The sequence below is a fragment of the Cebus imitator genome, unplaced genomic scaffold, assembly GCF_001604975.1.
Source record: "Cebus imitator isolate Cc_AM_T3 unplaced genomic scaffold, Cebus_imitator-1.0 Scaffold614, whole genome shotgun sequence".
In the NCBI taxonomy this organism is placed as follows: domain Eukaryota; kingdom Metazoa; phylum Chordata; class Mammalia; order Primates; family Cebidae; genus Cebus; species Cebus imitator.
Genome location: NW_016107929.1, coordinates 145,575 through 196,930, shown reverse-complemented (window position 1 = coordinate 196,930; position 51,356 = coordinate 145,575). Strand labels below are relative to the sequence as shown.

The 51,356-nt window shown below is 50.8% G+C and overlaps 1 protein-coding gene across 8 annotated transcripts; it reads right to left on the bottom strand.

Annotated features, from left to right (window-relative positions):
• Window positions 1-6,850: 6,850 nt before the first annotated feature.
• Window positions 6,851-37,240, bottom strand: DDX11 (DEAD/H-box helicase 11). 8 transcript variants are annotated; one of them, XM_017517060.2, is made up of 28 exons: window positions 36,768-36,893; window positions 34,876-34,935; window positions 32,487-32,634; window positions 27,035-27,283; window positions 26,428-26,514; window positions 25,972-26,129; window positions 23,139-23,184; window positions 21,669-21,776; window positions 21,327-21,414; window positions 20,411-20,619; window positions 18,649-18,801; window positions 17,575-17,621; window positions 17,150-17,229; window positions 16,156-16,200; window positions 15,968-16,035; window positions 15,078-15,116; window positions 14,732-14,840; window positions 14,496-14,618; window positions 13,863-13,975; window positions 11,100-11,172; window positions 10,684-10,787; window positions 9,869-10,018; window positions 9,541-9,609; window positions 9,329-9,429; window positions 8,835-8,919; window positions 8,462-8,540; window positions 8,129-8,283; window positions 6,851-8,052 (listed from the first exon to the last, which is right to left on the bottom strand). In XM_017517060.2, exons 2-28 carry the CDS (start codon window positions 34,902-34,904, stop codon window positions 8,023-8,025), a joined length of 2,745 nt encoding a protein of 914 aa, XP_017372549.1. In that variant the 5' UTR covers window positions 34,905-34,935; window positions 36,768-36,893; the 3' UTR covers window positions 6,851-8,022. The 8 variants fall into 8 exon arrangements, with proteins under 8 accessions (XP_017372549.1, XP_037590342.1, XP_037590341.1 ...); XM_037734414.1 differs by having other exon boundaries at window positions 6,851-8,283; window positions 34,876-34,968; XM_037734413.1 differs by having other exon boundaries at window positions 6,851-8,283.
• Window positions 37,241-51,356: the final 14,116 nt, after the last annotated feature.

The following is a 51,356-nucleotide window of genomic DNA, read 5'->3' as shown; positions in this document are numbered from 1 at the left end:
TTCCTTCCTTCCTTCCTTCCTTCCTTCCTTCCTTCCTTCCTTCCTTCCTCTCTCTTTCTTCTTTCTTTCTTTTCCTTTCTTCTTCTTCTTCTCTTTCTCTCTTTCTTTCTCTCTCTCTTTCTTTCCTGCTTGTTCTTTCTTTCTTTTTTCTCTTTTTTTTCCTTTCTCTTCCTTTATTTTCTTTCTACCAGTTTCTCCTAGCTTTTTATTGTGATAAAATAGACCTAAGCTAAAATATGCCATGGAAACCATTTTGGAGCACACAGTTCAGTGGTATTAGCACATTCACACCGCTGTGCAGCCGTCATCACCAGCCATTTCCAGGGCTTTTCCATCATCCCCACCCGAAACTCCGGCCGTGAAACACGAGCTGCCCAACTCCCGCCTCGACTCCCCATCCCTGGCGGCCACCGCTGCTGCCGCTGGGAATTTGACTGTTGTAGGCACCTCACGGAAGTGGACTCATACGATATCTGTCCTTCTGCGTCTGGCTTCTCTATTTAGTTTTTTTAAATACAACTTTTTTAGAGACGGGGTCTCGTTATGTTGCCCAGGCTGGTCACGAACTCCTGGTCTCTGTCGACCCGCCTCACCACGCCTGGCTTTTCTACGTAATTTTTAAAGGCGGGTGGGAACTAAAAGGGCCACAGAGGAGCTGCCCGTGGAGGTGAAGACAACGTCCGGTGCGCTGAGACTTAGGAAAGCGGGTCAGGGTGTAGGGCTGGGGGGCAGGGGCGGCCTCCGGGCCTGCGCTGGGGGTCCTGCCCGGGGCACAGCCAGGCGGGAGGCTGCCCAGAGGAGCTTAGGACGAGCACAGCCCGGCCCTGAGCCTGAGGGGAAGGCGGCGAGCAGAAGACAGGGCGTGGGAAGAGTCTGCAGAGATGGGGGCGCGGGTGGGGACGGCCTGGGATTCCGAAGACAGGAGGTGGGAGCCGCGTGCCGGCCGGGAGCTGTGGGTGCGCGTGGATCCGCCCCCAGGTGAGCGGGCGCGGCTGCTGGGGGCTCACGCCGAGCCTGTGCCCCGCGGGCGCTGCCCCGCGCCTGGCTCCAATCCCGACGCCGCCGCTGGGCCCAGGCAGCCCCGAAGGCGTCTCCGTCCCGCCCCCGGGCCTCCTCCCTGGAGCCGCGCCCTGCACCCGACCCGCCCGGCGCTCGCGGGGACCCGGGGTTCTGGGGAGTCCCGGCTCCGCCCCCTCCCTCCCCCCGGGGCCGCGGCCCTCCCGCGCCTCCCCCGCCCGGGCGCAGGTCCTGGGAAGCCTCGCTCTGCTCTCCGGCAGCTGCCGGCCTCCCAGAGCAACGCGTGTCCATCAAACAAAGGGGGTTGATATTGGGACACGGCTGCTGGCTTCATATTAATAATTGAATTGTAGTAATAAAGTTGATCGCACGTAGGATGGAGGAGGCACCTGCCCGGTGAAGTGAGGCAATGGTCGGATTCGCGGGGACTCCTGCACGCCCCAGATTTCCTGCCGGGGAGGGTGTGCTGTGCAGCGGTTCCCGCACCTGCTTCTATGGGAGTAGCAAGGACAAGTCAGAAGGAGTCAGAAGCTTCTATTATTCGTTCGGAGAAATGCAGTGTCAGGGGCACCAATGATACCGGGAACTAACCAGTTGCCAACTCCCGATCCTTGGAGTTGACCCCACGCCGCTTAAATCTCTATGCAGGACCAAGTTAGGATGGCCAGCAAATTTGCACCGGCAAAAATACAAAGGGGAAGGGAGGGACATTCTGGAAAGGGATGGGTAGTCTCGCCTGGTGGGGTTCCTCACATGGTTGGGACCCGCTGGCCGTGCCTCGGTTATCTGATAGCAGGGAAGAGACGTGGGAGGTGAGGAGTAGCTCCTGGGCCCTCATGAGTATTCGAGGCAGATTCGGGTCTGAGAAGCAGAGGAGATCCTTCCTGGAAGCCTGAGTTAGGAGGAGGGACTGACTGCTGGAGAAAACGCTGAAGAGGAAGGAGGACGGTCATCTCAGAGCATGGAAAGCGCTGCCAGCCTGAGGGAGCTGGGAGAGAACCATCAGAGCAGACGCAGGGGTCAAGGACGCCAGCAGCGGGAGCAGAGGAGTAGGTCCCGGCGTGGTGAAGACTTTTATGTATGAAACACACATTATTATTATTGGGAATAACCACGTATCAGAGTGCAGTTCTCGGCCTGGAGAATGGGAAATGGAAAGGACCAGAGATTCAGAGAAGGCAACTTATCCAAGGCCACACAGCCTTCAAGGCCAAATAGAGCCTCCTAGGCCCTTCCTGCCACACTCACCCAGCCCCGCCTACACCTCTGTTGCAATGGAGGACCCCACTGTCGTGCCCAGAAGGGCAGGTCTAGGGCACAGTGCCAGGCCCAATGAACATCCCTCATGCTGTTTTCAAGCAACAGGTTGCAATGACGCCTATTTATAGGGGCCTGGTCCCTTAATATTCGGCCTGACATGTCTCTTGCCAATCAAATCAGTGCCGTCTGCAGCGTGATTCCTGCTTTGGTGGCATCCGGGGGAGGAGTTAATTCAACCCAATGTAAATAGATTCTGCCCTCACCTTGCAATTCCAGTATTTTTCCCTCCTTCCTTCTGGCTCCCTAAGCTCTATCCTGGGTGAGCAGGGCCTGGCCACTCCTATATGTGGAGTCACTAGCCACTGCCCAGTCTGTCTCAGAAGCAGTCCTCGAGTTCTCAGGGTTAAAGGGGGAAAAACCCATGTGTGCACGTTTGCTGTGCTTTTCCCAATCTGGGCACCATTTGGCAGCTGATTCAGGCAGTTCTCTCACCGGCACTGCCCTGCCCATGTATCCGTTTCCAGCCTCTTGTCTCCTCTGCAGCCACGGTTTCTTTCGTCTGTACCCAAGGTGGGGAGCTGACCTGAGATCAATGTATGGACATGGTTCTTGGCAGGTACCAGGCACCTTATGGGGTGAGGAAACGTTGCCCCTTTTCTGAGTTCCTCCATTGTCCCTACCAAGTCCGCAGTCCCTGGTCCTGCCCTCTCCCTCCCTCATTCACTCAGCAGGATCAGCAGAATCATATATCCTGTAAGATCCTGGCCTCCCACCAAATGCTCTGCTGCCACTCAGCCCCACCTGATCAGAGGGCCGCCCTGTACTGGGAAGTCCTCTCTCCAGTCCCAGCAACACATCCTCTGGGAGCAGCCCCTTTGGGGATTCCTGGTCCTGGGGGCCCAGTTGGCTTCCCTGGGTAGGAGGGGTCAAAGTGAGAGCCCAGCTTGGAAGATTTTGCTCCCGAGAGCCCGAGGGCTCACCCCCTCCTGCCCCACTTCGCCTCCTGGTTTCATGTGGCGGCTCTGCTTTCGTAACTCATGCTCTTCCTCATACGTGGGGGCCTAATCCTTCACTCTTTCCTGAAGCCAGAAAATATTTACCCAACATTGCTTACATGGAAGGCACTGTGCCTTCCAATTACTGTAGATCCAGTGATGAGTAAGACAGCATCCCTGTCCAACTGGTGTATATATTCTTGCAGAAGACACAGACCTAAACAACCAATTAATGATCAGTTATTTAATTACAGTTGTGATAAGGCCTATTTATAGTACTTTGTAATCACTAATCTCCACGTATGATGGACCATGCTCCACCACTTATCTGAGTGTGTTAACTCATTTAACCCTTGCCACATTTTATGAGCAGGCACTGGTTACAGATGAGGAAACTGAGTCACAGAAAGAGACTTGGCCAAGTGGCCTAAGCCAGGGATTGTGGCCCCGGGTTCTGTGGGTTATTACCGCCTCTGTGGAGGGAAGATGAGGTGCTGTGAGGCTCGTCATGGGAGGCCTGGCCTGGTCTCAGGGGTCAGGGAAGGTGGATGTGAGGAAATGGCATTTGTAGTAAAATTTGAGGGTGTAAGTCAGGAAGAACATTACAGAAAGGAAGTGCATGAGCTACAGCCTTGAGGTGGAGGACCTGAAAGGAAGCCAGGGTGGCTGGAACAGGGAGGGGCTGTCGACGGAGCCGAGCTGGAGGGCTGCAGCTTCTTGTACTGGCGGCGCTGACCTCGCACAGTCCTTGGGCTCCAGTGACTTTTCACTCAATGTTTAACTGGAGTGAATGTTTGCTGTTTCTTGGCAAAGGTCTCGGGGTGGTCGGGTACACAGGTTCTGTCTTCGCCCATAAGCAACCTGAAATGAGGGTTTGTCTTCTTCCCTGGAGCCCAGGCTGTGCCTCACATGAGAGACCCCAATGTGACGTATGTGACCACCTGACTCAGGTCTCTCTCCTGGTCCAGGTCACCCCCACCCAGCCACATCCCTGGTTATTGCCAGACCTGGGGCCCCTGCTCCTTCACTGTGCAGCCTCCTCTTCTGTCACCAGCTGTAGTCAGGAGGTGACAGGGATGAGGCAGCAAAGGACTTGCAGGGGTGAAACAAAGGAAATGACAGGACATGGTGACAGACTGGGAACAAGAATGAGGGAAAGGTGGGAATGCCTACACTGCTCCTCCTGCCCCTCTCCTGTGGCAGTGGACAAGCATGTGGGCTTTTTCGGTGGGGATGTGACCAACTTGGAACCTCCGCCCACTTAGATGTGCTTCTGCTTGGAAATCTGCACAGAAGAGACGTGGGCAGAGCTTCCTCCATCCTTCTTTCTCCCATTTTCTCTACTGATTAGCTTCTGGTGACCCCCAAGGTTACACAGTACTGGATCAGCTGCCTGCATAATTAGCAAATCATTCTTAATTATCCCAGAATGGAGAGGATACAGGTGAAGGCAAGAGCCCAGGTTCAGGATCTGCTTCTCTGTGGTCATGACAGAGGCGAGGGAAGCAGCAGTCAATCTGGGTCAGGTGTCGCTCCTCCCCAGAAGCCTCTAGGCCAGCTGCTGGTCTGACTCCGAAATCCACCATCCCTCAGCCACCCGGCCCTCGCAGGAGAAGCTGAAGTCCTTCCCTGTGTGTGTGAGCACCAAGCTGGAGCCTGAGGATGGCGGGGAGGAGGGGCTCGGGGGTCTCCCCAGGTCTCCATACCGCTCTTCACCACCACAGAGATCCTGCATTGCCAGAAAACAGGGTCGCAGGGCGTGGGTGCGACACTCGGCTTAACGGGGGACCCAGGGCATCACACTCAGGTGCAGCACAGATGTGGGAGCCAGGAGGTGACCAGGGTAGCTTGGCTCAGTGGCCTGGGACCCCTCAGTGCACAGTGTCCCTGATGATGTGGAAGAGATAGGTCAGGAACATGGTCCCAGGACAGCAGGTGCTGGCTTGCTGACCTCTGTGTCATCCCAGTAGATACAAGGATGTCTTCCTGGATTTACTGGTGCTCTAACAAAGACTCACATGATGCCGGGGCAGAGACAGAGGAGGAATGGTTTGGTGCTGCCTTGTCCATCAATAAGAGAGAGCAGCTGGAGCAGCAGGTGGAGGAGGCACAGGGATGGGGGCAGGTGCAGGGGCCCTGCCAGGCTCTTCTCCAGGAGAGGCTCTATTGAACCCCTCACGCCACCACAGGTGTGCAGGCTGCACACGAGGCCTCTCTGGCTGCTCCTGCAGGTCTCTGTCACCTCTCACATCCCCACCTAATCCTGCAGGTCCCAGAAAACTACATGCCAGACCTGGGCCAAGTGCCCAAGATTGATGTACCATCCCACCTGCCTGAGCTGCCTGGCACTGCAGACCTCATGCAATGTGCCATCTTAGGCCCCAGCATCATGCACTGTACCCTGGCACCAGACTCAAGCCTTTCAACCCAAGTGAGCTGTGTGCCAGGATGGGAGCCCTGCTCAGACACCTCCTTCCCTGGGCACCCCACACTTTCTTCCACTTCCTTTTCAGACCTAGAAGATGGAACGCTAACAGCACCCCTCATCTCCCCCAGCGGCTGCAGTGCTGGTCAGGGCACCCTCATCCCCAGCCCAGGCCGCGGCCACTGCAGTCCAAGGCAGCAGGCAGCACGACGGCAGCGGCATCTCCTTCAGGTGGGAGCAGCTCTGAGGACACCTGTCTCATTTCTGGACCCCTGGCGGACGTTCTGTGTGGTTAAGTGGTCAGAAATCCTTAATTTTCTGAATAGTTCTTATTTCTTGTTCTACTTGCTCACAAAATAGTGATTTTCACCTCTAAATAGAGGGAGCCTGGAGAAGTGTGGCCCTGGGGCCTCCATTCCTAGTTAAACCAAGGAGGAAAAAGGGCCTAACACGGACACTACAGTGAGCAGGAACAGGGAGCTGGGGGTCGATGTGACTGATCCTTGCACCCCCTCCGCGGCTTTCCTGTTGCAGTGAGAGCCATAAGCCAAGGTGGGGAGCTGATGTGGGATCTCTTCAACAAGCTGGTCCTGAGATGCAAGGGTAGGAGGCAGGGCGGCTGTCTGCCGCGGGCTGGGGCGTTGTTAATTCTCTTTTGCCTTTTTCTTCCCGTGTTTAAGTCTCCAGGGGCTGGGGGAACCAGAGTTCCCCAACGACCTCCCTCACTCAGCCTCTTCCCTCCAGCCTTTTCACCTCTGGGGCTGGTGTGGGGCTGGGACGAGCCTTAGCCCGTGTGTCAAACCGTCCCTGCCAACCCCAGCAGCCCTACAGGCAGAGGAAGAAGAGGACAACTGGAAATCCTAGGGGGCTCCGCCACACTTTCCTTCCCCAAACTCAGACTCTAGCCATGGCCCTGACGTAGACACAGCCAGAATGGGCTCCTCAGCCCTGCTGCCCTGGAAGGGGCAGGGATGGAAACATCCCAGGTGCGTGTGGAGACCACCTTCAAGGAGCGGGAAGCTGGCGTCTGGGGCAGGAGCTTCTGCTGCCTGTGCTTCTTCTGGGGATGGCTCCACCCAGCCCCTGCACCGATGCACTCTTCGATTCCCTAAGAGACTTCCAGAGAAAACAGCAGCACAAATCAATAAAGAACTGAGCAGAAACCAACAGTGCACTTTTAATTAAGGACCTGTAACTATGCAGGATGCAAACACCTGGGATCAGTGACTTCCCTCTTGCCCCTGTTTGTCTCTAGGCAATGGGGGCAGAAGATCCCAGCAGACCAAGGCCCCTCTCTCTGGGGTCAGATGCAAAAGACAAGTGGTCAGCAGGGGCAGCTGTTGCAGGTGGGAGGGACATTTTCCCACAGGAAAAAAGGTCTCAGTGACAACATGAGGTCTCTAGAAATAGGCATGCTGAGAGCCCAATGGCCCTTGGCATCATTCCCGGTGTCGGGGTAGGTGTCTTGGAGTTTGCTCCAGTGGTTGAGAGGGAGGGAGGGGCTACTGACTTGGAGGAACTGGCGCCAAGCCAGGGAGATAACAAATCCAGGCAGGGCTGTGGGGCCGGTTAGGAGCAGGGCTATAGGTCTTTTCCCTTGGAAAAGACACTGCCAGGCTTTGGATCCAGACCAGGAGGCTTCATGGCCAAATCCAGCAGCAGGGGTCCAGATAACACCACAGGGAGATCAAAAAGGTATGGTGGGGGCATCCCAGCCTCTGGAGGGGCCAGGAGATGCCAGCACAGCCGGGAAGGCCCGGCTGTATCAGCCCTGGGGGTGACACCACTCCCACCCACCACACACAAGAGTAACTCAGGAAGATGGGGAAGGTGACAAGCCCCTGGGCAGAAGCCCTGTGGCCATGGGATCATTTTAAATTGAGCCCAGAGAGTGAGCTGTCCAGGGGAGCTAACTTTGGCTGGAAAGGGCAGAGGCAGACGGGCCTGCTCCATCTCACCTCTAAGAAGGTAGGCAGGACAGAGGTGCCCCAGTGAAGGCCACACAGTTGCCACAGTCTCCTGCAGAGACCAGGCAGGAAGCCTGCCTCTCGGCCATGCAGGATGGAAAGAAAGATTCTATTCCTGGAGGGAGCTACCCTGGAAGGCCCCCAGGACAGCCAGGACCCACTGTTTCTTCGGGATTGCCCCATTTTCTCTGGTGGGAGCTAATGCCTGCGCCTGGGTCCTGGCAGCACTCTGGACTCCACCCTTTCTCCTGGCTTTCACCTTTGTAGCAGGATCCCTGCAGACCAGGCCCATGACAAACACCGTCTCCAGCAGGCGGGCAAAGGAAGGGCACAGCGCCAGGCAGTGGTGTGGTGCCCGTCAGGAAGAGGCTGCCTTCTCCCGGTGAAACTAGGCAGACAGAGGGCAGTGAGAAATGTGATCTCGGCAAAGGAAGGCTCTTGGGAAAGGAAAAGGCAGGACTGACCTTCTGCACGGCAGCAATGGCAGGGCCAAAGGCAGCTTTGACCTCCACGCGGGCTCGGATCCAGGCCGGCAGCTTGGCCAGGACAGGGGGCCGGGCGTATCGCTGGTCCAGGAGCACTATGCTGGCAAAATCCCTCTGGTGCCTGATGGCTCTGCCTGTGTAGGAACAGAGGCTGGGGCTCTGAGTAACACCTGCCTCCCCTACAGCACATTCCCATGGCGTCCCCCTCCCCTTACTGAGACTCATGTAGGGGACAGGCTGGCAACCCTGCTTTACTGTTCTCCCCTTTTAAAGCCCCCATCTGTCCACCCAGTCAGAGGCAGCCAGGCTCACCTATGGACTGGTTGACGGCCTTCATGCACAGGTTCTCCACCAGAGCCTTCCCTGGGGGCGCCTGGCCTGGGGCTCTGGGCTGGGGGTGAAGGGGATGACCCATGAGGACTGTTGCCTGCCTGCAGCTCTCCCTGGGAAAAGACCCTGCCAGGCTTTGGAGCCAAACCAGGAGGCTTTGTGGCCAAATCCAGCAGCAGGAGTCCAGGTGACATCACAGGGAAGATCAAGAGGATGTGGGGGGGCATCCAAGCCTCCGGAGGGGCCAGGAGACGCCAGCATCGAGGGGAAGGCCCGGCTGTATCAGCCTTGGGGGCGATGCCACTCCCACCCACCACCCACTCTTCTCACCCACTGCAACACTGGGGTCACTCACAAGGGTCTGATCCAAGTAGGCCATCTTCTCCTGCAGCTCTGGAGACCTGATGTTGGGGAAGGGCATGCCCACCATCACTACACACCTGGGGGAGACAGGAGACCAGGGCGGGTGGGCGTCAGGGCCTCCCGTGTCGTCACCCACCTGTCACCAGCGGCTCTATTCTACCCCTTCCTCAGCCCTCTCCATCTGTGATCAAAGCTCTGCCCCTCCCTGCTCTGCGGCTACCACCTGAAGAGGGCTTGTTCAGCTGAGAGATCCCGTCTAGGCCAAAGGATTGGGTCCTGATACAGCAATGGCTGGCCTGATCTTCCACATACCCTCCCAGGGCCAAACCCAGAGCTGCTGAGCCCCTTCCTCCAGCTAGCTGGTCTGAGCAGTTGAAGCTCAGGTGTGGGCTCCGATGGCAGCAGACGCCAGGCAGGGGCCCAGCTGCTGGGAGTGAGGGCCAGCCAACTGCAGCAGCCCAGGAGACGAGGAGAAGCACTACTTACCGGCCTAGATTGTCAGAGAAGTTGATCCCTTCACTCATCTTTCCTCCAACCACAGAGAGGAGCAGCGCCCCTGTCACCCGGCCTCTCTCCTGACCACAGCCCTGCGGAAGACAGACCCAGAGTTGCTGAGCTGAAGCTTGGATGTCACCCACAACATTTCCAGCTGCCGCCTCCACGGGGTCTCAGATCCAAGCTCAGCATTAGGTTCGCACCTGAATGCACCTGGAATAGGCCAGCAGCACCTGCTCCACCTGGTGTGTGCTCTTAGGCTCCTGGAATATCTGGAGAAAGACAGAGAACATCTCCCAGAGTCGGGTTCAGGGCACCGGGTCTTGGGTCTGCTCGTGGCCTTGTGTTTTCTGGCAGGGGTCTGGAGAGCCTCACAGCTCAGGGCTTTGGGAAAATCCTCTATAGTCAGGGACTGGGAGCAGTGGGGATGAGGAGCCAGAAGCCTGTCCTGACTCGATGAGCACAAGAGCTCCCAGGAGGACTCAGAGGCACAGTCCTCTTAGTGGGAGGGCCGGCTGACAGGCTACTCACCTTTTTCCTGGCTGCCAGGCGGTCCAGCAGACCACCCTTCTCCCAGTGGGTGTGGACCTGGCGTAGGTACTCGTAGGAGGGGAAGAAACATACCACCCCTCCAGGAACCACACCACACAGGTTACAGAGGATGCGACCCGCCTCGTCCATCTAAGGAAGAAAGGGAGCCCCCATGGAGCAAACCCTCAGCCACCCACAAACAGCATCTTAACCTTGAGGCTCAAAACTGAGGAGAGACCCACAGCATGACTACAGCCAGCGGGGAGGACCTGGCTCCCCTGCGTGGGAACCACAAGATGGCAGGTGCCACCTCTCACCAAACACACCCAGCCGCTGCTGCTGAGCCTTTCTGACACACGTTACAGCACTAGTGTCTCAGGGGGCCTTCCTAGTGCCCTGGCACTGCGTCCTCCCTTCTTCACTCCAGGGTCCTGACAGGCACCACAGTGACCATCAGGCACTGCACCTCAGGCGATGACTCCCAAGCCCCCATCCCTGCCACCGGCAGGAGCAGATATAACCAAAGGGCAAGAGAGCCAAAGGGAGTCAGCAGCTTTCCTCTGCATGTGGCATCCTCGGGGGATGCCTGGAGGTTTTAAAAATATGTATTTAGCAGCCTAAGGGGTGAGGGTGCTCAGACCTTCTCCATAAGCATCTAGATCGATGCTGCTCATCCTGTGCAGCTCTATAGCGGGTGCCCCCATACGATTTCCCTAACGCCTGAAATCACTCAGGTGGGCCAGAGTGCCCCTGCCCCAGAAAACCCTTTGCTGCCCGAGCCCAGGCTGTGGCGCGGCAAGTTGGCTGGGACTGACCATCTGGGGCAGCTCTCTTTTCTGGAATGTAAATTCCAGTGGCTGGTTGGAGATCCCGCTGCAGATGACAAGGGGCAGGATGTTGTCCGGAGGGATCACGTGACCTGTTAAGAGCCAGGGAGGGCCCAAAAACTGGAGATGCAGGCCTGCTGCAAGGCACAGTGCAGGAAGGGCATTTCTCTACGCCATCTTCCAGCTCAGGAGCAGTGACTGACAGTTGCACCCACCCACCACTGCCACAGTCACACTGTGCAGCAGGGAGTAGGGCAGGAGAGCCTGGGTGAATGCACAAAGAGCGAGGCTCCCATCCCCGGTCTCCTCCGCCCCTGTGCCTGGTTGCAGTATGAAGTTACACACAGAAAACACGGGCCAGAACCTGACCTCTAGCCCACCCCACCCTGGGCATGGCTCCTCACCACAGGAAAACTCCACCACGCGCTCAGGTTCCACCCCGGCACAGGCCAGCAGCTGCTGTCGGAAGTCAGACACCTGCAGACCAAGACCCCAGTATCATGGCCCCGTGACTTCCCAGAGACCCAGCAGAAAAAAAGCGAGAAGTCTGGGCTAAAAGGCAGCAAGTACACACAAATACAAAGAAAAGGTCAAAGAAAAGGCTGATGACAAATTAACAAAAACAAAAACAGTGACTGATACCCAGTGCTAGCTAGCAGTCTTCTTTAACCTACGTGCAGAACAGCAAAGGAAATCCAGCGAATCTGGCAAAGTCATTTTGCTGGCCTGCATGCAGCAAAATCACCAGTGAAAATTTTCAGAAATACATGTGGCCGGGGCCCAGCCCAAACTACTGAATAAGAATCTCCAGGTGGTCATCTGTTAGACTGGGAAAAATCCAAAAGTAACCACTCTGTGGAGAAAAAGGCATTTCTAGACATTACTGGTGGGATACAGAATGGTTCAATTCTTATGAAGGGGAATTTCACAGTAGTTAACAAATTAAACATATTTATACTTTTTAACCCAGGAATCCCATATTTAGGAGTCTACGGAGAAGATACAGCCCACAGATACCAAACAGCACATGCCCCGAGCCTTTTCCTGGCTGTCTATCCAGAGGGTACTAGTTGAATGAGCAACGCTACATCTGCCTGACAGAGAACCACACAGCCCACTAAAGGAGCGATGGCTGGGACAACCGACTAAGATGCCTTCCATGTAAATAAAACAGGAAAGGGAAAAGGAGGACACATATTTGCTTATTTTGGGGAAAAAGAAGAACTGAAAGGACAGGCAAGTCAAACTGGTTCCCTATGGGGGTGGGTGGGGAACAGGCTGGAGAGGACAGGAGTGAGACTTTCCTGAATAGATCTTTTTATATAAATTTGACTTCTGAACCACACAAATATTTACATATTTTAAAACTACAAGTCCAAAAAGAAAAAAGCAAATTCTAAAATTGAAAAGAAAATGAAACAAAAACAGCCTAGCGCTCTATCAAACTCAGAAAACACAAGCACACCAAGAAAGGCCTGGTTCCAGTGACTTTATAGCCTAGCTAGTGATCAGACATCCTTAGTGGGTTAGACGTGAAAGGCAAAGAGGAAAGGCAATTTCAAGCAGACTTATTGTTAGAAGTAATATTGGTATTATGATTTTGAAACTTTCGAGTATATTATGGGATAGAGCAGATACGTATGTTAATGTACCACAAATGTTCAGGCTTAAGAGAAAAAGAGGTACAATATAGGGTCAGGTAAACAAATCCTGTAACTTATACTTAGAAATACCAATATGGGCCAGGCATGGTGGCTCATGCCTGTAATCCCAGCTCTTTGAGAGGCCAAGGCAGGTGGATCACTCAAGTTCAAGACTAGCCTGGCCAACATGGTAAAACCCCATTCTACTGAAATACAGAAATTAGCTGGGCGTGGTGGCACATGCCTGTAATCCCAGCTACTGGGGAGACTGAGGCATGAGAATTGCTTAAACCTGGGAGGCAGAGGTTGCAGTGAGCTGCAACAGGGCCACTGTGCTCCAGCCTGGGTGACAGTGAAACTCCGCCTCAAATAAATCAATAAAAGAAACACCAGTACGGAACCAGTGTGGATTCATTCGGAAAACATTTCCTAGATCTGTCTACTGAAACGCTCCAGGAACACTACAAACACCCTACCTCCCACAGCTTGATTTCTAAATCTCATTTCCGATTAGAAGAAACCAGGGCAGCCTGGAGAAATGAATCCAGTGTGGGGGCAAGGACGCCCATGGTGAGCCCAGGACATTCTATTGTGCTGGAGGTGAGGCTGACGGAGCCGCGGCGAGGACCTGAGCTAGCAGGAAGGGGCTGTCGCATCAGCTTTGAGACAATGTGAGCATCAGAAACAATAATGACTATAAACAACTTTACTATGCTGAATGAATAAAACTATGAATCTGTGCACACAAACATATAAAAGTCAAGAGCCAGGGCAGCTGCGGCTGGGAAGCACTGCTTCAGGACTCCCGGTAGCTCTTCATCCAGTAGGCCCTTTGCTAGGTAGGAACTGCACTGTGCAGAGATATGGTTATATTCATCACAGTCATGCTCAACACCGAAAACTGTAAATACCCTGCACACCTAACAAAAGAGGAGCAGCTGCATGAAATGCTATGCATCTGTGTGACTGGAATCCAGCACAGCTGGGGTACCGGAATACGTGCATGCTTGCGGACCAGGAGGCAGCTTACTGGGAACTGAGCACCAGATTACCTTGGCGGCTCAGGCTGTATCTTCTCAGCAGACTCCTCTGCTGCCGAGCGAATGTATGAAAAGAGTGAGTTCCAGCAACGGTGCAGGGAGGGAGCTGCACTTTTGTTTTTAAAACAGGTATGCACGTAAGTGAAAATTATGCCTACAAGGCTATTATAATCATATAGACCAAAATGAACCTTTTAAAAGTGGAATCATGATTTTGTTTCCTTGAGAGTTTGAAACTACTGAACAGCTTCCTCCGGGGGACGTGTGATCCTGGGGCTACAGAATAGAGCAACAGAGGAGTATCCACCACCCCTCCATCCTAAAAGGCACAGCAGTGAGAAAGAACAGCAGTGCCACCCAGTGGACACCGCTGGACCCTTTCTGGCTTGGGGCCCCAGGAGCGAACAGGAATGATATGCATCTCTCCCCAGCCCCCATCCCATCCCAACATATGGGGCACAGGAGCTGGGAAAGGTGTCCTTACCGGCTGCATGGTGCCCCCTGCAATGACCACTGCCCGGCATTCCTTCACCACCTGCGCAAAGTGCACAGCTGGATTCAGGAGCAAGAACTTAAGGCTGCTCTGACTGAGGCTGCCTGGAAAAAGAGATCAGTGGAGAGTTCAGTGCAAGCCCAACAGACCCTTCTATCATCCCAGCAAAGGGGGATTCCCCACGTGAGTCCGGGTCTGAGGCACAAGTGCTAGTGCTTTCTCTTTAAATTAAAGACCATTTAATCTCTAGGACAACCAGCCCACAGAGGTGGACCATACAATCCTCTCCACATTCATACGAGGAAACTGAAGTTAAAAAAGAAAATGTTCAAATCACAAAGCTTATAGATGACCCAAACCATGACCCAAACCAAAGTCCACTCTACCCCACAATACAAGCTTCCCTAGGACCCCTGCCCAAGAGGACCCCTATCCCAGCCCCTCTATCTCCCGTCCTCCTCCACTGCTTGCCAAGTCACAGCAGGCCAGTGCCCACTGCACTGCTTCTTCCTAACCCAGGAAATTGCCAGGATGGAAGGAAAGAATCCTTTCACGCTGCAGCTCCTTGGCTCAGCTTGGCTCCTTCCTGACACCTGAGCACCCGGCCAAGCACCACCTGATTACCCTGGCGGCTCAGGATGACCCTGCCATCTTGGTTGGCCGTAGTGAGAGCTGCCAAGAAGCCTTCGATATGCATCAGTGGGGAAGCTGGTCGCGGGGCGCTGGCCTGACTCTCATCTGCAGGGGCTGCACGGAGCAGAATGGGGAGGAGGCCACCCTGGGGACAGGTCCACACGCAAGGAACAGATGCCCTTGCCCAGGCCTGCAGCCGGCTCTGCCTACCCATCCTCCTGCCTCACCTTCAGTTGCCTTGGGCTGCAGGCTCTGTAGGAACTGCTGAAACCCAGCCAATCTGGGCTGCTCCCGAGATGACAGCACTGCTCCGTGCCGTTCCGTGAAGCCAAAGAGCTGGGTGGGATGAGAGCGAGCAGTGGAGAGAAACGAGGAGCAGCCATGAGAGAAAGGCTGGGTGGATCAGAGGCTCTCCGAGGCCGAGATGCCTGCAGCACACATCCCACTACCCCAGCAAGGCCCACTGCACCAAGGAGGGAGGAGACAAAGGGGACTCTGGAATACCCTCGAGGGCAGCGGTGGAAAGCATGGTAAGGGCAGGGGGGTTCAGGACCACAAGATGGGAGCAGGTACCTTTCTGCTGACCATGCTCTTCTCACAGTACCGCTGCACCTGCAAAACCAAGCCCAGCTGTAGGCACGTGTGCAAACTGAGTGAGCTGTAATCTAAACACACAAAAAAAATCCCACCACCTCCACCACCCAGGCAGCACAACGCACTGACACCTTTTGAGGCACCTGGAGCCTCCTTGCCACCAATGCTATCACACCCTCTCTGAAGCCACCTCCTCCGCTACTGCCCCTGTCCACAATGCAGTGCCCTATTCAGGAAGCCTGTGCACGCGACCCTCCTGAAGTCACCTCCCTGGGCCTCTGTTTCCTGTGCTTGCCAGGGGCGAAAAGATATCCTAGCTCAGAGCCACAGCTCATGGCATGCCACCTAGAACACAGGCAGGACCCTGTCCCCGGGGGCAGTCACGGTTACCGCCTTGAGCCACAAGGGTGGGGTTCGGGCAGCAGTGGCCAGAAGTGCCAGGTACGCAGGCCTAGAGTGAGCAAATGTCTGAGGCTGCAACCAGACCCAAGGCCCGACTGGGAAAATGCAGAAGGGGTCACATAGAACACATCAATGTCCTGCTCCTGTCCATAAGCCTGAGGGAGACTGTGCTGGAAGATGGAATGAGGCAGCCAGGACCTAGAGTCTCTACCTGTTCTATGGGGCACCAAGAAAGGTGCCTTTCTCACCCATCCCTGTGGCCTTCACCCTAGAGGAAGATGACTTTTGTCTTGCAGCCACACTGCGTTAAGGGGTAAGCAATTACACCTCTATGTTTTGGATCCTTAGACGGCTTGAGGACAGATGGAATTTGCTTTTTCTTCCTTCCACAGTCTTCACATAGTACTCTACTCACAGATGGTTTTAAGGAAATTGGATGTGGAAGGTGGAAAGTTGGAAACCTCTACCTTGAACAGGTTGATGTTGTCGATCTGGCTCTGGAAGAGGAAGTCGTTGATGGTCTTCAGCTCCGTCCCTGAGGGCAAACACAGGAAGGGCCTTGGGAGTTTCACCCTGAGCCTCGGCTTTCAGTCCCAGGGTTAAGCTTGGAAGTGGCTCATATCAGCTCTGGGACCTCTGAGAGGAACTCTCTTACCTGTCTGTGAGAGGCTCTGTGTATTGGGGTTTTGCTTAATGTTCCCTAAGAAAGAGAACCAAAGGAGGTCAGGATGGTGGTTCTCTGCACCTCCCAACCCTTCCCTATCTTCTCTCCCTCTACACGGCACAGCAAGAGCATCCGTATTTCCATGGCTTTGTTTTGCTTTCCGCTCTTTATAGCATACAAGGCAGCCACTGAGAGGTCAGGGGGGTCTAGGAGCCTCCCACGTCTGACTCATGTGCTTGTATATGGAGCCCAAAGCCCTGTAAGTTCATGCTTTTCACCCCTCCTCCAGGAGGCCAGGACACAGTGGCCAGACAAACGTATGCAGGGCATGGGAGCACAGAGGAGCTGCCCAGGCCATGTGGTGAGCCTGAGGCAAAACAGAGCTGGCGGCTCAGAGCAACAACACGAAGCTTCCACCAGAAGCTCCCACAGGCTCTCTGCAACTTCCGCTTCCACAGATGCCTTCCAAGGGGCTGCCCCATCGTAAAAGAAGGGGACGAGACGGGGTCATGCAAAGCGGGCTGGAAGCTGAAGCCAGAAGATCCCGGGCTCCCTTGCTGGGCTTGTGAATTGTAAGCAGCCCCTTGCTCTGAGCTCTAGTTTATGCGTCTGTCAACGAGGACTCAAATGCCAGCACTGAGTTCTAACAGGGCACGCAAAACCACATATGCAAGTGCTTCGAACACCCCACAGCACTACGCCTATCACAGAAACACTGTATGTTCATGAGATGCTGTATCCTTACTATTCCTGCAGAGTGGGGCCTAAAATAAAAAGGCCTCAGAACACAGGCAAAGAACCCCGTGGGTCTAAAAAAAAGCTCAAGTCAGACAACTAAGCTACAAAGAACAAGCATTTTCTAAATCAATGATCAAGACCGTTCTTAAAAACACAGAGAACCAAGGCGGTTCTGATGAGCATCCAAGGAAACAGCAGCCTGGCAGGTTTTACAGGCCAGGGGTTGGCAGGGGGACGGGGCTCTTACCTCCCAGCATGGCCACAAATTTCTCCAGCAAATACAGGATCTGTTTCAGGTACATCAGGTTCTTGGCCTTCAAACGCTTCCTGAGAAGAAGCCAATGGACATTAAGCGGTGGTGCCCTGACGGCCACTCACCCCGCCCACCCCCAGCAGGGACCTTCCTGCCCAATGCCTCTCAAACTGGGTCACAATCTACAGATCATTTCCCAGAAAGCAGGCTGGCCATGGCACCAGGCCTCAGAGCCAGTGGTCAGCCTCCCAAGTCTGTGTGAATCACACACCATGATGTGCCTGGGACATGAATGGCACGCGACTCCACCCTGCCGCAACCCGGATCAGAGGGAAACAAAGTGCTGCCTCTAAGGGGCTGATGCAGGGGGCCACCGAGGCTGAGAGATGGTCACACTATCTCAGAGGGTCACATCTCACCTGTATCTCTCCATGTACTGCAGCAGCTGGGAATGGGCCTGGCAGAGCTGCGGAAAGAACACAAACCAGGCTCTAGGTCGAGGGCTGTGCTGCTGACATCTTAGATTCGCCTACAAGATGCTGGCCTGGACACACAGGAAGCCACCAATGGGAGGTACTGAGTCTCCCTGCTAGTTTCCACAAGGTTAAGAAAAGACCTGGAGTCTACGAAGAGTGGCGGTTCAAGGTCACGATCACATCCCAGCCTCAATTCAACCCAGGGACAGGTCAGTAGAGCTGGTGGGATGCCGTGGGTGTTTCATAGTCACAAGCCAAGGTTGCCTCGGAGGCCCCCAGGTGTCTGCAAAACACCCTGAAAACCACTGGTGTACCAGGAAGCGGCCCCAGCTTCTGCTCCTGGAGCTGCTACACCCCAGCTCCACACTCATGAGCTGTATGATCTTAGGACACAGCTTGACCATCTCTGAATCTCCAAGTTCCCAATGTAAAATAGGAATACCACCCCCATGGCAGCGTGAAGACCAGACACCTGGTGCTGCACGTGGTGCAGGAGGAGCCTGCACCAATCTTTTCTTTTTTTTTGAAACAGAGTTCCGCTCTTGTTGCCCAGGCTGGAGTGCAATGGCACAATCTCGACTCGCTGCAACCTCCGCCTCCCGGGTTCAAGCGATTCTCCTGCTTCAGCCTCCCGAGTAGCTGGGATTACAGGCATGCACCACCACACCCGGCTAGATTTTGTATTTTTCAGTATAGACGGGGTTTCACTATATTGGTCAGGCTGGTCTCGGACCAGCTTACAGAACTGGCTGCTGGCATCCAGGGCTGGAGGGACTCAGGAGCGTGGGGGCAGGTAAGGTACAGGGAAACCAGTCGCTCTGTCGGAGCAGGGTCCCCAGAGTTCTGGGATGTGCTGGAAAGCCACAGTCAGCCTCCAATAAGGTCACTGCCTTGACTCAGTGCACCCTCTAGCAAGCCCCACCTCTGGAGAAATTCTTGGTCCAGGTGTCTGGAGGAACCATTCAAATCCCTTTGTCTCACGGCAGGCTGTGGCCTGGGGAGGGGAGGCCCACACACCTGGGAGCCGCTGACCTCCACGCTGTGCATGCCTGTGATGGTGTCGATCAGATTGTGTGCCTCGTCGATGATCACCACCTGGTCCTGCAGCTGGATGCCCGCAGCCTGTCGAGTGGCTGCATGCAGCAGCATCTGATAGGGCAGCACCACCAGCTGGGAGGGAGAAGAGGCCACGTTAGCAGGGCGAGGCTCCCCTGCAGCAGCCTGGCCTGCCCAACACTGAGCTCCTGATGTGGGTGCTTCTATTTCCTGTCTGGACTGTTTGTAGAGACATTCAAGAAATAGCTTGTAGCAATGGACAAGCTTTCCTCAAGAGTTTTACAAGAAAAGTCAAATACATGAAACACAGGAAACTAGGGCTGGTCTGACTCCTGAGTGAACCAAGGGCAAGGCTGGGTGAGGGTAACCCCTGCTTAGCTTTGTCCATGTCCTCAAGGTTGCCCTGGAGGCCCCCAGGTTTCTGCAAAACACCCTGAAAACCACCGGTGTACCATGAAGCGGCCCCAGCTTCTGCTGCTGGAGCTGCTACTTCCCAGCTGTGTGACTCTAGAAGAGTTGTCTAACCTCTCTGACCCTTGGTTTCCTCATCTGCAAAACAGGCTTGATACGTCCTATCTCAAGTGAGGGTTAAGGAGTGGAGCTGGGGCAACAAAAATAAAAGCAAGTCTGCAGATCTTTAGGTCTTTTGTTGTTAGCGAAGTTACCAGTTAAAGGAATAGTCATATAAGAAAAATGAAAAACCAGAAACTGAAGGGCTCCATCACCTACTCTTGGTGAGAAAATATAAGTCACTTAACCCTTCTGGGCTCCAGTGTCCCCATGCATAGCATTTCACCAGAAAACTGTTAGCATAAAGTCAAGATATGGTCAAAGTGCTTTAAAAATTCAAAAATTGGAAAGGTTTTGGGTCATGTTATGATATTTGTGCACAAATGCCTATAGCACTAATCTTGCTCTGAAGGCAAGCAGACCGGAGGGAAGGCCTAGGACATCACGGGGGCGGGCGGCGTTCCTCCATTTCTCTGCCAGCGCCACACAGCTCAGACCCTATGCTGGTGAGCATTTGGCTGCTGTGAAAAATGGTAACTTCGTTTCCCAAATCTTTTAAAATCTACTTAAATTTTTTCTGGATTAAACAGAATTTTCCACAAGTGATATCATGTTTCCAAAGTCATTCAAATTAAGGAATTAGCAAGGTAACAGTGAAATCGCACCCACCAAATCACAATGAGATACCGTTTTTGACCTGCTACGTTAGCAGTTCTGTTTACAAATTAAGACAGTATTCTCTCATGCTGCAGGTAGGTGTATGTTAGGAGTGCTTTCCAGTTAAAAGAGTACTATTATTTAAAAAAAAAAGATGAAAAATGGGAAAACTGAATGGTTCCATCGCTGACGTGTTCCACCACATCGCAGGTGTGGAAGTTGGGACCGTCACTTGCAAAGCCATTTGGAAACAGATGGACACACCACGCCCTTCTCAGCTCCTGGCATCCTCTCCCTGTGGTTTCACTAGGAATGCACATGCCTTCCTGGCTCCTAAACACTGTCCCCAGTAATACCAATTGGCCTTGCCGCCTGGTTCCCCCAAGGAATCCCACGCGCCTCCTCCAGCTCACGCATCAGGAGAGAATGGGTTAAGTGCCATCAGTCTGACCACGGTGGGTGGCATCCCCCAAATTACAGTGTGATGAGGACTCCCCTCATGGCCTAGGCCACAGTGAGAGCCAAGAGTGGCTTTCCAGCACTGCAGGGCCCTCACCTGGGCTGCAGGGATGGCAAGGCGGCTTCCATAATAGGGACAGGCCCGGGCCTCCTTCCCAAGGGCCAGCAGCTGCTCAATGTCCTTCACCTCTGCCAGGGCCTCATCCCGGAGGAAGTCCATCTGCTCGTGGTTGTAGAAGGGGCAGGCAGCCTGCTTCTCCTGCCTCCTTCTCTTTGGCTTCTCCTCCTCAGCTCCTTTCTTCTTCTCTGAGGGTGGCGCACAAACAAGGAGAGAAAAGAGGGGACAGCAACTGTCCAAGGGCCCGAGAGAGGGTTCTGTGATGCTAAGACCCACTTCCACAGGGTGGGGTCTGTAAGACCCTCCCAAGTACTGCCAACTACGGTCTTGTCGGAACACTCTAAGATTTTACTTTTGTTCTACAGAAAGAGCCTGGAAAATGATCTCCATGCCACGGATTTGGGCCAGACACTGACCCAGAAAGCAGGAACACTTTTTCCCAAGGAGAGGAGCCTTAGGAAGGAACTGGGGAACTGGGGTCTCCTCTGCCATTCTATTTTTTTTTTTTGAGACAGAGTTTCGCTCGTTACCCAGGCTGGAGGGCAGTGGCGTGATCTCGGCTCACCGCAACCTCTGCCTCCTGGGTTCAAGCAATTCTCCTGCCTCAGCCTCCCAAGTAGCTGGGACTACAGGCGTGCGCCACCATGCCCAGCTAATTTTTGCATTTTTAGTAGAGATGGGGTTTCACCATGTTGACCAGGATGGTCTCGATCTCTTGACCTCGTGACCCACCCGCCTCGGCCTCCCAAAGTGCTGGGATTACAGGCGTGAGCCACTGTGCCCGGCCTCCTCTGCCATTCTTTCTGTGCAAGACAGTTAACGGTCTTCAGTCACTGCCACCCCTGCCTCACCCTCCCCAGACCACCTGCGGCTATGCCATGGTCCCGGTGGCTACCGTGCCTGCTTCTCTGCATGTCCACGCAGCGGTCGTTGATAAGCTGCGCAGAACCTAGACTTTTCACATCTTCGTTTACACAAAGGTTCTGCAACAAAGGAGAAAGGGAGGCAAAGAGACAGTGCTGGCTAAATGACATGCAACCAACACACGTGGACCTGCCCTGCCCACTTCTCCTTCGCCTTCCAGTGATCAGGTGGCCAGGCCAGGCCAGGGAGAGGGCTGCTTCTCGCACTGTTCAACCTGTCGCAGACCCAGCGTCTCCCAGGCCTGGACGAGGAGGACAAAGCCGTGGGGAAGGGAGCAGGATGGCCCCCGGTGGAAACACTGGCCGCTGTTTACCTGCCGGGAGCCGAGGGAGACCAGCCGGACGTCCTTGCCAAAGGGGCTCTTCTTCACCTCATGCACAAACTGGGCCAGCTGGGAGTGTGTCCGACTACAGTAATAAACCTAGCAGAGAAAAAGAAAGGTGCTCAAAGAGGGAACCAAAACATCCCACAGCATTCTATTCTCTAACATTGAGGCACGCCAGGGCCTGGAGGCTGAGGGAAGGGGGTGGTTCCAAATTCACAAAGCTGAGGCAGGACAGCAATGTCCCACATCAGGTCACATCTACTCAGGGACCCAGGGGTTCCTGAATCGCCAAGGGAATGCCCGAGGCAGCTCCTTCCACGAGTCACGTCCAGCCTCTCATCAGCCGCTTTGGAGGGTTGGCCAATCTTAGAACAGTGGTGACCACCTCCCAAATGGTGACCCTTAACCATGGCAAAAGGTCCCCATTTGGGGAGGGGGGTGTCAGTAGGGCGGGGTTGTTTCACACACATCCATCCCCCACAGGGGAAAAAGGAAGGCTGAGCAGAATACCCTCTCTCTACTCCTCTAAGGCAAGAGTGAAGGGAGGAAAACAGAAAAATACAGAGAAAATACCTACTTCTGACAAAAAGCAAAAGTCATATATCAATGAAACCAAGTATGTTTAAACTTGAGAAATGTCAGACCATACACATCCCACTGCCCTCCGTGCAAATGGAAACACGGATAAGAGGAGAAGCACACCATGAAAGACCTAAAGGGCAGGGCACTCGTGTGTCCTACCAGCCCCACCCAGCGGGGACAGAAACCACACAGACTTCAGCCCAGAACAGCTGCTCCTTGATGCCCTGGGGTGGCAAGCATGGCCCTGCTTCCAGGAGAGGTCTCCCCAGGCCCCTAACCCAGGAGAGGTCTCCCCAGACCCCAAACCCAGGAGAGGTCTCCCCAGGCCCCGAACCCAGGAGAGGTCTCCCCAGACCCCAAACCCAGGAGAGGTCTCCCCACGGCCCCAAACCCAAGAGAGGTGTCCCCATGGCCCCACTCCCAGGAGAGGTCTCCCCATGGCCCCAAACCCAAGAGAGGTGTCCCCACGGCCCCACTCCCAGGAGAGGTCTCCCCAGGCCCCGAACCCAGGAGAGGTCTCCCCAGGCCCCGAACCCAGGAGAGGTCTCCCCAGACCCCGAACCCAGGAGAGGTCTCCCCAGGCCCCGAACCCAGGAGAGGTCTCCCCACGGTCCCAAACCCAAGAGAGGTATCCCCACAGCCCCACTCCCAGGAGAGGTCTCCCCAGGCCCTGAACCCAGGAGAGGTCTCCCCAGGCCTCGAACCTAGGAGAGGTCTCCAGGGTTGCATCTGGGACGCCACAGAGTCCAAGTGCTGGAAGCTCCTCCTTTGCAGGCAGGAGGGTGAGAAGCAGCCGAGTGACTCCAGCCTCCTCCCCAGGGGTGCAGAGCCCAGCCCACAGGCCCCAACAGCACCAGCAGAGGACACTCATGTTACCTTAGTTACATGTTCTTCCTCCAGGTCATCCTCATCCTCATCCACTCTGTTTGTGAGACAGAGAAAACACAAAACAGTCTTCCCTCAGCGAAAAACACTGAGCATTTGCTGAGCGCTGGTCTTGAGCCCTGGACATCCCCAGCAACGGGTTTCACCAAGGAAGCAGATGCTGTTTGCTCAGAAACTCCCCCAGGCAAATGCCAACCCCAGTTTCCCATGGCTACTCAGGTCTGTGGATGGGGAAATGTGGAAAGAAGGGGCTCGGCACTCCCAACCCAAGTCTTGAGTTGGAAGCCTCAGGAGTCACGGCAGGCTGTTCTCTCTGTCCTCCCTCCAGCAAGTGGGACCCCTCTGAGGCATCAGGGGGGACATTTGCTCTTCGTCACCTTGGGCCTTTGGGTGTTCTGCACCTGGAATGTTATCTCCTCTCACCAGCTTCCAGACAACTCTGAGATCACAGCAGAAGTCACCTCCTCTAGGAAGCCTTCTTTGACCTTCCCTGGTAGGTCTGGCTGCTCTGACACATATTCATGGCACCTGCTCTTAACACCTATCTCATTCAAAATCGCTTCCCCTCCATCTCTCTCCCCTCGGACTGTGATGTCCACGAGGGAGGACCAGGTTGGCCTTGTTTCTGCTGCATTCCTGTGGCCTCACCTAGAGCTTGGCATGCAGCAGGCACCCCATGCACATCTCCTGGATGAAGCCACGGCTGACCAACCGAGTGAACAGAAGATGCTGTCACTTATGACTAGTCACACCTCTTCTGTTTTCAGTCTGTCTGCCCTTTCCAGCAATGCAGGAAGGAAGAGCCCATCAGCACCGGGGGTTGGCAGGGAGGCCAACCCTGCATCCCATGGCCTGAAGCCAAGCCAGCTTTACTGGCCTACACTCTTCGGAAAACACAAAACCATCTACCATCTGACAGGTGCAGGCTACCTATGGGAACAACGCATGAAAAAGACAACATTTTGGTTCACCTCAAAATTCCTTTCTAAAAAGGCAGAACACAATTGCCTTTGGCTATCAGAAGAGCAGTTATTACAGGCTTGGCTTCATGGTCATTAAAAATCAGGCAGCTCTGTCTTAGAAGCTTGAATTCTATCCTATGTCGCATGCTGGACAAAGCCAGCAGGAGCTCAGTGAGAGGCTGGGCGTTTGAAGAAAGGAAGAGCAAAAATTTTCCATTCAGAACTCAGGTCCTCCAAGGCTCACACATCTCTTGAAATGTCAGGGCACAGGAAGCCCCAGAAGCTGATCTAAGGGATCCGTGGCTCTTGCCCAGACCCAAAGGAGCACTTTGTTCCTCTAATATTCACCACTCCACCTCCATTCAAGTTCTCTGCCTTGTCCCCACGGGCTCCAAGGAAGAAGAAGGGGAGCTGAAACAGGATCTTGGAAGCAGGCAGGGAGGGTTCACTGAGCAAAAACCATTTATGAGCCCCTCTCGCCAGTGAGGCATAAAGCAGTGTGGTGGTCTCTGCCCTGGGCAGGGGCAGAAGTCAAGGTTCCCAAGGGCAGCCTGGAATCACATTACCGGACTGGAACGAGCCGGCATTTGCTCAGTCAGGTCAATTTCATTTTACTGAGCACACCTCTATGCCAAACACTGGGCCAGTTCTGGGAACATAAAACTACAAAGACGTGGTTCCTGCCCTGAAGCAGGTCAAGCTCAGCCAGGGAGAGGAGGCAACCACAGGAGCACAAGCGGGCGTGTGAGCGAAACAGAGCGGCTGACACCCAAGGCCATCGAGATGACGCCTGAGCCAGGCCTTAAAGGAGAGAAAGACATTACCAAGGTGTTTGGACAGAGCACGCTGCATGAGCACATCCTCCGACAGGACAGAGGAAGGCCTGGAATGCTGGAGGAAGGTCAGGGCAGCAGGGAAATTGGCTTCTGGGGGAGGGCAGCTGGAAGTGGCATCAGAAGGAGCCCTGCAGACAGACTGTGATGGCCAGGGATGAACCTTCAGAACATCCACGGAGGGTCTGTGGTCTTGCAGTTACCCTCCAACAGATGTGGTGGCCAGGGTGTCACAGGACACATGGGACCCACCATCAGGTGCAGCCCCCAACACCATCCATATGACCCAGTTTCCTTGTAGGCAAACATGCTGATTTCACCTAGGTGCTATTTGTTTTCATGTCTATTAACTGTCCCCTCCATGTCTTCTTCCCTTCTATGTCCACAGCATCTGGCTAGTGCCACATCCAGAGCAGACACGCAGGGGTGGTGGTGAGGTTCCAGTGTGAATGGAACGGGACTGTCACCAGGGATCCTGTGGGCCAGAAATGGCCTGGGTGGCCTACTCAGGGCTGAGTCACCCCGCAGCTCATGGCTCATCAAGTGGAAACCCCGAGTCCGGACCAACAGAGGCCTTAGGGGAAAAGGAAAGCTTGGGCTAAGGCAGCCTTGACGGGTGGCACCCAGGCCTGGACAAGGTGCCCAGTGCAGTCAGCTGCCTCAGAGCCTAGATCTAGAATCAGGCTTGCTGAAGTCAAGCCCAGCTCCACTGTTGAGGCTTGTGGTCTCCGCCAAGGTGTCTCCCCTCGTGGGGCTGCAGCCTCCTTGTGCCTAAAGCACAGATACAAATGTCCCTGCCCTGCCTGAGCGGCCATGAGGACAGCTGAGTGGACACAGGACAGGCCGGTGACTGTCAACACTGCCATTGGCACTCATGGACCCTAAGAAGGACCCAGCTTAGAGCAGAGGGCAAAGGCCACCATGCCTCTTGCCAGGTGCTTCATGGCACCTGTGGCACAAGGGAAAGAGCTGTCTTCAAGGGTGTCCCCTGGCCTGGGGCAGGGCAGGGTAGCGTCACCACCGTCTCACCTGCTCCCTGCTTTTTTCTCCTCGTCACTCTCGTATTCGGCAAGGACCAGCTCCTCCTCCCCAGACTCCAGCTGCTCCAGCCGCTCAGCCCCGGAGCCTGTCTCCAGCATCTCCCTGCTGAGGCGGAGGAGATTCTCTGTTTCTTCTTGTTCCTGCCTCTGGACAGGAGTAGTGGACGTGGGGAGAGAGGAAGAAGTCTCAGCACCAGTACCCACCTCCCCACGTGCCGGGGACAATGCACACCATGCCCATTCACATGGGCCTGGCTGCCTGGCTGGAGAGGGGTCTACTCCTAGGATCCATGCCTCAGCCACTCACAGCCCAGCTCCTGCATGGGAGCACACAGCCAGGGAGGGTCATGGAGGGGAGACTGACGCCCTGGCCACGCACCCATGAGCCTCCAAGCAGCGGGACTCTGCCTGGACACGTTCCCGCCCCCCAGGAGATGAGGCTCACCAGGCGCTTGGCTGCATACTTGAGCTGTGCCCTGTGCTGCAGCTGCTGCAGGTGTTCTTCTCGCTGCCTCCTCCTGGCCTGCTCCGCCTAAAGGGGAAGGCAGACACGAAGGAAACTCACCAGGAAGCCCCAAACCAGCCCTCTCTTAAGGAGTCTGGGCCGCTCAGCCTGGCGCTTCCTCACTTGGGGGCAGCTCTCCTTCCCTGGCCGGCACTCAAGGGCTGCCGCTTCCCCTCCCCGGACCTCACCCCTGCAGTCCCAGCCTCACTGTTCACTGAGGAAAGCTGCCCGCTCCTCCCAAAGCCACACGCTCTCCATCAGATCCGTGCCTTAACTGCATTACAGCGACTGAACCATGTTGCCAATGGCAACAATCAGGTCCTTTCCCAGGTGAGTAATAAATGGGAACCACCAGCTCCTCGTGTGAAAAAGGCCTGCTGACATCCAGCTCACAAAAGACAGCATCGACCCAAGGAGCTGATGGAAGAGCTGAGAGGCATGGCAATGGCAGAGGAACACGCACTACCCGAGTCTCCGAATCACCCCAAAACAATCGCTGAAGCCTGTTTCCTCCATCGCTCCCACTTCTGGTTACCCCAGGTCTCACCTTTAGTCGTTCCACCAGGTCCCTCTCTTCTTTCTTCTGCATAAACTCAGTCACCCAGGCTGGTTCTCCAGCAGGCCTCGGGGTGCCTGAGGCCACTTCGCAGGAAGATGACAGACATGGGGATTCGTCTTTCTCATGACGTAAGGGGCCAGTTCCAGTTTCAAGGAGCCGTGCCTCTTCTTCACGCTTCTTCTGCTCAAAGTCACGGAGCCAGGAGAGGGCCCCACAAATAAGACTTAAGGACTTTCCCTGCAGGAAGAAAAATGAGCTTTAGGAACAGGAAAATAACAAAGCCTTCCAAATGACCTCTCCCCATTTTAATAAAAGCTTGAAAGAAGGTCTGGCTGTACATATGAGAGGATGCTCTAAGACCAGCCCAGGGAAGGAAAGGAAGGAAATTAGCACTAGACTAGCCAGGAAAAGCAGAAAAATGGAAGAAATGAAAACTGGGCCCAAGAAGCAGGAAAGAGCTTCTTTAATTGTCCAGCTCATACGTAAATACTGCACATAATTAGAAGGAGGTGAGACAACAGGCCAAAAAACCTAAAAGAATTAAGGCCCCAAAATGTCAAGCAAGCAATTCCATGTACTTGCCAAGACAGAGCCCGAGTGGCCGCTCAGCCTTCATGCAGCTCACATGCAGATACAGGATGATCAGTCACGAATGCCAGTGTTCACGTTTTTTGTTTTTGTATTTATTTTATTTTGTTTAATTTTAATTCAATTTTATTTTATTTTTGAGACAGAGTCTCCCTGTGTTGCCAGGCGCCAGGCTGGAGTGCAGTGCCAGGATCTCGGCTCACTGCAACCTCCGCCTCTCAGGTTGAAGCAATTCTCCTGCCTCAGCCTCCCAAGTAGCTGGGACTACAGGCATGTGCCACCACGCCCAGCTAATTTTTGTATTTTTAGTAGAGATGGGCTTTCACCATGTTGGCCAGGATGGTCTTGATCCCTTGACCTCGTGATCCACCCGCCTGGGCCTCCCAAAGTGCTGGGATTACAGGCGTGTGCCACCGTGCCCGACCTTGTTTTTGTTTTTAAAAGCAAACTAATCACTCTGGAGGACATCATTCTTCTTGTTTGTCTGTTTTAGAGAGGCGGTCTTGCCATGTTGCCCAGGCTGGTCTGGAACTCCTGAGCTCACACGATTCTCTGGCCTCAGCCTCCCAAGTGGCTGGGGACTATAGGTGTGCGCCTCCGCATACAGACTGGAGAACACTACTCTTAAGACCAGAATTTTCCGTAAGCCTGGTTTATTTGTATTCCCCCAAATTGCTGTGCTGAAGTCCTAACACCCCGTGTCTCAGAATGTGGCCTTATCTGGAAAGAGGACCACTGCAAATGTAATTAGTTGAGACTACTAGGGTGGGCCCCAGCCTAAAGGGCTAATATCCTTATTAGAAAGGGGACACGTGGATGCAGACATGCATAGAGGCAGGCAATGTGATGAGATCCAAGAAGACGCCACCTATAAGCCAAGGAAAGGGGCCTGAAGGGATCCTTCCCTCGAGAAGAAGGGACCAAGCCTGCTGACTCCTTGATCTCAGACTTCGGACTCCAGCCTCCAGCGCTGTGGGACATCAGTTTCCATTGTTTAAGCCCAAGTTTGTGAATCTTTCCTCTGGCAGCCCCAGGGAACCAATACAGTTCTTTCAGAGAGGATCCTGCAGCCAGCGCCACCAGGTGGTGGCCCAGGTGTCCACAAGGGACTTGGCTCAGGGGAGACTCTGGAGGAGCCCATGCCTTCTGCTCCAGGCACCCAGAGGGAACCGCAGAGTATCCAGGGCAGAGTGAAATACCTCATATGACTAGGGTTGGGGCAGCAGCATGGCATAGGAGTCAGAGCTTCAAACTCCACAGCCAGGCGCCAAGGCTCCAGCTGCACCCCCCACCTGCAGCTCTGTGGCTCAGGCTGGCCTCACTGCGCCTGGTTCCACAAGTTCAGAAACGGGAATGACACAGCAGCACCCTCCTCACAGAGCTGGTGCAAGCAGGACATGAGTTAACACACACAAAAGGCCAAATCCTCTGGGCTAGAGGACTGCCTGGCAAATAAGTGAGCAGTTGGACTTAGCCAATTTTTTGCTATCTTTAAGTAATAATAAGAGTATTAATAGTATTATTCTGGGATATGGGATCTATTAGTTTTCATTAGAATTTTGAAAGGCCCTGGGATAGGACAGAATGACATTGCTGACAAATGGATGGATCCCATATTTTTAGAAAAGCCCCATAGGTGCCATTTTCCTCAGTTTTTGATAGACACTAAATGGCAAAGAGCTTCAGGCAAAACTCCCCACCAGCACCCAGAGGGCGGCTCTTCGGTGCTGCCTGTGACACCGGGAGCAGTCAGCTTTGGCTGTCATTGAGCTGGGAGACACCATGGTTACAAAGCCAGTGCCCTCCATTTGAAAGTGGGCTGAGGAAGTTCCTGAGGGTATGGTCAAAGTTATCTTTCAAAAACAACCGTGGGTATACGCCGGCACAATAACAAAAGAATAACTGAGGCCCACAGCTTTCTATCCTGTAATAAGACCACAAAACTTTGAGACTGGAAAATGTCACCAAAGGCTCACCTTCCTGGGGTGTCATCCCAGATAACACAGTTAAAGGATTTATGTCAAGATAAGCAAATTCATCACTCTGAACGCCTGCTGGCTGTCGCAAGCATGGGGCTCAAAGCTGAGGACACAAAGGTGCAGTGTCCCTAGGAAAAGCTCACAGGCCCGCATGTGCCATGCAATTCGAGGGCATCACAGATCCCTGCAAAGCGTGGAATCCAGGTTTGAGGGCTCCAGAACTGGAGTGTTACACAAGGCACAGCACACACCAAGTTGTGATGGTGATTCAACTTGACAGACTCGTATGAAGCTTAAAAAATTACTTAAGGAAAAACAGCATCTCGGGCAGCGAAGCTGGGGCATACAAGACAGGGAAAGGCATGCAACGCACAACATGTAACAAAAACCCCACTTGCTGTCCCACAGCGTGGCTGCTCCTGTGGGCCACAGGACACCTGGGACAGGAGAAAACATTCTATTCAGGGGATGATGTAGAAGACAGAAGAATGTCAAAGGTAATAAAGTCACAGTGTACATTCATAGAGTGCACACATGAAGATGAGGCTAGCGAACGAGAAACATCAACAATTAAAGGCTGAGCAGAGGATGAGGACGTGGAAACCTGAGTGCAGAAAACTGAGATGGAAAGACTTGAAAGGGAGATGATGGGTTGTCAGGCAAAACACAGTGAAAGGGGTCAGGCGCAGGAGCTCACACCTATCATCCCAGCACTTTGGGAGGCCAAGGCAGAGGATCGCTCGAGCCCATGAGTTTTAGACCAGTCTGAGCAGCATTGCGAGATCTCATTTCTACAAATTAAAAAATTAGCTAGGTGTGATGCTGCACACCTGTAGTGCCAGCTGCTCGGGAGGCTGAGGTGGGAGGATCACTTGAGGCCAGAAGGTCGAGGCTGCAGTGAATCATGGTCTTACCACTGCACTCTGCCCTGGGCAACGGAGTGACACCCTGTCTCTAAAATTAAAATAAACAAGGCGGAATGAACACGCACTCATCTGAGTTCTTTTCCAAAGCACACTAAAATTAACCAAAGCAATATGAAGGCCTACACCCACAAAACAAGGAAAGTGGAAGGAGTAATATGTTTCAGGAGAGAAGGAAAGACAACAGAGAAATGGAAGTGATTTGGCAGAGACACTCAAGCTCACGTGTCCCCAAAGATCTACCCCATTGACTCTCAGAAAGACTCGGGAACTGGTAGGAACATGGCAGGCCACTGAAAACAAAGGGACAGATTGAAATTCTTTTCAAACACAATTAGATCCCCAGGTTGCAGTCCCTGATCCTGCTCCTTGCAGAAGACAGGAAGTGGGTTCTCTGTGGAAGCTGAGCTAGGAGAGCTCTGGAGGCAACAGGCAGAGTGAGGAAGAAAGATGGAAGAGGAGGAGGAGGGCCAGGCTGAAAGCAGGCACTGAGGGGGACTCTCCACCTGGAGCCCCTTCCCGAGACCACTTCCAGGAAGACTGGCTGTCAGGCTTCAGCCCCTGTCCCTGCTGGGCCAGAGCTCAGAGGCGCCTGCCCTGGAGAAACCCAAGGCTCTAGGGAAAATCTCACAGATGTGCTGGCAACTAGAGGCCCCCAACAAAGCATCCCAGCCTGGCAGCCACAGCCAGTCTGCCCTGCAGACTCAGCCTTTCTGTGCCCTGTTCTTTAGCATACACATGCAGCCCAGGACCACCGGATGTTGGAAGAAAGCCTCCAAACGCACATATACCCCGCTGTGCTGTGGGTATGGCTGTCTGTCCCCACCAACACTCATGCTGCTATCTGTTAAGTCAGTCAGTCTGAGGAGCAACTAATTCAAATGACAGGGAAAGGATGGAGGATTCCAGGAAGGCTCCAAGGTAAAATGGAATTGGTCACTGCTGTGGAATGAGTTGTGTCCCCACCAAAATGCATGTTAAAAAAAGTTGAGAACAAAAACGAAACAAAAGAAGCTGGGTGTGGTGGTGTGCACCTGTAATCTCGAATCTTGCCAGCCTGCAGCTGCTTGGGAGGCTGAGAGGGGAAGATTGCTTGAGCTTAGGAGTTCGAGACCAGCTGGGCCACACAGGGAGACTCCCCATTTTTACAAGCAATCACATGTTGAAATCCTAACCCCACTATGTGACTGTACTACAGATCAGGTGTTTACGGGTAAAGGAGGTCATAAGGGAGGAGCCCTTGTCTTCATAAAAGAGAAAGAGACACCAACGATCTGTTTTTCTTGCTCCACAGCAAGAAGGCAGTCATCTGCAAGCCAGGAAGAGACCCCTTCCCTGGAACCTGAATCCTGCCAGAACCTTGATCTTCAATTTTCCAGCCTCCAGAGTGGTGAGAAAATAAATTCCTGTTAACTTACCCAGTCTCTGCTATTTTGTTATGGCAGTTCTGGCCAACTAAGACAGTAATTTTCTGGATGGAAAATCATATTGAGAGGCCACTGGATGACGTGGGAGGAACTGGCATAGGTATATTAAAATCTTAAGTAACTTTAATAAAGCAATTATTAACTCTAGAAAAACAAAATATTAAGACATATTGTTCAAGACAAAATTATGTTCAAAACATAATCATAACACACACGTTGACTCAGCAGAGACTAAAACCTGGAATTATATTTGTAGGATGGGGAAAGGGAAGGAAAAGAGATGACAATAAAGCCGTCTCATCTACTGTAATAGGAGGGCACCGATGACTTTACCCTAATTTTTCTTAGACCATGGAGCTATGTTTAAGACTTTAATAGAGGCAGTAACTACTACCCGGAAAGATAAACTGAGACTACTCTGCCCAACTTCAAACCATGAAAATCTCTAGACAGGCAAACAGGAAAAGCTAGCACGGCTGCCCTTAAGTTGTCTTCATGGCTGTCTCTCACTTTTCATACTCACAGTGCCAGTTGGACTCTCAAATATCCCAATCTTGCCAGCCTCCAAAACCCGGTACAGCTCTGCCATGAAGTCTTTCTGGATGGAATAGGGCGTGAAGGGAAAAGGAAAATGGATGCCACCAACCTTCTGCGTTTCATTAGCCATGGACCTAGGAAAAATAAATAAAATATAGTAGCTCTCTCACGATCCAGGAAGAAGAGGCTTGAAATCCTAGCAGTAACTAAGAGCAGTCTCCACACTTTTCACCAAATTTTTCCTAGGTTGTATATTTTTCTTGGAAGCAAGACCATAATGTCTCCATCCCTCGCAGGTCTACATGAGGCCATACCAGAATCATGCAATCCATGTAGCGACATTTAATGGCTCTAACAGAATGCAGACCAGGAAAGCCCGTAAACGGAATCTCCCCTGCCATTTCACTGCTGCTCGGATACCTTTCCAATGCCTCTACGAAAGGCTTAGGGCTGTCTTCTCAAAGACATGCACCCCTAGGATCAAGGGTGTTGCTTATAATTACTTTTGCAGCTTTCTTCTCCCAGTGCACATTCACAAGCCGAAGCTACTTCGCTTTAACCCATCGCGAAGACTTGGAAAATCATGATGCACAGGCAGAGAATCACGAGCACAGCTTGCTTGGATGGCGCAAGTTAACACACACGTCCCTATCTCACAGGTGTCTTTAGTGTGCGTCTTAGTTAATCCTAGCCTCCATTTCCAGATTCAACCAGAGCCACCTCCTAACAATTTTTCTGGCCTCAAGACATATGAGCTTTCTGTTTGGCTCCAGACAGGAGAACTCACTTCACAGCCACAGAGCTCTGGCTGGAATGGCTTCCCAGTGCTGAGACCAAGCATTTCTCTTTCCTTGCTAGGCTAAAGTCTAAGAAAAACTGCCTCGTGTTGATATCGTCTTTTTTTTTTTTTTTTCCTCTTCTGAACCCAATTATGTCTGAGATAGCGTTTCCTCTCCTTTCTTCCTTGAATCACCATCTGGAGCCCTGACTCTTCCATCCTGGTTCCCACACCTCTCTCTTTGGAAGTCACTTCTCCAAGCTATTTGACAGGTCTGTCTGTTCCAAGCACAAATGTTAAGAGGTCCAAAACCCATTTTTATTAATATTAGTACACTGAGAGCCCATCTTTATAACTTTGGCCTCATTAAGACTAGTGATAGCATCACTGTATTTACGAGGGGAAAGGTAGTTGCCATGATGCTCTCCTAGTTATAGTTTAGGGGCAATTAAAATGACTGCCCATTGGTGGTAGTTTATGGATTTGCATAAGAAGAGAGAACTCATAGAACTAGCATTATTTTACATGTCTTTACAGAGGTGTATTTGGCTGTTTTGTTAGACATTCTAGGGATGAGAGAAAATGAAAAAAGAAAAACATGACTACAGAGGTAGAGGAATTATTACAAGGAGGGTAATTTAAAAACACTATGACAATTCATTCACTCCTGAGAGGGGGGTATGTACTGAAAACACTTTAACACATGAAGGAAAGGGGCAGAAAGGTACCTAACAAATTTTGAACACCTGCTATGTGATAAACACTCTACAGGGTCTTTTGCTTTTATTATGTTGTTAAAAACGAATAGTTCTTCATCAAAGGGTTTCGGTTTCTAGTTTCCAGTTCTTTGTTCTATTCTAAAAAGTAATCTTACCTATTCATCCATCAGCCTTCCTTATCTCTGCTGTGACTAAACACACCTAAGCATTTCTGATCACTTACGTACCTGTCCTTCCTGTAAAAGCCCACCTTTGCCTCCTTCGATGATGTCAACAATAGCCAATCGGAATTAGCCTACATTGTGCAGTCTGACCTCAGCCTACAGGGGGAGGAGACAGGAACAAGATCTGCATTAAGGATAAAAACTCCTGCCTTCCTTTGTTCTGAGTGCTCTCCCTTGCGTCTGCCTTGTGTGCAGGAAGTGCTCTTCTATAGAAGAAAATTGCCTTGCTAAGAACACTTTTGCCTGAGTGTTAGTTACACTTTGCAGCACCGAGCACTTTTACTTCTAACCATTATCTCATTTAATCTGTACAACACTGTAAGGATACAGCTATTGGATATTGATGCTTATAGAAATTAAATAATTGCTCAAAGTCACAGCTAAAAAGTGAAAAACCAGGGATTCCAATCCAGATCCAAATGACTGTGCTTCAGTGAAGGCCATCCAGTTGCAAGCGATAACCAGCACAAGAATTGACACTATCTGGGAAAGCCAAAAACAGAAGCAGACTAGAGCTGCAAGGGAGCTCAGACTTCAAGACAGCTCCAAGAACAACACCAGCAAACACACACCCACGGGGTTCACTCTCCTGCTCAGCCAGGTGCTGGACACAGCCTCGATCTCACTCCCTCAGTGCACTTGGTTTCTGCTTACCCCAAACTTTTGCTTGCACGTGGCCTCATCAGCCCCTGGATCTTTCAGCTTCAGCTCTCACTGCCAAATAAAAAGTCTTCATGTCTCCTTGTTCTGAATCACAAGAGAAAAGCTGACCAGCAGCTCCTCTCAAGACAGAGCCCTGGTCAGCCTGAGACCGGTCAGGCTCCCAGCCTCATCTACTCAGCTCGGGCCTTGCACTTGCTGCTCCCGCTGGCCTGGGGAAGGAGGAGTCCTCAATATCCAGGCCCCAGCTCACCTCCTCAAAGAAGTCTCTCTGGCTGTCTGGCCACTGGATAGTGGTCAAACACCACCCCCACCCCTCACCCCCTAGCTTGCTCTAAGTCACTTTTTAAAAATCACATTACTCTGTATTTAATTTATTCATAGCTCTTAGCACCATCTGAACCCATTTATTCTTCCTCACTAGAATATAAATTCCATAAATGGAGAAACTTTGTCTGTTTTGTTCTTCTCTGGCTCCAGGACTCAGAACCTGGTGCTTCAACACCTCATAGGCATTCAACAAAAATCTGATGAATGAATGAGTAGCCAGTCAGACATGGGGGCTCTAAGTTAAGGTTTCTGTTCTGAGGCTGGGTAAAGAAGGTTCCATGACTTGAATACCTATCTAGTTAAAGGGCCAGTTCTTAAATGGTTTCAAGCCGTTTTCACACAACCCCACAACAACCCTGTGTGGCCAGTATTTTTATTAGCTCTATTTTATAAAGGAAGAAACTGAGACTCAGTAAACTTAAGTGACTTGCCCAGAGGTCACTCAGCAAGTGCTTGAACCCAGGATTTGAACATCTGCCAGACCCCCAAGCCACCTGTAACTTTGTATTTCCTCACTTTTCCTCCCGCTGGGGTAAGTGGGATAAAAAACAGACTTGGTTACCAAACTCTAGAATGACAACACTAAACAATATGGAAGAAAAATATTATTTCACTTCCCAGACAGCGGTAATTACGGATCTCGTTATTCCAGAAGAAGCACAGACTAAATCACAGAGGTTTAGATAAATCTGAGAATAACGGATTCACTAAGCGCTATTAAAAACATCTGCAGTGACTTGTTCAGCCCTCTTCAGGTTGGCTGTGTAGCGGACAACCTCCACACAGGCACACACCAGGACAGGAAATCGCATGCTCATAAAACGAGGTAAGAGTTGTGAAAGCACTTCAGGAACCTATTAGTTCTCAAAGTGTTCGTTTTCTTCAGCCCCCAATTATCACTCATTACTGAGTATAGACTAGACTATTGCTACAGGCTCAGTTGCGTCCTCCCCACATGGATTTTAGACGTCCCAAGCCTCTGGGGCTGTGAGAAAACACATTTCTGTGTCTAAGCCACCCAGTTTATGGTATTTTGTCACGGCAGCCAGAGCTGCCAAAACAACTATGGCCCTAAAATGCTTTAACTTCACATACCTAGAAAGCACTACAGCCCCAAGAAAAAAGTTTTTCTGCCCTGCTTTTAAGCCAGGGCCACACGCTGCAGTGCTGCGATGCTCCACCAGCTGGAGGATGGCCTAGCCCATAATACTCACATTCCTACCTTGCTCTGGCCCTGTCTCCCCTCCCATCTGCATCCTGAGCTCGCACCCCGCGTGAAACCCAACCAGCTGCTTATTAACATTCAAGTCCACTTTTATGACACTTCCGTCAACCATCTGGTCAACCGCACTCATCCCCGGCCTCTGTACTGGACCTTGCTCCTCCCTCCTCGATTCCCGCCCTAGGGGAAGCTAGAACCATGTTGGCCTTAACTTTATAGACTCTGGGCTGAGATAGCCAAGTTTGGGATCCCAGCTGTGTCCTTGCTAAAGTTAGTACCTCCGGGGCTCAGTTCCGCATTCCTAAGAGAGAGGTGGGTCAGAGTGCTCACTCACTGTTGCAATGTCTTATCTAAATAAGATAATCGATGAAAACCTCAGCTCAGCTGGGTCAAATGTAAGGCTCACACGCAAAGCCGCTTTTCAGGCCGACTCCTGCGCACTGCCCAGTTCCACCGCAGGAACCACCTTCGTGGGCCTGTCCGGTCTCCGCACAGGGGTTCCCGCCTGTCAATCACGCTGGCCCCGCCCTCCACTTCCGGGACCTTTTCCCGCTCTGGACTGGCCACGCCCCTTTGCATACAAGGGTCCCGCGCTGGGACGGACTCCTGGTTTGCGATTTCACCAGTTTTCCCTTCCGTGTCCCGCTGCTCCTGGTCCTCAGCCCTGCCGCCACGCACCACTGCACTCACCTTCTTCGCAGGCAGAATTGCTTCGCTGAAGCCAGGTCCCGGGAATCAGGGCAAACGCCGCTGAATTTGAAACTGGCGGCTCTGCTCAGTGAACACCAGCCGGACCCACCCCCGCCGCTGCGCACGCGCACTCCGGACCGCTCGCGAGCAAGAAGGTGCTGGACTCTGGAGGGGCGTGGTTTGCGCGCTCTCCGCGCCTTTGCGCTTGCGCAGCGGACTCAAGGGTGGAGAGTTTGGTGCTAGAAGCGCTGGGTCTGGCGGGTGACTGGTGGCTGTGCTCAGGAACTTGCACCTCAACCCCAGGGCCCGGTGCCTCCTCCCGCTGCTTTCCGCCAACGGCGGGTTGTGTGATTAATCCCCGCCGATTAGCGCCAGGTGTACGAAGCGCTTGACGGTTGTAACTCCCAGGGACGGGCGCTGTCCCGGTGACTGGCAACCTGTCTTCTGGTTCAGGCTCTAGTCGGCCTCTGGAGGCCTGCAGCTCGGTTATTTTACCTCTGAAACGGACGACACGTGCCCTGCGCACCCCAGCGGCTCCTCCACGCGGAGAAATGGTGTCAGTGAAAGGCCGTCTAGATGACGAGTTTATGAAATCATTTCTGCCCCGTGCCAGGCACGTCCTTGCAGGGAGCCCAGAAGACGAAAGCCCAGCCCTGCCAGCAGCTCACCTGCTAATTAGGAGGACAACGCATCATCTCGCCTCCCTGGACTTTGCTTCTCTTTTTTTCAGTGAGGGATTGGACTAGCTGCTTCCTAAGAACTTTTCGGAAAGTCTGGTTCTGGGAGATGATCAATGGGAGCATCTTATGCTAGGAGCTTTCCTGGAATGACAGGTAACTGGTGCGCCTTCCCAGCAGGGTCAGGGAGAGTTACCGGGACTTGAAGGAAAGGCTTTTGGGGAGAGGAGCCCGTCCCTTTAAAAAATGTATCTTCTTCTTCTTTCCCCAATACCTGGCCTTTTCCCTTTAAATATTGGGGTCCCAAGACCCTCTTTGGAAAAAGCATGAAACAATGTTTCCTGTGGATCTGTGTTCTTCCCTGGGCACGTCCTCAACCTCAGCAAATAAACCTACTGAAAAGTGATCGGGACTCACCTTGGTCATTTTCCTTTGGTTTACATTTTCTAAGCTACAGACCTGTGCAGCATGTGACTATACTGAATACTGCAGATAACTGCAACATGATGGTACTTGTGTCTCTAAAGGTCTCAACACAGAAAAGCTACAGTAAACATATGGTTTGAAAGATAAAAGTGGTATACCTCTAAAGGGCACCATAGCATTATAGTATTTGTCTCTGTCCAAGGTTCCGGGCTCATAACTTCTATAGCCCTCAGTATAGTCTTGTTATGGTGCTGGGACACTTTAGGCTCAGAAAACAGACTCTCTTTCTCTGACTTTCTCCTGCCGTCCTTTCACCTGCTGATAGGAGGCTGACAAAACTCATCCCCGGGCCAGGATGGTGGCACACCCCAACCCCACAGAAGACCCTGGGCTAGGGACCCCTCCAGACTCACCCTATGTATCTCCTCATCTAGCTGTTTATTTGTATCACGTAAAATACCCGTTGAAAGAAACCAGTAAACAAGTGTTTCCCTGAGCTATGTGAGCACTCTGGCAAATTAATCAAACCCAAAGAAGGGTTTACTCACTGCTAGCCCCACTTGAAGCTGGTCGGTCAGATGTTTTGGAGGCCTTGACTTGCTATCGTGGGAAGGAGAGGAGTCTTGGAGACTAAGCCCGCAAGCTGTGGGATCTGATGCTATCTCCAGGCAGTGTCAAAATTGAACTGGAGGACACCTAGCTGATGTCCCCTCCAAAACTGCTTGCTTGCTTGGTGTGTGGGGAGAAATTCCCCTATATGTGGTCATAGAAGTCTTCCATGTTGATGGTGGTTGTGGTGTGAGAGCAGAGGAAAAACACATTTGCGTTGTTTTTTCCACACACAGGCACTTACCATGAATGGAGCTTGCAGGACTGGAAGTTGCTCTGGGTCAGTCAGGGAGTGACTGTTCGTGCATGTGAAAGTCTCGGACATTAATGCACACTACTGTGGACTTTATAATAAACAGTGGACACTTAGGCTACGTTAAATTTGTTAAAATATTGTTTTCTTCAATAAATTAACCTTAGTTTTTGTACCTTTTTCACTTTATAAACCCTTTAATTTTTTAAACTTTTTGACTCATAATAACAATTTAAAACACAATTGTACAGCTTACATAAGCTTTTTTTTTTTTTTTAAAAAAAAACTTTGTTTCAGTTTTTAAATGTTTCTGTTAAAAATTAGGACACAAACACACACATTAGTTCAGGCCTACACAGGGTCAAGATCATCAATACCACTGTCTTCCACATGTTGTCCCACTGGAAGGTCTTCAGAGGCAGTAACTTGCACGAAGCTGCCACGACTTATGATAACAATGCTTTCTTCTGGGATACCTCCTGAAGGATCTTGCCTGAATCTGCTTTTCAGTAAGCTTTGTTTTTAGAAAGCAGCGGCTGGGCGTGTGGCTTACACCTGTAATCTCTGCACTTTGGGAGGACAAGGCAAAAGGATCACAATAGCCAGGGGCTTAAGACGAGCTTAGACAACAGAGCAAGAACCTACCTCTACAAAAAAATAAAAATAATTAATTGGGTGTGATGGTACATCTGCTGTCCAGCTACTTGCTAGGCTGAGGTGAGAGGATGGTGTGAGTCCAGGAGTTCAACCCTTTAGTGAGCTGTGATTATGCCACTGCAGTCCAGCCTGGGCAACAGAATGAGACTGCCTCGAAAACATAACAAAACTAGAAAGAGTGCACTCTAAAATAACAATAAAGGTATTGTAAACACAAACCAGTAACAGTCATTTATAATCATTATCAAGTATCGTGTACTGTGTGTAACTGTCCAAGCTATATTCTTACACACTGTCAGCTCAGGTTTCTTTACACCAGGACCACCACAAATGTGTTTTTGTTGTTTTCCAGAGGAGATCAAATCCATATATCCGGCTTTTACCCCCTTCCTGAGTTCTAGTCCCCCATTTTCAAACACCACTGAAAATTTAGTTTGACTAAGTATTTCAACCTATATTATGAGAAGAAACAATAGGTCCCACACCCACTATGGTGTGGCTTAATGAGCTAAAGTGTATCGAGATAGACATCATAATCTAAGAAACGAGGGTTGAGAGAAAGCAAATATTTTTAGGGTGCATCTTGTACTGTTCCAGAGTGAGGCATGTGGGGTCTTGGGGACAGGAATAATCTGGTCTGGTCTCTAATGATGTTTTCTCTTATAGCACAGGCACATTTCATGAACTTTTCCCAATACCCAGGTGCTACAGTTTGGATGTGGTTTGTTTGGCCCCACTAAGTCTCATGTTGAAATCTGATTTCCAGTGTTGGAGGTGACATCTGGTGAGTGATGTTTGGACCATGGGGGTACATCCCTTATGAAGGGCTAGCTGCCGTTATGGCAGGAGTGACTGAGTTGTCACTCTTAGTTCCCTCGAGAATTGCTTGTTGAAAACAAACTTGTACATCCTACATGCTCTCTTTCTAAAAGAGGATCTAAGGAAATTTATTATAAAAGCAGAGGAATGCTGAAACCAAACCCAATTCATATTGGTGATAACTACCATTGGTTAAGCTTCCACAATGACATGTAAGGTGCTAAGGCCTTTGTTACCAGGATTATCTCATTTATCTCATAAGAATTCTAGAACTTAGGTCCTATTATTATTAATGAGAAAAGCAGAGACTCAGAAGGCTTAAGTTATATGCCAAGGTCATTCAGCTAGTTGAATGGTGGAGTGGGGAATGTGGATGCAAGCAGTCAGACTTTATTAGAACATGTACTTAAAACCAGCATGAAGGAATGAGAACAAAAGAATTGTAAATGCTGGCCAAAGAAAACTAAAACAATGTACAATATTTAGCTCTGAGATCACTAGCAGTGAAGACAAAGAAGGATGCATGATGGGTTTCTATAGCTTTCACTGTCCAGTTATAGAAAACATTTCTATATGAGTACAAGAATTTTTCTTCCTAGCCCTGAGTTTTGAGGGGAATTTATGAAGAAGGTCTTTGAGTTCATTCAATCAATGGCATCATCTAAGGCTGTTTAATAATAAATGCAGACGTAGTCCACATAGGAAACTTTTGCCTTTACCCTTGAGACAAAACCCAGGGTCTCACGTTAGGAGTACACCTCTCTAAATATAAGCCTTCAGGACAGAAATGAAGGGAGAATGGAGGGACACAATCCAGATTTACAGTCTGGTGGGAATGGCCTTTGTCCTCTCCATGTCTATTGCCACTCTTGGGGTCCAAGCCCTTACTGCATTGTCTGGTTTACTGCACAGCCCAACTTGGCAGCTTGCTTCTGGTCTCTCCCCATCAAACCATCCTTCACACTGCTTCCTGATTAATATTTCCAAGACATTGCATTTACAAATCCACTCCTCTGTTTAAAAATGTTTCAGTGACTTGTAACTTGTCTACAGCATGAAATCTAAGTTTATTAGAAGTCTAACTTTATTAGACCCAGACCTCGACTAAATTCATGTGCTGTTACTTTCTGTTCCTCCAATGGTGCTGCTTAAATGGGAAGATTCGTCCCCTGGAAGTGTGCGTATGTGGGACGGAGTTTGAAGCAATAGGGTAAAAAACCTAGTGTACCTTCTATTCTAGAGGTGTCAATTTACCAGACAACCGTTAAAACACTGTTTTTATGAGAAAACAAACACAGATGTTATAGGGTGCAATGCAACATTTTTATGGGTCTGTGAGCCATTTGTACATCTTCTTTGGAGAAATGTGTATTTAAATACTCTGTCCATTAATTCTAAACTTAAAACTAAGAGTTCAAGCACCCTCTGAGGATTTTACTGGTCCACATCCCAAGATCCCGAAGGGTATTACTTCCTTGCCCTCTCTAAACTGCCCAGGTTGGAAGCAGGTAACAAACTGACCTGGAATCATCTTTTGTAAATTCCCACCTCCAAGCTTTCGACAGCTTGTGTGTAAGTAAATCAAAGGCAAGCAGTTGCATTCTTTTGAGCCTTTGATTAGCCTTCACTTGTAAGAGAGGGGAGGGGAACAGTCACTTAAGCGTTCATCTAGCTCAGTGAATCTGCATTTCTACCTAAGATTACAAACAGGGCAGGGGAAGCAATCAGATACGCATTTGTCTCAGGTGAAAAGAGAGATGACTTCTGTCTCTTGTTCCGTGCCTGTGAAGATAAGCCATCAGTGTACACGATCAGGGTGAAATTCAACAGAACTGTTTAGGGTAAACATCTTGGGGGCCCGTAAAGAATTTTCTTAGTTTTTCTTTACTGTTATTGAATCACTGTTAGTTGGCACTCCACAGCCCAATACAAAGGTTCTGACTCTGACTTTTTAAATGCCTCAGATAAGTGCTTTACTATAAGACCAAAATTAGGGATCAGATGTGACAAAAGCCAGCCATACCTAAGAATCTTTTCAGCTGACTGATTTTTGAGAGCCTTCATAGTTGCTATTGCTTGTTACCTGTCAGGTATCAGACTGTCTATCTTATTGCAGGCAAACCCCTGAATAGACTAGCTGACCTTTGCATATTTGCAAAGAGATACTTTATGTTCCGATTCCACCAGGCTGTTTTAAACTAGTACTGGCCGGGTGCGGTGGCTCACACCTGTAATCCAGACACTTTGGGAGGCCACAGTTGAAGGATCGCTTAAGCACAAAAGTTCAAGACCAGCCTGGACAGCATTGTGAGACTCCATCTCTACAACAAGTTTTAAAATTAGCCATGTGCAGTGGTACACATATACAGTCCCAGCTACTTGGGAGGCTAAGGTGGGAAGCTTGCTTGAGCCTAGGAGGGCAAGGCTGCAGTGACCCATGATGACACCACTGTACTCTAGCATGGGTGGCAGAGTGAGACCCTGTCTCAAATAAAAAACGGGTATACAGGGTCTTCATAAGTGGGGCTAGCAATGAGCAAATTATCCATGCATTGTAATAGTATTCCCCGTTTAACTGCAAGTTTCTCAAATTGTAAGATTTTTTTCAAAAATGATAGAGGAATATTTAAATCTTCGGAGCAGTACAGCCTAGCTGTTTTGGAAGTTTGCCCTAGTCTCCAAATCTTGCCATTCAAGTGCAAAAGCAACTGGGCTTTCTCCTCAATTAGCAGCCACAGAACAAAAGCATCTATTAATTCCTATGCCGAGAACGAGCCATAATCCCCTGTGAGACCTGTAAATAGGGTATATGGGTTGGCCGCTATTGGGTGGGTGTCTTGAACAATATCATTAATAGCTCTGAAGTTTGCACAAATTGATACCAATTGGAGTTTGGTTTCTTCACTGCAAGATAGAGGTATTGTATTGACACTGTAATGATTGAATAAGTCTGTGCTTTAGAAACCTGCGTAATCCCCCTGTATGCCTTCTAATTCTTTACCTTTTAAGCAGTGCTGTTTTTATGTGGAGTGGCTGCTGCTTGTTTAAATTCAGTGTGCACAGGCTAAGCTTTGACTGCTAGTTCAAGTTCCCTGTCTTCCCAAACAGTGTTGCTCACTCTGTTGTAGACTTCTGGCAGGAATGGTTCTTGAGTTATTTTGTCTGGCTGAATCACCAGTGCCTGTAGGCACAGGACATGTTTGGGTGTTACCTGGATTCTTACATGTTGTTTCTCAGGAGCAAAAGTGACTTCAGCATTTGATATGTATGACAAATGGAATAGGGCCGTCTGGCATATACAGAATGCTATACCTCAATCACATATCCTCCAATTTATATTCCTAGGGCTTAAGAAAGAGTATCTGTTGTAACTTCACAGTGACTCCAGTCTTGGCTGGAAACATTGCTGCAGTATCAAGCAATAAATCAATCATTTTGTTCCCCACTGTGAATTGTACCCAGGGCTCCTGTAGGAAAATTATTATTGCTCTGTTAAATCAGGCGGAGGCCCTGCGCCCCATGAGTCTTAATCAGAGTCACAATCCTGCTCCACCATTTGCTTCTGGCTTATATTTCCCTTTTCTCTCCCTTGTCTTTTTCATTACCATCTTTTCTCTGTGGCTTATGAGAGCACATTTCTTATGTCCAGATTCCCTACTGTTGGCACACTGGTCCTTGTCCAGGGGCTCCTTTCTATTTCACCCCTCATTCTTCTCAGGCTCTCTTCTGCCGTTTTGAACAATCTCCACAAAAATGGTTGCCTGTCTAGCTTTTCTTGTTTCTCTATCATTGAAGACTGTAAGCAATATCTGCAAACTTTGAAGGGTTCATTCCAACAGTGCCTTCCTGCTTTTTAAATTTTCTCTTAATGTCAGAAGCACTTTGGCTGATGAAAGTTATATTTATGACCCAAACACGTTTCAGAGCCTCTAGGTCAATATCTGAATATTTTCTGTAAGCCTGATATACTTGCTCCAGCCAAGCGGCTGGGTTTTCATTTGCCTCCTACCAGAGGTCATGGATTTTTTTTCATTGAGGCGTTGTGCTTAGGCAATCCCTTTCTAAGGAGTAGTCCTCCAGTCAAGATATAGCCTCCTTATTAAGGTTTCATTTGAGTTTCACTAAGGAAATTGCCTCTTGGGTGTTGAGGGCCCAGCAGGATCTCCCTGGTATAGCCTTCTGGCTCCATCATTAGCCTTGTTGAAAAATAACCTCCTTTTATCATAAAATTTAATAATGTTTGTACACCTGCTCTTGTGGAATCATGAGTAGAAAAAATACTGGTGAATATTTCAGTCATCTGTGTAGATCATCCCTATCAGATGGCCTTGAATTTTTTCAATTTACTTAGTCAAAGGTGGAAAACAATAAATAACTAAAATAGTCTGGGAGCATGGCTCTATGCATTTAATCCTCCAGCAGAAATTTGACATAACAGAAATTGTTCTGCCCCATGCAGGTGTATGCTCTGGCCAAATTTAGTTGTTGCCCTGTCAGGTCTTAGAAGGGGAGCCTATTTCTTGGCTACCTTTAAAATGAGAAGAGGGCTGGGTATGGTGGCTCATGCCTGTAATCCTAGCACTTTGAGAGGCCAAGGCAGATGGATTGCCTGAGCTCAGGAGTTCCAGACCAGCCTGGGCAACACGGTGAAACCTCATCTCTACTAAAATACGAAAAATTAGCCCAGCGTGGCGGTGTGCGCCTGTAGTCCCGGCTACTTGGGAGGCTGAGGAAGAATTGCTAGAACATGGGAGGCAGAGGCTGCAGTAAGCGGAGATCGCACCACCGCACTCCAGCCGGGGTGACAGAGTGAGACTCTATCTCTTAAAAGAGAGAGAGAGAGAGAGAGAGAGAGGAGGGTCCACCACACCCTATAAGTCTGGGTTATCTGGATAATCCTCTGTTGGAGGGGGCAGAGGGTGGGGCGACTCAGGATGCTGTGCTGGTACTGCGGCTGGGGCCTCCTTGGGAGCCTGCCTAGGCACCAGAGGAGGCTGCATTGGGCCAAGCACCTCAGCGCCATTTGCCTGTGGAGGGTTTATAGTTGACAAGTGTGTCCTAGCTCCTGTTCCTCCTCAGATGATGGAGAGTGAAGAGGTTTTACCTGATCTGGTCCTGTTTGCACCATCAGCCAGCATCCTTTCTGGGGAACATGCTTAATATGTACCAACATAAAAGCTCGAATATAAGGTATGAGGCCCCAATTTCCTGATCTCAGATAGAACTGTTCAAGCTATCTAACATTAAATTCAAAGAACCATGTAATGGCCACCTGTGTTCCTCATCGAACACATACGTTGGCGACACTGTATTGCAGTAGATTATCTTTTTTGGCGCAGGGTTATCACTGTAGGCTGACCAGTCAGCCAATATGAACCACAGCGGGCTCTGAAAGGGGATTGATGAAAAGCCTCCCCTGGTGACACACAAACACAAAACACAACCAAAACAAATGAAGCACTTTTCAAACCCCAGCTTTCATAAAGGAATAGACTGAATAGACTGGTGTGTAGTCACTATGAGTCACTTCTTCTACCAGTAGTACCACACATGGTCCAAAGGCCCAAAAGGTAAAGAAAGTAGACTGCTGCTTTGCACCCCAGTAGACTTACCTGGTTTTAGAACTCACCAGCTCATCCGAAAAGCTAGTTTTCTTTCATCAACTAAAAGCAAAAGCAGTCAATCAGCACTGATTTGGGGGAAAGGAGAAATTTCCCTGAAGCAGAAAGAGTTTTGGCAGCCTCTCTTTGGCAGACTTCGGGGCTGTCTCTGTAGCTCCCTTTAACCATGAATAGCCAGTGCCACAGAGCATTTGCTGCTAACCTCTGATAATGTGAGTGAGTGAGCACTGGCCTGCTGTCATCATCAATTGCTCCACCTCTTGGGAACCAGGAAGTCCTCCCAACAACATGGATGAGTTAGCCCTGGTATGATGCCGTGATCAATTGCTTTGTCTGTTGGGAGCTGAGAGGGTGCAAACAGCCCTGAGCACATGGCTTCTGGCTGGGCTTACCAAACCCAGATCTAGGCCACCTGTTGCTGGCAAGCTGAAAGACTCGAGACAAATGCTGGTGAAAGGGAGAGTTAGCTATATTCAGAAAACCAAAAACTCAAGGGAGGCTGCGAACTCATTTTCAAAGACCACCTCTCTGATCTGGGAGGTTTTAAGGGAAATTAGGAGAAGTGCAAACAGTGATCGAAGCATTTCACAAAAAGTTTTTGTTATGAAACCTGAGCTAACTGAAAATAGCCTTAGCTTTTTTCTCTTTCTTTTTAGACACAGGGTCTCACTTCGTCACCCAGACTGGAGTGCAGTGGTGTTATCTTGGCTCCATGCAGCCTTGACCTCCTGCACTCAAGTGATTCTCCTGAGTAGATAAGATGACAGGCATGTGCCACCATACCTGGCTATTGTTATTATTATTATTAGTTTAGTTTTTGTAGAGGCAGGGTCTCACTGTGTTGCCCAAACGGGTCTCATCCTCCAGGGCTCAAGCAGTCTTCTCACCTCAGCCTCCTGACGTGCTGGGAATACCAGTCTGAACCACTGTACTGACTGATCAAAGCATTCTTGCGAAGCATGTGCAGTCTCGGGCAGGCAGGCCATCACTCTTTTCTCAGTTAATGTTGTGTGACCTTCTGCAGGTGCTGTCAGGCTATTCTTATCAAGCCACTTAGCCCATTCCCAGAGTTAGCAGTGTATTTTATCTCTGCTGAAGGTCCTGTATTTCTGAGGCTGTATTTAATGAATAATCTATAATCTCAAGCAATAACCATGTTCAAGGAAACAAGATTTTCTCTAACACGGAGTTAGTACTGTTCCAGTTTTATCCAATAGTACATAAAATTTAGAAGCGGTGAAAAACATTCTGATTATGACCAACTTTCAAGCTATAATGTCAGTTCATTCTGGCCAATGTGGAAACAGGTTCTGTGGGCTTTCCACATCTTTCAGTATTCTCGCAACCAAATGTCAGTAGCCTTAATATTTCATTACTTTTGAGAAACAAAAAAGTTGCCCTCTGACCTCATGCCAGAAAAACTGCTAAGCACTATATATTATCTCCTTAAATCCTCACAGCAATGTTGATAGATTGGGTCCATCAGGATTGGGTTTGCCTGTGATAGAAAACTCACACTCCCTTGCCCCTTGTGAACAAAGTCTTAAGGTAAACTGTCCAAAATGATGAACATCTCTGCTAGTATAAGTGATCTAGGTTCTTTCTGTCTTTTGGCTCTTCCACCTTTTAATGTATCACTTCCTCCTGATGGTTTAAGCTCACTGTTTAGCCCCAGGCATCATGTTTACATTCTAGTCACGAAGAAGACAGGCAGGACAGAAATGGATGCTCTTTAAGAACACTTCTTGAAAGTGCCATGTGGGACTCTGCCTTCCACTGCTTGGTCAGAACTTAGTTACGTGGCCTCACTGAGTTGCAAGGGAGGGTGGAAAACATTTTCTCCATTCCAGGCAGCCAAATGCATGGTTTTTTAAAAAGGAAGAAGGATATTGGAGGACAGTTCCACAGAGGTGTTATAAATACCATTTTGTAGATGAGAAATCAAGTGTAAGGAGATTGAGCTCTGACCTTTGAAGGAGCGTAAAGAACAAGTCAGTAATGCCTGCCTTCTTTCCCAGCAGATTCACAGCTGGAGACGCCCCAACAGTGGCATCTGGCATCAGGGGAGTTCCCACAAGGAAGTACCCCAATCCATCCCAAGATGGGGACAGTTGGAATCCCAAAGAAAGAAGCACTGGATGCCCGGGTGACTGGTTCAAAGCTTTTATTATGAGAACTTAGGTGGAAACTGAGTTTTACCATATCCTCCAGATAGGTAGTTAGGGAAGGGGGTGCTCTACCTAGTGAGGTCTGCAGCACAGGGATCAGGGAGTAGAGCTGATGAGAGATTAAGGCATTCGGCTCATGGCCTGGCCAGTTCCTTTCAGTGTTTGGGGCAACAGCCTAAACACCTTTATAGGTGTCTGGGAATATTCAAATCCTTGCCTGGGTTCCAGTCTGCGGGGCAAAATGTGCAGCTGGTGGGGTCACAGAACAATAGAGGCACCCTGTCTTTCTCGGTTAGGACAGAAAAAGTCAGGGAAAACGGGGTACCCTTCAGCTACTATGTGGTAGACAGGACAAAGCCTCAGAACAATTTTTAAAAATAAATTACAAAGGACTCCAGTTATTCCAACAATAACATAACGTGCTCTATGGCAGTCTGATGTCCCTTCTTACATGACGGGCCTGCAGTCAGCAGCACTCTGCTGTATGTAACAGCCCACCTTCTTATGTTCTCATCTGTAATCCAGATATGCTCACGTGAGCGTGGCAACCCTGTGAATTTCACCCAACACGTGTGGAGGTGGAAAAGGGAATTGAAAACTGAACCTGATGCTGCTCTGCTGCCGTACTCTCTCCATGTGTCAGTGAGACCTTTCCTGAAACTCAAGGAGATACTTCCAGAGCTGTCCCTGTCACTCGGGCTTACCCCCAGTATAAATGCTGACACCCAACAGTTTCCTAGAGAGAAAAGAGACAAGAAGCCTAAGGTATCTTCCAAGATCAAATCCACCTCCTTTGTCCTAATCCAAAGTTTTCCATCCCATGAGAGCAAAGGTGGGAGAGTCTACTGTGAAGTGGCCTCATTGACAAACTGGAAACAAACAACTGGAATAAACTTTAGCCCCCAGTTCAATAGTCACAGTGACTCACATGTGGTTCATAGACAGACGCAAGTTCTTCAGGTGGACTTTGGTGCTTGTGGCTCAGTTGACCTTGTTAACCAAAAAGTGACTGTGACATGTCTCAATTTATTACAGATTTATTTAGCCAAGGTTGAGGACATGCTGGGTCCCTGTACTGCCTTCTTCCTCGTTGGTCTCCTGAAAACCTCTGCTTAAGGAGGGCTCCATGGCCATCTTTAGCATCTCAGGGCAAATTAAATCTCCTCCTTCTAAGGGCATTTTCCTGTAAAGCTTTGTTCTCTGTGACCTAAGGGGAGAGAGATTTTTAGAGGACCTGGGATGGGAGGGTTTAGAGGAGACAGGGGATTCTCAGGGGTTTCCCTCTCCCCAGAAATACATCTCTCCATGAAACAAAACGCAAAGCACCCCACAGTGCACAACACACAGTCAGTGCTCATTGGTTCCCTCTCTGCCCACTGCAGTTGGTACAAACAACATTCAGGGCGCCAAGCGTTATTTTGGTGAAGAAAACCATAGCCCATATTCCAATTTCCGGGGCTTGTCCTCAAGGCTAAGGGCAACACAGGCCCTGGCATTGCTTGTACTGAGAACAGGCCAGCACGTCCTGGGCCCTGTGGTCCCCAGAAATGCTGTTGCCTGCCTGCTACCACTCTGCATCTCAAGCTCATCCCCCTGTGCCTCACCAAAGCCCACTCCATCTCCCTCCCCTCCCAGGCCACCTGGAGCTCCCACCTCTCATCTTTCCTTCCCACTGCAGGGCAGGTGGGAATCTGCAGGCGTCCCTGAGAAAGAACTGCCTCTACCCTGCCTGAGATGCTCAAACCTAGGGCACTGATCCAGCAGTCAGCTCCGAAAGGCTGGACTGGGGTCTTTCCCTGATGCCTTCTGGAGTCTGAGGATAAAGTCGGAGGGAGGCACTGAGCTGAGCACAGACAAGAAAAGGAAGAGCTCGTGGCTCCGAGCTAAAGAAGATAGGACCCAGTGAGCAGAGGAACCTTGACTCATAGGGAAAGACGTGTTCTGCTGTGGGAGGGTCTGGAGTTCAGGAGGGATTCAGGCTCAGTAGGGACTCAGACGCTGCCCTCTGCTCAGGAGAAGAAACACTCCTAAGTGCGGTTTCTTCTCTGTGCCTTTACCTCAGGGAGCTGGTGTCAGTATCAAGGGCACCATCAAAATAGGATGCCACAGACATCTCAGCTATGCCAAACTAACACCCAAAGGCCCAGCTATTAACAGCTGGGGGTGGGAGGGCAGCCTTCTCACAGGCCTACCTTACCCTTTCTGGCACAGCCCAAGACCCTTCGGTCAAGGCTGGCTCTTCCCAATCTCAAAGCGCCGTCTCATCTGTTGCTTTCTTTGTGACTCACAACAGGCCTCTGAGTCAGGCAGGGCATATGTCATTTCTATTTCATAGAAAGAGAAACTGAGGCATGGGTGGGCTAAGTGACTTGGGCCAAAGGGTAAGTGAATTGGGTTCAGGATTCAGATCTCCTTGGATCTGCAGCAGACATCCTCCCATATGGAACCCTCTCCCTAATCTTAATGCTTCCCTGGCTCCGTGGCTTCATCAGCCATCAAAGGAAAATGAGGCCACAGAAATTGCAAGCATGTTTATGTGTGTGTGTGCCTATGTGTGTACACATGTTCAGTGTTTGTGCGTGTGTGTATATGTGCACGTGTGATGCCTTTCTTGCTGAGGGAAAGGGAGGTGAGTAGGCAGTTCCTGATGATTTTCTTTATCTTGAATATTGTAGATGCCAGATAGCCATGGTGTGTCAGGAGAGGCCTCAGAATGAGACCTATGAAGTGAAGATGAACAATGACACAGAGGCCTGCAGTGAGCCCAGCCTCCTGTCCACAGAGATATGAGCTCTGCTGCCCTTGCCCAGGCCACCCTGGGTGTGGAGATGGGTCTGGGGAGGCAGGGGCAAGTCTTCGAGATCCCTCCTCTGGGCATGATTTGTAGGAGGAGAGGAGATCACAGAGAAAACACCTGCACAGCCTCTGTCATCTCCTTAGTAGAATGGGAACCCCCATCTCTCTCTGTTTCACACACACACACACACACACACACACACACAC

Excerpts from the sequence above, each read along its gene's own strand:
- DDX11 (XM_037734414.1), bottom strand. The coding sequence starts at position 34,904 with ATGAGGCCACGTGCAAGCAAAAGTTTGGG. Across the intron at positions 21,777-23,138 it reads AGGAAGAACATGTAACTAAG|GTTTATTACTGTAGTCGGAC; the intron begins GTAACATGAGTG and ends TTTCTCTGCTAG. Across the intron at positions 14,841-15,077 it reads AGAGCATGGTCAGCAGAAAG|CTCTTTGGCTTCACGGAACG; the intron begins GTACCTGCTCCC and ends CATCCCACCCAG.